The following is a 72,089-nucleotide window of genomic DNA, read 5'->3' as shown; positions in this document are numbered from 1 at the left end:
CACAATATAAACTCATAAACTGGAGATGAATAGGTGGGCACTTAACTGCGTGGTCACCGAGTTGGCTGGATTAACGTCGCATATGGGTCAAGAGCCGAACTAAAATTAAGATCTGTTTCTCAACCGGCATAAATATACTACACATAGCAGAAAACTGGCGGTCGAAGCGAATGAGATGCCATCGGTGGTAATTCAATGTGAATGTCTGAGGAGAGGATGTTAACAAAATTAAAGGTTAAAAGAAAAAAAGAAATTTGTATTAGCTGACGTCTACGCCCAGTCGTTGTGAAACCAAGAAATGGCAAAGGAGCCTGTCGTGTTTACTTCTGCGAGACACACTTTTCCAACAAATCGGCAGTCACATTGTCTTTGTTGCTGATAATAAATTTTGCAGGCACCATTAACGTCATTTCTGGGTTTAATAAATATTAGGCAAAGAAAAAACACCAGCACACGAAAAAAAGGTCATTTTCCTTATTTTTTGATACGTGTAACGTCCCGTTCTCAAAATTTCGGATTGCTTTACCACCACTAGCATCGTATTGACAAGTAGGTTACTTTTCGGCTCAGTAAAGAGGGACCATGTTCCACTATCGCACTCTGTAGCAGTGCGATATCTCTTAATACATACGCCGTACGATATACGAAGACGTAATTGCGCCGGCCTTATACATACTCAACACGGCGCAGTCCACGTGCTAAGCGAAGGAAGCACAATCAGTCGGTAATGAAACAGAACAAACTCGCACCTACTCATTTGCGGAGTGCGACGTGACTCCGCTAGCCCCACCGTCGTGTGTCCTGATTCTACTGGTCACGAAGCAGAGCCGGGTGTCAGAGGTCTCTGGGGGATCTCGCAAGGTGTAGCCAGTGTACTTTTTTTCACACTGCTCACTAATGGTCTCTTTTTTGTTTCAAGTAGTGAAAAAAAAAAGGACTGGCAGCACTATGACACGCTTTAATGTATCATGTGAGTCGAAATGTAGAAAAGCAAAAGTTGAAATGAAATGGGCACCTCGTGGTTTTATAAAATAAGCCAAGTGAACTTTCGTGACAATCTATTGAATGATGTTTTTATGGGTGGATACGATGTCGGCCGGAAAGCTTTATTTAACTTTCAGGGTAGAAAACAAAATTAACAAATTTACACGTTCGCCAAAAAGTAAGAAAAATTTTTCGTCGTTACGCTTACCAATGGCAACTACGGAATGCACACATTTTTAAGCATACTGTCCAGGTTCTGCGGGGGGACATACCTTTATCTGAGAAAATGCTTGTTATTAAAACAATGTAAAGTATTTAGGTATGATTAATTATTTGAAAAACTTGGAGACAATCAGGCGCTCATTGTGAGCAGACGGATGCCATGGGCAGAGATTTCAAGTTCTCGATATTTAACTTCTTACTCAGGTAAGTTCGTTTGGTGAAAATTTTATACAGATGGGCCGCCACTATTTCGCACCTCTGTGGTAATTCTTAGTCCCATACGTTAGGAAACCTATCTATGTGGTCAATTTAAACACCCAATGGTACCTTAACCAACGCAGTAGACCGCTCACGTTGTGGGTGGTTAAAAAGAGCACCACACAAAAATTATGAAAACGCAATTGTAGTTTGTCTTTCCCACGTTTCTGACTTGCGCGATCAAAGTGCGGTACGAAAAAGCACCTATCTAGATAAATCGCTATTTTAAAAAAAAAACTTAAAAAACGCAATCGTTTTACATGTTTTATATATATATATCTTTATGTAATAACGGTAACTTCTCCATAAAACCCAAGTAGCACAATATTCATGTCGACATTGTGAATCTCATTCTGAGTGAAGAACAAATCAAAATGTACCTCGATTTTGACATGACAACCCGAGTTAAAATCAGTGACTAAAGTCGTGTTGCAGCACTAAAGGAACATGTTACTTCCTGCGCCACTCATCCGGGGGAACACTAAACTGTGCAAAACTGTCATAATAATTCTTCTATGCAATCACTCAAATTCACACACCCCACAATATTCAACGCCTAGATAAAAGCAAGATTGCTATTATTTCTATTACATTGCAACACTTACGAAATGAACTAAAGTGGGATGAAAACGAGCAAATAAATTTATGAGACCCGTTTAATTTTGTATTTCACTTTGCTGCGTTGGATTTCTCGCAGTTTTCCTTTACGCTGTCGCTTTGTTTTGATTTCTGTATGAGACTGACAGCGAGCATGGGGCTCCATGAAGTTGTTTACACATATTTTGCCCCTTGTGTCCTTCATTTATATGCTGAAATGAAAAATAGTTTTATTATTATTATTGTTGTTATTAAAAATAAATATTGTCACGTAAATATCGCGGAAATAGTTTTTTTTTAAATTTATTTGGGGGATTTTTGCTTTACTTTTGCTTTCGCGTTTGACACGTGGACTTAAAACAAATTGTCTCCAGTGTTACTTGAGGTGCCAAATAAAACGTTTAAGAAAGGCTGTACGATTGAAACTTAACAATTAGCCGCTATCTTCTCTTCCCCATCAGTATTACGTGACAAAAACTACGCCTTGTTGTCTTCCATAGAACAGTCCGAGTTAAAAAATGTTTTCCCGATCGTGGTCAACAGCATTTCCGCGCCAAACCTTTCCAGTCTCCCCGCAAACCTCCGTTACATTCCAGTCGCTGACAGCCTAAGACGCGGAGGTGGAGGCCTAATAAGTTCGTACTTATCACATTGTGATTCACTCTTCATTGGTCTTGTTCACCAGTCCTGCAATCTCATTGACCGATGAGTGAAAGTGAGATGCACGGGGCTATATAGGCGGTTGCATTTCTCAAATCGCATGGGGCCATAGTCGACTTACGCGGGGATGGCACCCCCCACCCCCTCGCCACTGTTGTGGACGCGTTAAGGTTTATTCTCATAGCTCCATACGACTACATCTCACTGCGTCCGACGTGTTAAAGTTTAAAAACGACTGAGAGTAACTAAAGTGACCAAGACGCGCAACGGTAGGTTGTCTTTGTTGCATATCGGCGTAATCCTTACCGACATGCTACCCTGCTTACTTATTTATTTATTTATTTCAATACCTTAAAACTCCTTCTGTAAAGGACATTGCGTAGCGGGAGGAGGATATAAGCAACATTTTGAGATGTTACAGACAAGAACCACTGCACATATCGTATAGCACAGATAAAATCCAAAGGCATATTCAGGAGAAATACCACATTTTAAGAAACGTTTCCGATAAAAGAAACCACTGCACATCAAAGCCTGGCACACACAAAAGCCAGATCCATGAGCAGAATAATTTCAACAGTTTGATTTTGCAAATAAGCACAATTGACATAAAGTATAACTTGCACAAAAAACAAATGCAAAATCAGGAGATATACAACATTTTTTTAGAGAATATAGCAAATACCGGCAAAACTTGTACAGCAAAGCATAATTTTTGTCGAACGCTACCCTTTGATTAATAAAGCTTGGACTTGGGTTTGGGCTAGTTGGTTGTACATTGATAGACGTGCTGCGCTGCGGAGTTCTATAGAATAGACGCGTGACCAAAAATTGACATTTCAATTTTTGGTCACGCGTTTTTTCTGTAGAACTTCGCAGCGCAGCACGTCTATCAAAGCTGCCCTTTGAATGCAAATATGCACGGTGAATAACCTCCTGAGTTATAAAAAAGCGAATCACTGAGCCGCAGGTAAACCCGCCTGAGTGATTCACGCGCTAGGCTTTAGCCGCTTTCCAGTTTGATTACACATATATAGGAGAAGAATATCTTGGAGTTGAAAAAATGCTAGCGCGTGAATCACTGAGGCGTGTTTGCCAAAGCCTCGAAACACCCCCCCCCCCCCCCTTTTCGTAAATTCTGCCGTTTCTCTACCACCGTAATCTAGGCAATATTCTGCACACAAAAACGCACCAGTCAACATACCCCACCCGGAAAGTTCCAGTGGAAGGTGTTCAATAATTTAGGGTACACACGATGGTCCCGACGGAGTGTCATTCTTCTCTATCAGAATACAAAAAAGGTACGAATGCTTTACTGGGACTCCCTAACTTATGATCCAAGAAAATATTGTCAAAACCGCTGTCTCAAAAACACCTTGTAAAACAAAGAGGCTGTCTTACAAACGAGCCACCGCAGCTGTGCGTTTCGCAAGCGTCGCGCATCTTCAGAGTCATCTCAGCGATAGAACGGATTGGCTCAAAAAGGGCTGGTGAACGTGAGATTACCATGGCAACGCTGCCACAAAGGGCCAGCGAAAACTCACGTGTGCGTGCGTGCCTTTCTTCATTTTTCTCTTTTTTTTCCGGGGGGTTGTGTTGCGACCCAGCCTCTGCTACAAAATTCTGACGCCATTGCCCGTCAACGCGTAACTTCGGGATTTTCGGTAGAAGTTTTCGCGCTATACTTCGGGACAACTTCTCTTGGCATTTATTTGGAGAGGAGGAGAGCCCGCGCGCAGCTTTATTCAGCGCTCAAAATGGGAGAGGGAACGCGTGCCTGTACCTTCCACTGCATCGCGATCCAAAGTTGTCGCGGTGTGTAGAATGCTGACGATTTTGCGCCAGTTCTGGATGTCGTGGAACATTGCATGGGTGTTCCTGCGGGCCAGTGTTTTAGACTTTTAGTTCACTGACGTCTTGTTTAGAGACTAGATATACACACAAAGATTTATAACGACGCGCGTATTGTTCCGTGTTGACATTTTGTTTTTGTGCGCACAAAAATTGGTCTGCCATGTTGTATTTCTTGGCATTTTGTCATCAAGTATATAGTACCGGAGCAATTTGAATAAGAACTTATCTGCCTCTTAATTTGCTCGATTATTTGCTTAAAAAACGTTTAATGTTTTATTGTTTTTGACGACTCTGTACCGAAGTCAAGACATTATTGGTTGTTTTGAACGCCTAAATAGAGATTACCTTTAGTATTATTATAACTAGTATATTTATTATTTTATAATTATTATTTATATTGTGATCGTTTTTCTTGTTGTTGTTTTTGTTCTGGTATTCTTGTTTTCGTTGTTGTTGTCGTTGTCATTTTCGTTGTTGTTGTTCACAACACAACTGTTCTGCTTCAGGAAGCCACTAAACTATTTAAATGCCCACACGTTCGTCACTTTACACAAATCAAAATGCACCGACTGTAAATGCCGCCCGCTAGAATGTGTTGATAGCGTAAAGTGCTTGGGTATATATTTCGACACAGATATGTCACGGAGTACGCATCTGTCATACTGAACAAAACGTAGGTAAACCAGCGCAGAACGACAACAACTAGAATGAAGGAACAAACAAGAGGGGACAGGCGCTGCCTTGCAACCAAAGATTTTATTACAGAAAACGTGAAAAGTAAAAACGTAAGGCAGCAATCAACACATAAGTCAACCTTTCTGCCTTACCATAAAGGGCATCGGTCATCCACGTGCCTTGTGCGACCTCCCCTCCCCCCTTTTTTTTTATTGTCTAAGTCATGTGGGTTTCTTTACGGAGCTCCCTCTACTAATCATCGCCGCCCGATCGGTATGCGCTCCGCCCGTCACCCAGGGAGTTACACACTGGAACGAGAAGACAGCGAATGGGTTTACTGTAGCTCTCGGTTGCCCGTCGTCGAGAGCCGGTAGTCCGGGCCCGTCGACCCTTGTTGTCACCCGTCGATCAGAGCTCACAGTCGGGGTCCGTGTCCAGGCCTGCGGATCGCCTTTCCCACGCCAGCGCTGCGTAGGCTGGCTGTCCCGGGCTATCAATGCCCGAGTCTCGCTGCGGAACCACCCCGGAATCGTCATAGCCCAGGTCATATGGCCCGGGCTTGCCGTTTCCACCGGTCTTGCTCCAGACTTCGCTGGTGGACCGCTCCAGGGTTCGATGGGCCAGGCCAAGCAGCCCCGGCTCCGTCGTTCTTGTCCAGCTTAGCTCCAGCCTCGCTCAGCACGCAATGTCTCGCGCCAGCTCGTGTCTTCTCCGCCGGCCGCCTGTCACGTGCTCTCTGCCTCGTCTTTCACCCCCGGCTTCCACAGTCAAAAACATCTTATTTACAGAGAGCGTCACCGACGCCTCGCTAATACAATGCGTCCAGTTTTCCACTATGTAAAAAGCCTCTATCCCCTCCCTCGTCATCTGGTCTTTGTGCCTATCTACAAGCGTGGTCTCCTCGAAGGACGGCTTACACAAACAGCTCTTACAGCGCACCGCCAAATGCCCTCCGACCGTGGCTCTCAGTGAATAGTTGCGCTCCCTAAGCCTATCATTTAAGCACCTCCCCGTCTGAACAATTATACACTTTACTACACGAGAGATCTTTGTTCCTCCCTTCTGGCCTTGGTCGTTCTGCGCTTTTTTACCTACATTATATTTAGCGTACACCAACTAGCCCAGCTATAAACTTTGATATCTGTCATACGTATGCAAAAAAACTTAGAAGCGTGAGTTCTTTAATTTTTAATCAAAACATGTCCCGGCCATTTAACGTTAGAAAATTGATTGCGCATGCACTTGACTACAGTGTACTTAGGTACGGGTTTACTTTGTTCGATAACTGCGCTGAGGTCTGGCGAAGCAAAACTGATCGTATTCTGAAAGGTATTTTGAAAAGCGTTGGACACCAAATTGATTTTTCACCTGACTTGATATTTTCGAAACGCTACAACGTTTTCCATTCACTGTCTGTACAAAGTGTTGTGGTCGTCATTTTGGGTGTAATGACTACAAAATTGTTTCTTCTTCGCAAAGAACTGTTTGTCAGACATCGCGCTATGTAACACTTCGATGTTTCAGGCGCTACGGTAAAGACTTGCTTGCATATTATTTACCTTTCATTTTCAGTAGGCTTCCGGAAAATATTCTCATGGCTACAACCGATAAAAGTTTAAAAAATAAACTTATATTAGGATCTAAGGCACCTTAAATTTATCTCTTTTTTTTTAGGGGGGGGGGGGGAGGGGGCAATGTTTTAGATTATTTTTGTATTTACTTTTTTCGCGCCGTGGTCCCAACTTTATTTTGCTCCATGTGACCGTGTGAATAAACCGACTAAACGTACGGGTGGAAGCTTTCTTCATTTCTTTTGTGATAAACAATTCAGTGCTTGAAGGGACTTTATTCACCAATGCGCATGCATACAGACCTTGACAACTCGTCTTTCTTCGGCCGAACTCTCACCAAATATTTTCTTCGTCATTTTTGTTTTATTGTTTGTTTGTGTATATTTGTAGTTATCTTCAAGCTGCAACAACTCTAGCAGCAACTGCTTCAAATTCTCCTTTGCACCCTGGCGAGACACGTGTGAGTTTATGTGTGTCCGTACGTGCGTGTCTTGTGCAAGAACGTGCTTCTGTGCTACCTTCTAGTCTGCTATCCTTGAATGCTGGGTCTGGTCCTACAAATGTTTGCTGGCCTTGACCAGTACCGAAAACTGAACTTGCTGCAACTACGCTCGGCATTAAAGATGATGATGATGATGATGATGACGATGATGTTGATGATGATGATTCCATTATTTCTTGTTACTTTGTAGACTCGTTGTCATACTCTTGAAGCTCATGTAGTAATTTTACTGTGGTATTTGAACTACCCTATAATGATTACAAATGGTATGATTACAAATGGATTACATGGACACCAATACCTGCAAAACAACTTTGTCAGTTTACGATTTCCGTTTTCTTCTCTCTGCTTGAGGTACTCCCCAGGCTATATACATTCATCTTCAAGGTGCACCAACGTATGAACCTCACGTAAACATTCACCTTCTAATTTTATGTGTCGCTGTTACTGTTGTTTGTTAGTTGGTGTCTACTTATAATTTTAAATGTTATCTTGTAATGTGTGTGTGCTCCGAGTTTTTAAGTGTTTGAATGTCCGGTGTGCCAGCACCAAGACCGAATGGTTGTTCCTGGGCAATTAAGGAAATTGATCGATTGGTTATTAATATTAATCTAATATATATTATAATAATAATTTTATTATTCTTTTATTATTATTATAAGTAACCAACCCATTTGATTGATTGCCTTTAAAATTTAGTAATTACTTTAGACGGTTTGTGTATCTTGATCGTGTGTGTGGTATTCCTTTTAACATAAAAAGGGCAATTTTGTGTTTTTTTTTTGTTATTTGTGAAATTATAAGTTTGTATGTACAGAACTTTTTAGGTTTTCTCATAACAAACATTCACAAACAATGCTTGACTATAATGCGACAGTATGAATACAATGATATGGCGATAGCCTATTTCTACAGTAAATTTCCTGTTTCATTTTTTAGAATATAAAATAAGTTAAACCATGATTAAAAAAAACACCACAGAATGAACAATATCTTCCCTCCCCTTTACCAAAAGCATAGGTCGCGTAATAAAATTGATTCCGTAAAAGATGGGGTCATAACACGGCGCTGTGCTCCAAACAAATAGTTGCTAGGGCCGTTGTTATGGACAATTGCATGGGTGCTTGACGTGAAGTTAGGAACAGCTTGATGAAAACGTAAATATATTTTATAAGCATTCTGACCTCTCAATACTCAATTCTTAAGACTTTTTTTATCGTTTTAGCTACAAAAAGCAACGATCAAAGACAGTACTATAGTTCCAGAATCGGTTTTGTCTTGCTAGCATACGTCACGATAACTTCGCTGGTATAATGGTTCTTTCTAAATGTATACGGGACTGCGCTATACTCAGTCGGTGACGAGCGACGAAACTTCAATTCTCGGGGTTAACGTTTTGTTTGATTTCAGAAGCGAAATGTGCCCGTGGAAAGCTGTGATCAAAACTCGAGCTGCACGAGCACGCAGATGCCTGCAAGTCGAGCTCGTTTACGCAATACTTGAGAAGTGTGAAAACAACAGGATCGTTCGATTTACCTGCACCTCGTCCACAGGTGCAAATTAGAGCGCAGCTCTTGAGGAGGAGGAGGGAAGGGTACTGGGGGGGGGGGTCACGTGACGATGCCGATGATGCCATCAGTGACGTCACTGATGACGTCATCAGTGACGATGACGATGCGGATTCCGAGGACGTCATCAGTGACGTCACTGATGACGTCATTATCGATGATGACGATGACGATGCGGATGTCAGTGACGTCATCAGTGACGTCACTGATGACGTCATCCGTAATGATGACGATGACGATGCGATGCCGGTGACGTCATCAGTGACGTCACTGATGACGTCATCGGTGATGATGGCGATGACGATGCGATGCCGGGGACGTCATCAGTGACGTCACTGATGACGTCCTCAGTGATGATGTCGATGATGCGGATGCTGGTGACGTCATCAGTGACGTCACTGGTGACGTCATCGGTGATGATGATGATGACGATGCGGATGCCGGTGACGTCATCAGTGACGATGACGTCATCGGGGAGGTCACGTGACCTCGGCGGGGGGTCACGTGACCCTGGGGTATCACGTGACCTCCCCCGAAGTCACGTGATACCCCCGAGGTCACGTGAACCTGGGGGGTCACGTGACCTCGGGGGGGGGTCACGTGACCTCTGGGCTGTCACGTGACTTCGGGGGGTCACGTGACCTCGAAGGAGGGGGTCACGTGACCTCGAAGGAGGGGGTCACGTGACCTCGGGGGGGGGGGGTCACGTGACCTTGGGGTGACCTTAGGGTGACCTTGGAGTGACCGTGGGGGGTCACGTGACCTTGGGGTGACCTTGGTTACGCCGACGCCGACGGCGACGCCGCTCAAGCCGGGAACGGGCCCCTAGGAGCTGCGTTCTAAAAAGGGCAGGGCAGTGCACCTTCTTTCCATCCCAATATAAATACCGAAAGTACACAACCCTACACATTTCTGCACCGGTGCAAGTGGGCAGGTAAATCGAACCATGAAGCCGAATCACGTACGACGGCGATGTGAAGTGTATCAAAGTCGACTTTCAGGCCAGCACACGTTTCAAGGTGTCTGATGGCACTGAATTTGCTTCACTGCACATTTCTGTGACCAAACGAACTGTCCGTATTAGATATATGAAGCATGTGACCCATACGGGGCAGTGCCGATTCAACTTTTGTGTACGCCAAATGACTCTTTTGGGAGCCGCACCGCGGCGCCACTGCCTTGTCGCACGCTTCCCATTATCACTCCGCAGTGGGTCATATTGCAACGGTATCATTATGAATGCCGATGAAGGTATCAGGCAGAACGAAGCAGGACCATTACATGCCACGCCCAACCGTTCTTATTTTATCAATGAGAACGAAGGGCTTATCATGCTCATGTTTCTCGCTGCCTGATTCCTTCTTCGGCATTCATAATGGGTAGCCGCAGTTTGATTGGCTGCGGACTGACGCTCATGGTGCTACAGGACTTTTGGAGGAACATCAACTTGTAAGTGGACTTCTTGTGCAAATAGAGGGCCATAACGGACCTCGGTAAAAACAAGCTGACGCTCCAAAAAACCCGTTCCATCACCAAAATATAGAAAACCATTAGCAGCCGAGATCCGAGTTTTTGACAATCGTGAGTGCCTGTTAACTCTGTCAGGTTTCCTACTCGTTGGAACCAACGTGTCCACTTGCGCAAAGCGCTGCTGGATGGCAGCATCTCCTTGCCACTAGGGAAAGGAATCGGCGTTGCCAGGGGCGTTACGACGCCTCAAGACGTCCGCGCCATGGCTCTCGTTACGAATTCCCGGTACGAGGCACAGCAGCTAACCAAGGGAAACATTATAGCCTACGTCGAAGATTTCAGCAACGTGACTAACGAACTTGTAGTGGAAGAAGAATCTCACACACCCGGACCTCAAAAGACTGCACAATCCGAGCTCGACGTTGCTCCGAATCCATCATCATTGCGGACACAAGGACTCCTCGAGCTGCGCAAAATGTTCCACGACTGGTTCTCCCCGTCATAAAGGGCCCACTGGACCGCTGTCGCCAAGCACAGGATTATCAGTGACGATGCCGCACATACACTTTAACCATGTTACCAGGTACACGTAGCAGAGCGCGTTGGATGGAGTACAGTTCACACGGAAAGAATAAAAACACAGAAAATATACGAGGGACTGACACACACAGTTCTTTCGATGGAAGAACTGTGCGTGTCCGTCCCTCGTATATTTTCTGTTTTTATTCTTTCCGTGTGAACATTTTGCCAGGGTTCGTTAAAGAAGAGGTAAGTCATCTAGGAGTAGGTGCGAGAAATTCGCAACGACTACGTTACCTTGGCTTCTTACTGCTCATGGGGTGCCATTTTCGTGCTGGTCAAATAGAACAGACCACACCATACAGGAATCGAACCTCGTTCCTCAACGTGGCAGCGACGTGCAGTGCCAATTCCGCCACGCAGACGGCAGTACCATGTTTATCAGAACGTTTAGTTCTTATATAAACTCCCAAATGAAAAACTTCTGCTCCTCACACTAGTTTGCTTTGTGCTAGTCTTCTTGAACACATCGGAAGCAAGAAACTCCTGCTAAATGGTGTGCTCAAGTCTATGAAATAAACATTTTGTACACCCTAGGGTAACAAACATAATCGATAACGAAGCATTTTGAAACTCTGTGACTCATCCAGTGAAAGGTTGCAATGCAGAGGCAGATATCGCATTCTTGTTGGTCTTATATCGAAGGGTTTATACTGGTACACATATGTGCAATGCACGTCAAAGATACTAGGTGGACAGCTATTTCGCACAGGCCGAGATGCTTCTGTTAAAGAGATTAGATGCCACTTCAATGCAGACTGATTTACCGCTCTGTAAACATCGGCCAATCCGCTTTACAGGTTTGGTGACTCACACGGCGTCCACGCACAAAACGCACTTTATATTTTAACAGCATCATGTCACGCGTCGTTTTCAACATAAAGAAGAACATTCTTCTGAGCATATAATATAATAGTATGTGATGATTGTGAGGTCAGACACTTATATAGCAGGGCATTCAATACGCATATGACAATATACGTTTCGCAAAAACACACCAAGCAACACTGACTGTCACCATTGTTTTTTTCGTCGTAAACCGCGTGAATGAGCCCCAGCTTACGTCGAACTCTAATGCAGCACTTGAGTCCAATAGGCGCTGAGGTTCGCAGTGATTACTGGCATAACATTCTTTTCGAATATGGGCCCAAAGCGCATTCCCATGGTAAGAAGGCCTGAGGTAATTAGCGCAGTGGCTACTACACTTCTTTTCGCCACAATTTCGCGAGCGGCGAGGGTTATAGTCCAAGCGGGCCTAGATGCACGTCGGAGAGAGGCACTTTACAAGGTGTCATCGAGTGCTCTCCTCCTGCGGAGGGTTGTCACATAGGTTCACCCCGTCTCCCCAATAGGCTCCACGGGACTGTAGGATTTGCTCTTTGTCAGGTTATTGAGAAACAAAGTATAGGCGGCGCACACTTCTAAAACAAAGTATTTTAAATCGACTGTAAAGGAGGGTAATATATATTTTGCTACAAGATTGCTGCTTCGGGCAAGAGACAAACACAATATTTTGTTCGGGAAATAGTCCGATTTCACAAGCCAGTTTGGATACTCCACTCTTGCTACATCGCATCGAGAGAACTATAGTCTTCTTGCATGTGCCACAACCTCGGTAGAGCTCAGCGCGTGCAAAACACAAGACATCTTCACTGCCTCCTCCCTCTCGTGAACTTAAGTTATGGCGGCTACACGGATGCACCGAACACATGGTAAGATCGGTATTTAGAACTAGTCAATGATCGGGCGACTGATACAATGGGCCCCTTATGAAAGGGCCCATTGTCCTGTGAGTGGCGACAGAATAAACCTACGACAGCGAAAAATGTGGAGTTCATTTTCTGTTTCCAAGTTTCGCGAACTGAATTTTGCGATAATAACGTCTTCCCATCTTCCACATCTTTCTTCGTCATGATCACCCCAACAAAGTTAATATTCCCTTCGCAAAAACTAACTTGTATAAATTCGCCCCTCTTCTACAGGCCATAGTCTCCTGAAGTGACTTGGCAAGCGAAATAGCGCAAACAAATCATGCCACGTTTGTTTTATTGTTGCGTCTGTCTTTATCATGACAGCTTTATTGTTTTTATTTTCTGAGTTGCACGTGTACATTTTGTGCATTTATATTTTCACTTGTCAATTTCGTCATCGCTGAGTGAGTCTTTACTATAAGGTTTTTTTATGTACGCTTCTTTTGGTAGCAATTGCACATTTATTTTGTTTTACTTTTTAATGACTGGGTTCTTATTACATGCTGGTATGCTTGACTATGCACCATGTGCCGCGTTATCGAACATCGTTAGCGTGACGTCTAAAGAGTGGGGCTGCATTTTTTAAGATTCTAGATGTTAATATTATGGATTAGACAGATATTTAAAAGATTCTGATTATACACTGGAGGTCAGAACTCAAGGGCTACTAATACGCGTACTAATTTTTAAGGGACGTGGGATGCAGTGATTTCTGCAATGACCAATCAAAACTGCAAAGACATGCTAACTGTCCTGTGAGTGGCGACAGGATAAATAAACGGTCTTATGAACGTAAGTGATGAGCTATTTTCCCAATGATTGGTTAGAATACTTTGTAGTTTGCGTGCACGTCACATTAGGGAGAGCCAGATATTCATAAAAAATACTACAATCGAATGCAAAATATTGCAGGGAAAGAACGTGTGTATAAAAGTCTTGAAAACTGTCAATTCTTAATATCGTTGATTTGTACAAAAGTTTAAACATCGCAGGAGTTTACTCGCTAGAAGTCGCTGTGATTATCAGGTGAACTACGGCTGAAGTAACTGTCCCCAAATTTTACACGTGCCGCATACCTTCCGCTTCAAATCGCACACATTCCAACGCTTAAGCAAAGCTCTGAAAATGCGAAAATGTAATGCTAAATGTTCTGTCGATCCTAAACACGTCTGGGGCTCCGAGTACGTCTACCGCGGTATGACTGATGCTGTCTCACGACCCACAGTGACTAATATCCAGAGCAATCTTGCGCAAAGAGGGTATGAAGTCTCATTACTTCAAATTTCCACGCTATACCTGCCTCCGAAAGCACGAAGAACTCCGAAATGGTCGTCAAGCAGCGGCACATCTCTACTACGGCGCACCCAACCAAGTAGAATCAACAAGCTCTGGGCACTTTCATCCCACCGGTTACGTCACAGGTTTTGTGAGGTCACGTGACAAGTAATCACTTATTCGCAAAACATGACGGCAACCGGGTGAGCGCCACATCCGAACTTCCGGTTTATCACTGTAAGCTGCTGTACCTAATAATTGTATTGTGTGTGTGTTTATAAAGCCGCAAGCTAGTCAGCCCCAAATCGGTATGTGGTGTCTCAGATGGAGATGAAAAATCTGACTAGTGCAGTTCAACCGCTAGACTGTGGTCTTTAACGTGCACCACACTGTAGTGATACTTGACAGCACACCGGTACTGTGCTCATTCAGATCGAAACGGTCAGGTGTAGGGATTGAATCATGAATCCCTGGGTTCTACAGCGAGATCTTTCACTCCGCGTACTCCGAGCTGGGGCCCGAATCTGGGCACTTGGCAAAAACGACGGCGAGAAACCTGGCGGACCTCATTGGCCAACGCTGCACTTGACCGTGGCGCCTGCCAATCAAAGCCTCTGCATTTCTCGCCGACATTTTTGCGAAGTGTCCAGTTTAGGGCCCAAGGTGCGCGATAACCCACTCCGCCACCTATTCCGCATCCCTCTTTACCTCGCTGATAGAAACACACGTGGGAAAAACAACAAAAGCTTCAAAATCTATATCTTAAAAGTTAGCTATTCGCAGTGAAATGTCTTTTCCTGCTTATGGGAAGAATTAAAAGCGATATCATCATAACCCACTACATTAATTGTTCTTCTTACCGGAAACTCTCTACTGCATGACAAAAGCTAGAACCGGCTACGGTTAGCTTAGCGGTAGACTATAGCCTTCGGTCTACGCTGACGCCTATGTTAGCAATATTAGTCACGCTAAAAAAAGCGGAGCTAGCCCTTCCCCTTAGCAAAAACAAAATCTTAGGAATATAAGTTGCTCCCAGGCCTCCCTGTTTTTGACCAGCAAACACTAATAAACATACCTTGGTGACTAAATACCTGAGCGGATAAAACCCGAAAAAACCGATAGACATCCCTTCGTATCGACAATTAAAAAACTGGGTTTAAACCGAAAACTCGCCTTCCTAATTTTTTTTTCTTCCGCTAGTACTTGTGTTGTCTAACTCGCCTGTCCCCTGTTAAGCATGATTTGTTAGTTTTTCTTTAATCATTAATATTGATATTTGCATTTTCGAGCATCAATTCGAAGCATATCACCGAAATACACTAATATATGTTCAAACAAATAATTAAAAAAAAAATCATTTTTATTTATAAATAAACACCTCAGAATTTACGAATTATGCATCAGGCGCACAACAACGTAAACTGGGCAGACATATAAAAAGTAGGTTAAATGCAAAAAAAAAATATACTCATTTTATTTTTGAGCAACAGAGAAGCGTTGCTTATATAAAAAACTGGAGCGGCCCTTTAATAACTGCGTGACAGGAGGGTCACGTAATATTTCACGTGTAAAATAATAAAAGAAGTGCACGTGCCCCGCCTCTAAAACATGATAATTTGCGGCTGCGACAGAAAATATAAATCAAAACAAAAAGAACCGAGCGAAAAAACGGACAATCCTCTTTCAGCACACTCCCTTCCACGTACGTTCACCACTTTCATTTCCCGTCCTTCCGGAGTTCAGAACAATCAGTCCGCGGGATTGTGATATTCGCGCCCTTCGGTGAGGATATATGCATACCCATAAAAAATCGCGACAAAATCCGCACCGCAATAAAAAATGCAATGCAAAACAATGGCGACTTCAAAAAAGGTACTTCGAAGGTCCCGGTTTAATGAAGAATTTCGGCGTTCGGTAAGCGGTAAAAGTAAAGTAGCAACGAGCATAGCGTTTCAGAAGCTCAGTCTGAGATCGTATTTGGGTTGTACGCTCCACCGAAGCCTTCAGGACGCTTGCTGCCTTCTCCGACGATTTTATAGTTGCTGAGAGCTTTAGAAACGAAAGGTGGGGGCTTATTATCTTCACGCTTCTTGCATCGTGATTGGATGTTCGTTGTTGGGATCCAATAATGCCGCAACCTGATTGGATGCGAACGACAATAAGTCGTGCGGAAATCACCGCGTCCTCGCGTTTTCTTAAATCTGAGAGTGACTGCGCTGCTCAAACATGAGATATTTTATTAGTAGTACCGAGGACTGCGGGTGCAATCTCGCGGTTGCAATGTCGGTTTATATTCCTGGATAAGTGAGAAAAAGGAAATTGACAAGCTCCTGAGACGCAAAATATTATCCTTCTTTCGGGTGATCTGCTCATTATTTATTAGCACATATTGCGTTCTGTTAGGCGAGTTTCCATAAAAAACCGTCATAAAAAAACTGACATTAACAGAACCTTCAAGAATAACCGCAATGCTTATTTCCCTGCTAAATTAAAGGAACACTGACACCCCCCAAAAATTTTTTTTTTATTTTTTGCCAGGCGTTTTATTATGGTGTCGGAGGACTACCCAATTAATATTTTGCAACAGAGTAGCGTATTTTTTTAATAAAGCCAAAAGACGCAACTGCTCGAAACCGAAACTGAAATCCGACGGAGGTCGGAGAAGTGGAGAGAAGAGAGTGAGTGGCGGAAGTCACATGGCTACACCCGACCGTGCGTTTTTTTTTCTCCTCTCCGTAGCAGACGACACGACATGCGGCGTACGGGAACTGTTCGCCGGGTGATTCTTTTGCAGTTATGTTTGTTCCGCTCGTTGTTCTGTACTCCAAGATGAGTTGTTTCGTACATTTAGAAGTTGGAGATGAGTAGTGAGTGCCCGTGGTGAATTTCCATGATCGGCTCCGAAAAGAATACACCCAAGATGTTGCGTGAAGAGCTGGCTCACGTGTCCTGCGTCCGAAAAAAAGTGGCATTGTGCGACAGAGTTTCCGAAAGTTCAACGGGATCGGGACCAATGGCTGGCTGCAATTCCTGTAGAACATATACGGGCACCTCGGAAAGCGGACGCTACCTGATTCATATGCTCCTTGCATTTTGTGGGAAGTGATTACATTGATTATTATAATGCAATTAAATGCAAACGTGCAAGCGAGCTGGACAATAATGATGAAAATTTGATGTCGATTTTTCTCTAAGCAAAAGCACTTCCGGTTGTCTGAGGAACTTTTTTTTTCAATCAACGTATTTACAGCTTTTTAGAAGCCACAAAAAATGGGTTTCATTTTTTTTTCTATTTTTAATATTGAGTGTGTGCCTTCAGTGACCCACGACTTTGATTAAATTTGGTGGTCGCATCGATACCTTAGAAAACGGCCCGTGACCGCGAAAAAGAGAGTGAGCGAGACTCGAACCGGCCAGTTCTTGATCGGCGGTTTTCGGGCGGAAAGAAACCGAATTTTGAGCCGCAAATTCTGTTCTGGGTAGTTGAGCTCTCATATGTCACGTACAACTAAAAACCTCGGCGAGCATAAATACCCTGTCAGTGTCCCTTTAAGAGGTAAAATCTACGTCACATGCCTACTCATGTGGCCTCAACTGATGTGACGTTGATTTTCCAGCTAAATCTAGCGGGTATGATTATGTCGCATGCCCACTTCATATGGCCGAGTTACGTGACGTCACGTGGCGACGTCGGGTACCCTCTGATACTAAATAAAGCGTGGTGAACGACGTGACGTAACCACGCCATGTTACCTCTAGCGGCGTCAATTTGTGCGAGGTGGTTTTGTGAGGTTGCAGATTGGCGGCTAGCATATTCCGTGCACCCGGGTTCTTCTCAGCTGGAGAAAGCTTGTGTAATTCTGGCTTTCAGTAAAACCCTGCACTAACTTGGTACAAAGAATCAATGAATGCAGTATACAAACTATAAATTGAAATGGTACTTGTGTTTTATTGTGGATGATTGCTTTCCTTTTTTCAATATGGTGCTGTGTCCTATGACGTTTTTGTCTGTAGGTTCTAGGGTAACACATTCGCGGCGGCTTTTTTTAGAACATAATACTCGGGTGTTAGATTCTAAATAGGGTTTCGATAAAACAGTTTTTTCGTATAAATTTATTTATTCCGTTTGAAACAAGGAGTTCCACATTACCCGTGGGCTTCTTTTGAACGACGTGCTTCATTATCAAACCAGGGCATCATTTTGTATTCAGAAGCACCACTGCTTATAATGAGTACGTTTGGTAGCACAAGAAAGCTGCGGACGCCTGTTTTGCATATGCAGATAATGAGCCGAACATCATATATCCTTTTTGCTAATTTTAAGTCTAAGTTTTTAGATTACTCTTGTTGCTTTTGGCCGCCTACAACAATACAGATATAAAAAAAACTCGGCGCAAGTATCTAACAAAAGTTATATTTTATCACGAGCGACTTCCTATATGGGAAAAAAGTTTAAAAAGTTAGTACAGCCTTATTTACATCCGAATCATCAAATCTGACCTGAGGGCAAGCAAAGGTGAAAATTGCCAGTTCTCAATGACAGCAATTCAGATGGCAGTTTACGCCATGTGCACCTCCCGGGAGAGCTCTCCAGAAAAAGGTCTTTATTGTCCCGAATTCGGCGATCTAGACGCGTCACTTGGGCATAATGTGGTTTTGCTCCAAGGCGGTAGTAAGTGCAAAAGTGCTGGTTCAGGACATAACTGTGAAAGCGCCAAATGTAAGCCACAAATGCCACGTCTCAGGCAAACCGCCTCTGATCCAACTGAGAACCCACAGTGAAGCACTATGACACTTGTTTGGCTATTTCGCTCAAAGTTGCCAATTTAGGCATTTCCTGGGTAATTGAAGTGGAAAGGAGCCAAGTGACAACAGAGCCGCGTAGTAGTGAAGCCTAACTCCAGCTTTCGTTTGGCAAACTCGAGCCGAGATATCAATAGACTCTCACGGAGAATATCAATTTAGGTAATACTTCAACTTTTCTAGGCTTTCAGGGTCCCGAATTGCAATACAAAAATTCTGATTGCCTGCCAAGTAAGTCCGGTACATGGACTGGGAATATTTTGGGTGGCAAAGGGGCGCGCTTTAATGAAAACTAAAAAAATTACTGAAACAAAAAAAAAAAGAAAAAAAAAACGAGTTGGAGGTGAATGTTCGACTCTTTTTATCCGGGCAACTTTAATATCACATTCTTTTTCCCAGAAGATGTAAATAAACGCGAGAAAACACGAAAAACTGCAGACCGGTCGTTATGTCATCTTTCGGCCGCCATGCGCCTGTCGCTCGTGTGGGCATCGCCTGCGATTGGAAGCCTGCCAGGTATGCTACCCGCACTGACGCCAGTGGTGACGTCTTTTCTTTTTTTTACCATTGTGAAAATAGCGACAGTGCGTGCGCATAACTTAGATAGGCGCTAATGATGCGCGAGAGCAGAGATTCTGGAAACTCTGGATATGACCTCACGCGTAAGGGAGAGGGGCTTCAGGGGGACTTCGAAAACGATTTTACACCATCGTAACAAAATTAAAAAAAAAAAAAATGAAGACGATTAAAGCGTTTTTCCTTAAATACAGAATCACTTCGATTTCTCTTAAGGCTCTCGGTTTTGGCGCCGATATGCTTGAGAAGCAGCACGTGCGTGGGGGCTACCTCTCTTCTCCTGGCACACCATCGACTCTTTCTGAACTTACTTCTATCCTGTGGTAGGTTTGCTTTGCTGCATACCCGACCCGGAGGAATAGCATGGAGCCAACGCTTTCAAAAACAAGAAATTACATTTAGTTGAAGATGGACGAGACGATCAATACATTGACATCGTTACCAGCGGCGCTTGAGTCCAGGTGGCGATCGCCTGTGCACCGCCTCTGACCCGCGTCACCGTAACGGCGTGCTCGATGTGCGCGCGGCCGCCCTGAGTCCGCCGCCACGCAGGAAAGTTCGCTACTTGTGCCCCGTAGTCAGGCAACTGGACTGGGGAACCGCCAGGGTGCCCATGATTCACAACACTAAAACAAAAATTAAATGTTTATTAGAATCGCCGCTGAGGTATTGGAGTCAAGCCTATTATATACCATATGAATGGTATGCTCATGTCATGTAAACTTAAGAAAAACAAACAGATATTGTTGTTTTATGTTAATATTAAAGCACCCACCACTAATAATATATCTAAATTCAAGGCTTATGTACGCCGAGAATATAAAACACTTAAATTAAAGTGCAAACTATTCGACACCATTGATTTTCAAGCTGAAGGATTTATCATTAAGATTGCTTATTTTCGACTTGACAGCGACGAATATACAATTTACTGGTGTAAACATGTTTCTGTAATATTATATACAAACGCAATCACTGTCTGCAGGATTGTTGGGAATAGTCTAGGCGTAAAAAAGTCATAAAAATAACTAAAACAAGTTTGTTAACATAATAAATCTATCAGCATACAGGGGAGAAAACATAATAATTTAAAATGCATGTTGTATCCGATAGCTGCCGTGAGAGTAGTGGTATTTAATAATGCGGCGATGCTGTCAAGTAACATTTGATTGGGTTCTGGTATCACTCCGCTCGAATAAATTTAGAATGGTCGGAAATCTCCCTTACTCAATAAAAATATCAATGTTATTTTGGTAGCTTAAAGAGCTACTGGAAACACAACATAACTTTTTTTTTTAGAGCGCAGCTCTCAGGCGTCGACTTCGGGCTTGAGCGGCGTCGCCGACGGCGTCGGCGTCGGCGTAACCGCGCGGTGAATTATGGGAAACCTCCCATAATGCGCTGCGCCGAAACGTCACGCAACGTTTCGGCACGTGCCGAAACGTCACCATGCGAAAACCTCACCGTGCCTAAACGTCACCTTGCCGAAACGTCACCGTGCCGAAACGTCACCGTGCCGAAACGTCACCGTGCCGAAACGTCACCGTGCCGAAACGTCACCGTGCCGAAACGTCACCGTGAAGAAACGTCATTGTGACAAAACGTCACCGTGACGTTTCGGGTTAAGTCACGTGCCGAAACGTCCCGTGACGGCGCGTTTCGTTCGTGAAAGAAGGATGTTACGGCTGAGGGGGAGGGGCATACCCTCTCCTCAGTACTCTCTTCTCCTCCTCCTCCTCAAGAGCTCCGCTCTAAATCGGAGTTATTGGAAGTTGTAAACGTCTTTCATTTTTTTTTTATTGCAAACCTCTTTAAATAAGTCCAAAGGATCGGCCTAAAATATAAAGAAAAAAGAAAGTCTTTCGAAAGCTTTATTTAAAACGGCCGCCGAAATCTGTGACGAGGTTAACGAAATGGTGCACTTTTTGCCTATTTGATAACTTCAAATCTGAATTGTCGTTTAACTTTTTGTGTTTTCCTCTCAGCGTTCAGGGGCACGCGCACATGCCTACTGGCCAAACACGGCAGTATTTCCCGAGACCTTCTTTCAGGTGCACACGACGCGCTACTCTATTTTTAGCAGTTTTAGTTGGTCTAAAACGATTTGAAAACAGTTACGATAGAAATCAACGTGTAGCAGACCTCGGTTAGCGACGTGAAGGGCAATGTCTCAAAGGAGTTGCGTTAATTTCTTCCCCAGTACTACCACATCTAAAAGTGTCGTGCTATTCAAGTCACCAAAATTGGAAGAAGAATATTTTCTGTGGTTGGCTGTAATCCCGAAGCTGCGGGGGCCAGATTTATACCACCTGATCTGTTCTCACCACTGTGTTGACAAGTGCTATAAGAAAATCCTCAATGTATCCAAATCGTTAGGCCTTGAATTTTGACTCTAAATGAAACGTTTCGCCGTTCCGGAAATCTCTCCGGCATCAGGTCATATTGAGAGTATGAAGAACAAGCTAGCAGGTTTCGTCATGAATGCTTCCGGTCTCTAATTTTTATTTTTCGAAGTCACCAGGGTAGTGATTTTACAGTCGTGGTAAAGAGACGTATCTTATAAATGATAATAAAAATTATTGCAGACATAGAACTAGCGACACCTCATAACATTTTCCAAAATGACATCGCCAAGTATGTTAAAAAAAGAAAAAAAAAACGAGGAGGAGATTAAATTGAAGAAAAGGGGGGGGGTCAGTAAACCAATTTTAACAAGTTCTTTTGCGCAACAATTTGTTTTTTTTCTCGATGTTTCTTTTTTGTGTTTCTGTACCCGCTTCCGAAGCGTTCGAGGAGTGAAATAGATATCGATCTTTGGGTTGCCAGTAGCCGTTGAAGTGGATCGGACATGTCTGGTACATTGCTGCATGTACTGGAGCAACGTCAAGAAGGCCGTCTTCAACCGACTTTGGGGCGTAAGGCGGCGACATGTTCTGGGCAGCATCAAGAGGGGGAAGGCCTACGACGTCGGGTTCGGTAATGTGTAGCATAGACTGGACAATTGTAGTGACGATCGAGGTAGCATTGATCAAACGCGTGGAGCTCGTTGTCGGAATATGTCGTTTGATGATATTGTCAACCCTTGTGGAAAATCCCTGTCCCGGAAAACTGAAGAATTGTTGAGGGAGGTCCAAAATTTTTGTACAATCCTGAAGCCGTCTTGATTATATCTTTTTCCCCGGTTCAGATGGGAGCGAGAATGGTCGGACAAGAGAAAGTGGCACTCGTTGATCAGACGATTGAACGGTTAGAACGAGTTATGGAAAGGGATTACTTGAAATAAATAATAAATTTTACGAAGGTAAGAGCCGTAAAAAATAATTATAATATAGGTCGTTGAAACTATTGGAAACTGAAAAGGTTGAAAGGCTTGCAGTCTTATTTCGGTCAGTTATCGAACAAAAGGCAGCAGAAGGGAAACTGCTAGTGGGACCCTAAAGGAGGATACTTTCGAGGGTATGGAAAATAAGGTTATGAGTTCAAGACGTTCAACTTTGAGCTTAATGTTCTTTCTCAAAGATCACAAGCCGGAGCTTCATTTTCGCACAGTCGTTAATTATTATGAAACGCGGCAAAAGGTTGTCTTTAAGTTTCTTTAACACAGAGTACATCCATCTCGAAGATTCTGTCACTAAAATACAAATGAATTGATTGAAATCTTGGACATCCACCATGGTAGACAGAGCTCAGTCCTTTCTGGGGACATCAAGTATTTACATTATTCATCAGAGAGTTATATTTTAATCCAGAGAGTGAAAGAGGTGCTGGAGCTCAACTATGTAAAATTTGAATCAGAATCGGGCATCTCGGTAGAAGGTTTTTGTGGCAATTGTGGAGTTTCATCTTCGCTCTACAGTCGTAAATCATGAGGAGAACACACCCGTTCAAGAAGAATTAGCGTGCTTAGGTTCGCGGGTGGAAGCCGAATTGGCAGAGATATTTTTGCATTATTTGGACTCCGCTGTAGTTGAGGGCATTGAGCGATTACCTTCGGTTAGTTGCGTGGTCATGCGGTGTGTCAACAACACGGTAATCTGTTGGTTTCGGAGTGGAGTAACAGAAAAATTGGAAAGTGACATAGGAAAGTCAGCGGCTGATCTGCGGTTCGCCGTGAAACAGCCGGAGAGGGAAATGTTGAACTTTTTATTTACAAATTGATGTTGGGTAGGGCTTGTGTTGGGAATATGGAAAAAAAAAATTCTAAATCTAATATTTTGAGAGGAAGTTGTCATTCTAAAAAGTTACGCGGGAGTGGTGAAGTCTTTGATCACCAATGCGATGCGCAGGTCGTGTATTCATTAACTGGCAAGCTCAGTAAAAGAGCAGTATAAAAGATTATGTTGCGCGAGTTACGAGGAAGGCTTCAATAGTAGTGAAATGGCTCTAATGAGCGAAATAAATAAGTGAGGAAAGACCTAAGAAATGATACGCTTTTCTGACATATTATCATGAGGTATCACACAATGAGGAGGCATGTGCAAAGAAGTCTTGAGTGGACGTTGTGTTTAGCAGCAATGTCAAGTTGGAAAACCTTAACCCTTTTCTTGCGGGGAGGAGAGAGTTTCAAAAAGCATTTAGAGAGAAGTCTGTTCCCTGTGAGAGTGGGGTAGTGTTTGGGATTCCTTTGGCCTCTGGGGTGAAATACGTGTGCCAAACTTTCAGATGTTCGAACGACGGATTAACCAAGCCTAGGCGAAACGTCAAACTTGAAGCTCTTAATTCGGAAGTAGTGAAGCATTCCCAGGGAAGCAGTAATTGTACAATCAAATTGGCAGAAACACAAGTCGTACACAGGGAACGCAGTAACGCAATGGGAGTGTTAAGAGAAGCAGTTAGAGTAAATTTTATCGGCAATTGTATCAGCCAAGCATCTTTTCAGCTCAGAAACGCTTCCAAAGCCTACATGCAAATTTAGAAATGTATGTTCGTTTCTTCTTAATGGGGGAAGTGTCGAAGTAATTGTCAACGACGCATTTGTTTCGCGGAGGACGTACTGGCTTGCATTTGTAAGTATTCGTATGATGGTACATGATGACGTGCGCAAACTGCCTTTGGCCGGAAAATGAGGGCAACTATCAAGGCCGAGTATTCTGCATATGAGCCGAGTGAATAATTTCACCTTTTGTGGGAAAGGGTGGCCACCTTGACGAAAGGATCTATTTATAAGCGGTTTACTGAATAAACTTTCAGCTGAATTCCGAACTCTGTCCTCCTGTCACCTTTTTTTTTTTTCTTTTTCACTGTGAATGTTTCTAGTTTTCTCTCCCCAGTATCAGGTAATTCATCAAAATTAAGATAAAAAGTTCCCACTTCACAATATATTTCACAGAAATATAATGCACTAATTTTTGCATGGCAATGTATAAAAAGGATCTGTTACCTTATTCAAATGTTATAGGCGACTTCGGAAATTTTCAGTGGGAAATTGCCGGGCGGCGGAGCTTCGGAATACACAGAGAAGAAAGGCGTCAACTACCGAAAACGGAACCGATTTTCCCGTTTAAAGTTAAAAAATCGCTTAAAACGTTTGAGTTAAATAAAAAAAAAAAAAAAAAAGCTGCGCAAATTTGGCTTCTGTCCGAACCGCCAGGGCTCCGTTTTGTTGGAGAGTGAGCTTTTGCAAATGCTTAGTTCATTTTTGCGGGAAACAAACGCAACAAATCACTGAAGTTTTTTGGGGTTTTTTGCGGGAACACATTGTAGTCAGCAGACCATATCCAGTTTTTTCATGTCCCTGTGCTTGATTGCTTGTCAATTAAAAGAAGAAAATCTACTTCGGAAGTTCTCAAGACGCAGACCTCTTCAAAATAGCTTCAAAATTGTTTAGGGTTATGTTTTTGTTAATTCTAATGCCACATCAAACGTGGATGTCTTAAAAACGTGTATAGTAACAAGCCTAGGGGACATATTGCAGAACGACAGTATTTTTATAAAATCAAAATTATGTAAAAAAAAACATTTTTTACTGGACAAGACGCTTGTTTGTGTTAAAAAAAAAATATCATATTTGTTTTTGTTTGGAAACAGAGAAATATCTGCCTGCACGCGGCGCCTTCCAACAAAGTTATAATCTATTTTGCTTAATCCCAAGAAAAGAAAATTATTTTAAAATGTTAATACCTGTTTAAAGAAATCTAACTGAGCGAAGGAACTCGCACGATATAAAGTACATTAAACACGCATGCCATTCAATCTCTTGAGGGTCCATACTCCCAATATAATAAAATCAACGGATTTAAAATGTTTTGCAGGCAGTCTTGTTAATATGCAAGCAAAATATACTAACAGTTTGAAAGCTTATGTCGAGAAAAACTGAATCCCGGACAGTGCTTCATTCCTGCTTTGAGTGTCTTAATTCAACATTAATCTCTTTGAATTTCCGACGCGTTGGTAGTTCGTAAAAACTCTGAGCATCTAATGCGATTGCCACACGGCATATCTGGTATAATCGTCGTACTTAAAAGCGTAGGCACACCCCCCCCCCCCTTTTCTCCCCCACAAAAATATAAAAAAGGCAAGCAAAATAAACAAGTGTGTAATCTGCAATCGGGCAAGAGAATAACCGACGTCATATAGCGTCTAGGGTTTCCACAGGTTTTTCTCTGTATTTGATGTTTGTTGTCACACGCCAGTCGGCTTTGGTTGCTTAAAAAAAACTGCTTTTTCAGTTTATGATTTATATAAAGCTGTAATTATATGAATGTATTAAAAGTTATTTTATTTTTATTCTTGAAGAAGCTTACCTTGGTAGAAAAACACTGCATGCCAAGCATTTTACGTTTCTTAATTGTAATATAACATTTCCATGATACGGCCAATTTCATTTTGAAAAGGTTTGTACTTTGTTACAAATAATCGTCCACGTATACTTTGTTGCAGTTAATGCGAATTGTTCCGAACGCATGAAAAAGTGGAACAACGTACACAGAAATTGATAGTTCCCGTCCCATCTTTCACAAAATTGCTGCCGTATCTCTTTTTTTTTTCTTTTCAAGTTTCAGTTTGTACAAGAACGCAGTTCTGAACATCTGCCGTGAAAGTCAAACGACCATTGCTCAAACACGAAATGCACATAAGCACCAATTCTACCACTTGCTAAATCCTGGCACAAATACCCGAATAGATCAATCTCACCAGGAGTTGGGCGACGCAGCCGCTTCCGTGGTGCATTCTGATGCCTAGCTCTCACCTGTTTTCCGGCCGCATCAATGCGCGTTTTATGCACGGCGTTTGGAAAGTTTCGGGTTAGTACGAGACTTTTAATAGGGTGTTAACTCTCGGCGTTAAATGAATGGCTTCATCTGTTGTTTGCCAGGGCGCTATCATAACAGCACCAGGCAAAAAAAAAAATTCATGTCTATCAAAAAAAAAAAAAAAAAACAGCGTCTGAAAAATGTGGCTAAGAAATGTAAACAGAGCCGGACAGAGCGGCAGGAATAAGAGCATTATTCGGTTTGTTTCGCAATTCGCTTCTTAATTTTTATCCACTATATTACACGTTTGCTAAACCATGTACGATTACAGGGCACGAGGCATTCTATGGAGTGCAAAAGTGTTCCGGACGTTAGGTTCCCCCTGAGCACTCGCTCCGTAGCGGTCTATCTATCCGTAGCGGTCTACATCAAAGCATATCTATAGTACCTATTAAATGAGGAGAAAAAGTTAAAATTACTTAGAAAAAACAGTAGCAGCAGCAGAGGGTGTCAAACACACGACCTGCTATGGCAGGCGAAAATACTGGTTTCTGCATCTGAGGCTTCTACACTTCATAACTAGAGAACAACAAACCTGGGCAACATGCGGCTTGCGCCCTCCTTCATTTGAAATTGCTCGAAATTGCGGCTTTTTTTTTTTGTAAAAATTAAAAATTTGACTCTTTTAGCCTGCCTGATTTGAGATGAAACCACCCCAATACTTTTAAGAGATTCGAACATGGGGCGAGTTGGTACGAATTTGTTGGAGAAAACAGCGCTGTCTTGAAAGTTATCATCTTTCGTCGTGAATATTTCTTCGTGCTGTTTGCTCTAATATAATTACTAGTAGAAGTGTCGTTTTTTATTTAAATCAACCGTAAACTTTTGAAACGGAAGTTAACAATAGCAACTCGTTAAAGCGATCGAGGTTCGCCTAAGCATTCCTTATGAGTTGTGAATGCGAAAGCATGCAAGCCGCTCGTCCGCTCCCCTTTTCGTCTGCTGCGTACTTTTCGTCGCCGGTCGGCGCTTGTGCTCCCCTGGTGACCTTGGACGCTCCGCTCTGATGGACACGCAGCGCCATGGGGTGAGCGGTCGTGGAAGCTTACGAGCGCAGCGGCCAATGGGAGCCCCGTCGACGCACGCCAGCCAATGGAACCGAGGGAACTATCAGCCGCTTTTGCGCTTTAGACTGATGACGTCAACTCGCTCCATAAGACAGTTAATGCTTTTACATTATTAATGGCATTCCAGAGTTATTAACGCAGTTTTATGTTTTAAACGGGAGTCGCAATGACTCAGACGCTATAGGCATGCAATGCTTTCATTGCAAGATTTATCCACTGAATGATTCCACGTCAGATGATGCTGTACGGTCAAGAAGAGGACTTAGATTTTTTTACACAATTTATTATATAATGCGTTTATGCGTAAAGAAAAACAAGCTATATATCACTGCTCTTTTTTTTCAGTTTGTATAAAAAAGGCTAGAAGAGGCTACAATTTACTTGAATTTTAAAAGGAAGTTTGAACGCCTAAATGTTTTTTTTTCTTAAGTTCACACAGAGAAATGTGTTCCTTACGCTAAACTATGTGGGAAGAGCTTAAGTTTAAAAGCATATATGTTTTTAAAAATGACGAATTTAAAAACAAACTCCCAATGTTGACTGATAACGGAATTTTTCTTTAGTTTTTCCGCCCGCTGCCGAGGATACATTTAAGTTCTTTAAGGAAAATAAGGTATAATCTTGTTCGTTAATTTATTGTCTTTAGCAGGTATATTTCTTAATAAATCGACTTGTTTATTGCTGATGATATTGAGTCAGAGGTGCAACCATTATTGGGACAACTCGCAAAAATAGCCTTGAAAATATGTGGTAATTTATGCCGAGAAATATAAATAATCGATATGAAAAACCAACCACAAGTCGGCGCGCGTTAAACGTCTTAAACCGGCAAACGGGGGACCGGGGGTGGAATACCCTATGGCGGGGTGACCATTTGATGTAACGGCATAAATCGGCTTGTTAACCTACAGCGCTTCAATGTGCTAGGGAAATGCCCGAAACTAATCAAATCCTTGTATCTAAATTAAAACAAGAACTCTATGGTACATTCATAAACAGTAAAAAAAAATGACAACTGCTTTTATCTATCTGCAGCGTCTGTCTGCTAATGGCGCTCATCTGATTGGCGGTACAGCCGAAATATATGGCGGCAGTAGCAGCTCTGACGTGCCAAATCGGACCACATACAGCCAAAATTATTCGTCAGAGCGTCGTTTACATCAGTTTTGTTTTCATTTAATATGTTTTATTACGAAAAAACGATGTAAACCAGCACACGGAGAAAGCCCACAGTAATTATATTTCAGAAAGTTCGTCTGCTTCTGCCGTCGCCTTTGTATGCATGCAATATGACTGTACATTTTTCAAACCAGCTAAACAAAAGACGACACATCGTAGCCAGCATATAGTTGCTGTTGACACTCAACAACCAGAACATAAGCATGTCATTTCATGGTTGGGTAACACGATGCATAACGTTTATAGCTCAAGTCGCTTTTTTGTGCAGAAAAAGAACGTAGAAAAATTAGGCACATCTACCGTGGAAAACACCTTGTGCCTGTAACAAAGTTGAACATTCCAATCCTCAGGAATCTGTTGGCTCCAGTGTCAGAGCACAAATCAGACTTGCTGCGTCAACGGTTCCTCCAGCACTTCAAGAGCGAGCTGCAGTCGCCCCCTCAAGCGAGGATGTCTGACTCGTCATTGGTGCCATCAGACGAAGTTGACAACAAAATCATGAAGAATGCCTTCTTGAAAAGTCAGGCGGTGTCCCCACCGCGCTCACCTAGAGCTCTTAAATAAAAGACAACCCGTTATGTGCAACGGAAGTAAGCTCAAATTACAGCTGCGGTTGAGACAAATCTTGCGGACATCTATGGTCTACCGGAATCATCAGGTGGCGACAACTGCACTGATTGGATTGATTCACTGAAAGTCATTGAACTACACCAAGAGCGGTTGACGTTGTTCTCGGAGTTACCTCATGGTATGGAAAAAAAAAAGATCAAACGCCTTATTCCTGAGGCGACACAGTACATGATCAGTAAATCAAGAAAAATGAAGAGCGACCGGTGGCGTTTGGGCATCTCCAGACACCTACACGGGAAAAAAATCTGAGGCCGGTTAACGTTGCTGCTGCACCACGATAATAAACACAACATCGCAAATCTTACACGGTCACCAATATTACACGCAATATTATACGCATGGTGTTGTCAAGGCTATCATAGACGGCAGGATTATCCTTTCCGCAAAAATATATATGACCCACATAAAAAAAAACTTGGAAATTTAAAATTTTTTAACGTTCGCCCAGAGTGAGTACAAAAAGGAATCTGAACCAGAACGTGCGCGCGTGTATTTACTGCTTCAACTTCAAGTTGCCCACGACAGCCACGAGGAATGGGTCAAAAAATCCCAGCTTGGAGAGACAGCTCAGGCAAATATACTTTTGCAGTCCCCCGAAAAATGAATATTTTGGGAGGGACTTCACAAAGTGCCTATGAATGCTGGGCATCTACACAGGGACGCTAAATATTCATAAAGGCGAGGATATCTGTGCAGCTCTCAGGGAAGGTAGCCAGCTGATCCGGAAACTTCTTGGCCCATCAACATTTATTCATCAGCTGCACTCATGCAGTGCAAAGTATATGCGCCACGCGACGTACGGGATGTGCAAAGATATTATATCCTTGGGGCAAGGGCGTCTCTACCAGCAAACACCGTGAAGCTACACCTCGATTTTTCCAAAAACTAGACCGCGGTTTTTTCAGAAGAACTTCAAAGATTTCAATGGAAAAAGGTACAAGTATCCTCGTACGTAGCGACCTAATCACAGTGCACACTGTGTCTTGTTGTCATAAGTGACGACATGACACAAGGCAGAGCCCACGCCACTCTTACGACGAAAAGCACACAAGAGTGGCTCGACGACAACCTTCTGGCGTGCGCACACGTAATTTTCGTCACGGATAAAACAATAACTCATTAAACAAAATTTCTATAAATTCTACAAAATGTCCCGGAATGGATATTCTTAGGACTGGTCATGGGAAGAATGCCTGCGACGGCGATGGGCGCCTGCTCGAGCACAGCGCTACTTTTTGCAACCTGATATCAAGAGCGGGGGCAGAAATAACAACAGCAGAAAAGTTTGTAGAGGTCCTGAACCTGAAAACTCCTTCAGTACAGGAGCTATACCTTCAAAGAAGCGCTGTAACTCGATTCCGGTCTGCAAAGCAAGGTGAGTGGCAAGGGGTGCGCCAAGTTCATGAAACACGGACTTGCGGAAGAAATAGTCGAATCACGCCGGCACTCAAGACGTCCTCGTTCCAAAATAAGCATCCGAGGACTTCAGAAGGGTGGAATTTTAATTTCATTGCAAGTTATGAGAAAATGCTCTGAAATATCAGGGCATATTGACAACTAAAATTAAAGCAGGAAGAGCAAAAGGATATTTCAGCCATACCAATGGCACTCGCCAATCACCTTGATTCTATTGTGATTGTACTATCACGCACTTAAAATAATGTCTTTGCCGCTTCGATAATTGCTTTTCTTGAGCCTTTGTTTATACAATAATTTATAAGCTGCTTATTGTAGACTTTTGTTCATATTTTTTTTGACTATATAATACGTTGCTCAGAAAACACCATACGTGGTGTTTTCTGAGCCATACGTGGGATGTCATGCACAATGGCAATTTGTCATTCATGAAAAAGCGCACATACGCTCGCAGCTTAAGCGTCAGCAAGAGGGAACCGCCGTTCGTTGCGCCATAGTTCGATGCTGTCGTGATAGAAGAGGAGAGTAAGCGCATGCGCATGCGGCGTGACGTCAATGTCGGAATCTTTTGGCGGAGTGCCGAAAATGGCCCGCGTCGACAAGGAGCGCGATCGACGGCGCGAAACCTGCGAAGAGTCCCACTATTTGCCATCGCAGTAATGAAAAAAAATATTAACGTAGTATCCCGGAGCATTCGCACTGCGGGATTGATTTGGCTGGTGGCAGCAAACGCACGAAGACGATGAATGCTGTGCCGATGCACCTGTGGCGCTGCTCGAATCTCTCCATCGGAACATGGCGTCGGCTGCGCTTGCACTTCGTGATAGTCAGAGCACAGAGCATGCGCGAGATAGATTGAACGGAATTTAAACGGTAAGCATAAACCGTTTCTTTTTAACTCATCGCGCTGGTATTTACAACAGAGGTGCCGAACGTTTGTGGAAGGTTTTGCTATAATTGTCGAAAGATTGGCTGACCCGAGTAAATTAAGAAGAATAAACAAACCCTTTTTTTTCCCTATACTTATCATCTAAGCTAAAAAATATTATGTGTTACTATGGGGCCTATTTTGGCCAAATAAAGTAAAGAATAGGTACGTTTTTGATTGTAGTAAACGACTGAATGGCCCACAACGATTTTCTTTTGATTTTGAGATAAACGTCTGAGCAGTTTTTTTTTTCCACACATGAAACCAGTTTTTACTATTTTTTTGTTTACTTTGAAGTTTTTTTTTGTATTCATACTCTCTATTAACGAATGCACTAGCTTTCAGCACCTCCGTAGTTAATCCCAGCGCAATAAGTTGTAAACCCGGTTTATGCGGCTAGTTTAAATTGCGTTCAGTCCATTTCGCTCACGCTGTAGAAGATGCCATTTTAATGCGTGAGATTTAAGGAGGTAGTGTCGCAGAAAATCGGGCGTCGGCGTCGGCGGCGCGGGACAGGAAATCTTGTTTGGTCCATAGGGTCAATACGTCAGATGACCTCAGGAAGGAATTTCAAACAACCTACAACGCGTAAGTGAAACAAGACGTCACGCGCATAATGAATCTGATTAAAACGTGGCATGTAATGCGAAATAAATTTCGGCAGATGTCTCAAATGATTGTACTTTATAATGTAATCCATATGCCTTAAAAAAATGATAAATTTTAGCCGGAGGCGGGATCTGAACGCACAAACCTTTGGTTGTAAGCCAGACACGCTACCGACTTTCTTTTTTTTTCATTAAATACAATGCGCAGCATGCAAATGCCATGTCAATAGTTCCGTCCGGGTTTTCCATAAGCCAAACAGGCCTAGGACTATAAATAGATCGTAGGGGACCGTGTTCCCTTCATCGACTGGAAGGGAACGAATTGTTTCGTTGGCTATAACCAAGTCCTTTTTCAACGTCCTCTGTAGTGTCTCCCCCCCAAAAAAACCCGTCCCAACAATAAATGAAAATGTGCTATATTGCTTCTGGCGTCTTGCACAGGAGACAATACATCAAACAAGGAATCAATAACCCCCTTTCCTCCAGCCTTGGTTTGACAGGCTACGTGCCCCCATGTAGATTAAAGAAAAATGACTTGACAACTTGCGGGACAGACATTCTTTTGAGGCCACACATCTTATCCTGGACAAAGGCTATAAACTGAGCGATTCAGGGGCGTGGGAAAAAGGATTTGAACTGAATCCCGTGAGAGCTTCTTTTTCTTCTTGAAGTTATTAAGGTATTCCAGAGAAAATTGCGATTGTAAAAATCAGGCAACATTCTTCACTTCTTTCAAAAACCCGAACAGACTCAGAGGTTCACCACAATCACTGGTAACTAACATTGCGGGCAGAGAGTTAGCTAGTTTTGTCTGAATAACACTGCGCAGAAACGCGTGGTTTTGATGACGAAGAAAACAGCAACGTGAAACAAGTTGCCTAATGAACATGTGCGTGAGTCCCAGTTTCCCTGATGACGTGGCGGAAGAGGTTGTCTCTTCGCATCCTCTCCCAGCTGGATTTCTATATAAAAGTAGCAAAAACTCTATGAAACTTTTGAAAGCTAATGTGCTTACATCCATACACGCTACCTTCTAGGCAACGCACACAAGCTTGCAAGGCTTGGGCACTAGAGGAAGTTCATACGTTTAGCTATAGCGTTCCACTATTAAAGGCGAAGCTTAAGCGTACGCATGTAATTTGCAATCACGGACTGCTGATGAAACGCAGGAAAAAGGCCTGATCATAATAGGGCACCTACTATGACTGTGATCTATCTTTCTGATTCCTTCTTCGGTGTATTGATGCCGCAATCTTACCGCATGCTGAGGAATGATAAAATAAATGTTTGTAAATCGCCCAACTTGGCGTAAAATTGAGTAGTTAAACCTGGGCCTAGGAAGGGTAATTTCTTTGCTTTATTGAGTGACGAGCATGCTCTACTGGACTGCTCTAATCACGCGCTCGGCCGTTACAATCTCAAAAAAAAAATGAAATGGACTACAGCTACTGTGGGAGCAAGTAACGGCGTCGGAATTCCACTGTCCAAACATGATGGTGCAGTGACTCGACTGTTCTTTACAGATGACAAATATTCGAAGGAGAACCTAATAAGCTGTAGCGATATGCAAACATATAGTTCTTCTTTAGTATTTTTTCATTTATTAAAAAATATACTTGGCTAGCTTCTCAAAACAACGATCTTCCGTTTTCTACCCTTCCCGCAATCCGAAACACACGTTTACTGAAAGCAGTCAGACTCAGACTTGTACTCATGACAAGTAATCAAATTACGTGTATTTGATGTTTTTGGAGCAGTTTTTGTAATCTTCTGAGCATATTTATTACGAAGTAATCCCGAAAGTAATTTGATTACTTTCAGAACTAGTAAAATGACTTCTATCAGTTACACCTTTGCCTCCCATTTTTTTATGGCGTCGTTTGTTCCTACAAGTTTCCTACCAAGAATTTATCGAACCAAGACACAAAGAAGAGAATGGTTTGCCAAAATTGGTGAATTAAGAAGATAGGTAGCTTATATTTCAGTGATCCTAATCCAAAATAAATTACAGTAGAAAAAAAAATAGTTTTCAAACTTGCAGAAAAATCCGTCGTTTTGAAAATCTGAAGTATTCAGAAAAAGTAGCTCTTACATTTGTAGGTAACGGCGAATTACTTTTCTTCTCGATTAATCGAGTAATTTATTATTTTTAACCTAGAGTAATTGTAATTTATTACTTTTTTGGAGTAACGTGTAGAAGACTGAACTTTCACCTGTCTTCAGCGATGTTTAAAAGCCAATGATTTGACAAGGGTGCAGAAGGTCCGAAAGACATTCCACAAAACTTGTTTGCTCTCATACTGCGAAATAATTAAATAGTAGAGTGTCTTCGGATGTAAACGATTGACTTATGGTCGCAACCTTTCCGAAAGATAAAGCAATCACATCTAGTAGAAGCAAACGAGAAAAAATAACTTATGGGGGTTCATGAGGGGTAGGTACAAGTATAGTTCGCATATGATAAAGTAAAAAAAATAGTAATATACCCATATAGTGTGTTTGTGTGTGTATTTTTAGTAACCGCTTAAGCTTAAAGCTTTTCAGTGATTTGTAGAGCAACGGACCGTGACCAATCTCCAGCCGATGCTCGGTCGGCCGTTCACGAACGTGACGAAATGTACTTCCACTTTATACGAACATTCCTCTTTAAAGGGAATTTGCGACGTCAAGTGGTTCACTTGAGAAAGGTTCTTGCGTTCGATATCTGGAAAGTTGTCCTAGATATGTCTTATGTGACCATTACCGCGATTTCATTTTGGGAAGTGCGTAGAATAATGTACAAATATTGAGCAATGCAACCGGGCTGCTGCACCAAAACACGAACAGTGGATGCCCGCAAGAGTACAATAATTTACATTTTTCTTCGTCATCTTCAAGATAGTTTCCTGCAGAACGCTGAGAACCTTGTACTACACTCCAGCATTACATTTTGCCCCCAAATTAATAGTCAAATTCATCGGTGCATCCATACCGTCGGAAACTCGTCCTTGAACATGAAATAAAATAAAAAACAAAAAAAAACAATTGACCTTCAAAGTTTTATCATACGTAAGATGCGGTTTCGGAGCAATAATTTCAATTGTTTGGAAGACATTGAAGAGCCGTTACGGCAGGGGAAGAACGTATGAACAGAAGGTTAGGGCGCAAACGAGCTGGTGGTGGTTTAACACTGACAAAAAAACCCTGAGACTGTGACGAGAAGGGACGGACAAACACTACTCTGTGTTTTAGACCTTGCGTCTTTACGTCTCTTCTCGTACCAGTCTCGAGGTTTTTAGTCAAATGAAGGACTTGTGATTTTATCAATTTTGAGGTAATTGGATTGGCTTGACACGTGACCAGCGAGGGTGAAAGGGAAGAACGGCACGTGGGGAGGGAGGGAGGAGTGTGGGCACTGTTTGAGCGCGAAGGAATGGAGAGATGGAAGTGGGTAAAGAGAGGAAGGGGTCATATTGTCACGAGTGGTGACCAGAATAACAATAAATAAACAGGAAGAACTAAACGTTTAATGTGGCGAACTTGTGCCAAAACAAAGAGAGAATAGAAAATAATAACAAAGCGTCGCGAGCGTCGAGGTCGGCGAGACAGCAGATTCGAGCGCTGGGGCGAAACTGACTCGACAAAGTCGCGGGCGGCCTCTTATCTAGAGTGAGTCACTATCTCGAAGATTCGGCGGAGAAGGTTCGAGCGTAGCGCGCTCGGGGCGAGAATGAACAAGCACTTTCTAGAACAACAAAAACAAGGATGAACGATAGTTATGTCCGCAGCAAGAATGAACGAGAACCTTCTACAAGTCCGTGACCCCGCGCGCGGCATTATCCCCCCCTTTAAAAAGTGCATCGTCCCGATGCAGCACGAAACGAAGAACAACCAACAAAAACAAATCCAAAACAAAAAGGCAGCAGAATCGCGAGTCGCAGTTCACTGTTCACAGTTCACCCGTCGACGAGAGTGGAAAGGTCTATCGTTCGTAATACGGCTTCAGCCGGACGACGTGCACCACCTCGGGTCGCGGCTGACGTCTTGCAGATGGGCGCGTTCCGTCGGGTAGAACTTCGTAGTTCAGATCGCCGAGGCGTCGGATGATCTTGTAGGGTCCGAAATAGCGTTTCAGGAGTTTTTCGCTGAGACCGCGACGACGTATTGGTGTCCAAACCCATACCCGGTCTCCGGGTTGAAAGTGGACGTCCCGGCGACGAAGGTTATACCGGCGTGCGTCGACTCGCTGTTGGTCTTGAATCTTGACTCTTGCCAGTTGACGAGCTTCCTCCGCGCGCTGGGAGATGAGTTGAGCGTCGTCGTTGACATCATCACCGGTTGGCACGTGAGGCAGCATGGCGTCCAGCGTCGTGGTAACCGTTCGGCCGTGTACCAGTTGGAACGGTGTCATTCCCGTGGTTTCTTGAACCGCTGTGTTGTACGCAAACGTGACGTACGGCAGCACCTCGTCCCATGTCTTGTGCTCTACGTCGACGTACATGGAAATCATGTCGGCGATGGTTTTGTTGAGTCTCTCCGTCAGCCCGTTGGTCTGCGGGTGGTACGCAGTGGTGCGACGATGGCTGGTGTGGCTGAGACGAAGGACTTCTTGCGTCAGCTGGGCCATGAAGGATGACCCGCGATCTGTAATCAGTACTTCAGGTGCGCCGTGTCGAAGGAGAATGGACCCGACGAAAAATTTGGCGACTTCCACGGCTGTTCCCGATGGCAGGGCTTTTGTCTCGGCGTATCGTGTAAGATAATCGGTCGCGACGATAATCCACCGATTTCCTTGCGTCGATGTTGGGAACGGCCCAAGCAAATCCATTCCGACTTGCTGGAAAGGCCTAGTCGGGGCAGGTATCGGCTGCAGGAGTCCTGCTGGCTTCGTCGGAGGCCTCTTACGTCGTTGGCACTCATGGCACGACCTTGTGTACAGATGGACTGTTTTCGGGAGTCTCGGCCAGTAGTACTTGTCACGAATCCGGGCGAGCGTCCGGCTGTAGCCAAGGTGTCCAGCCGTCGGGTCGTCGTGGCATGCTTGAAAGATTTCTTCTCGCAGGCTGGCCGGAACAACCAGCAGCCAAGCAGGGTTGCTCGTTCCGAAGTTCTTCTTGAAGAGCACACCTCGCCGCAGAACGAAGCTTGACAAGTCTCGGGCCAAGACTCGCGGAACTGAACTTTCTTGGCCTTCGAGGTGTTCGATCACGGCGCGAAGTTCCGGGTCGTCTCGTTGAAGTGCTCCCATGTCGGCATCTGTCACTGCACCGAGAAAACGGGCGTCGTCGTCGTCGTCGTCGTCGTCAGTGCTTTCGGGAGGAGATTCGACTGGGGCCCTAGACAAACAGTCGGCGTCGTTATGCTTGCGGCCAGACTTATGCACAATGGCCACGTCGAATTCTTGCAGTCGCAGACTCCAGCGAGCGAGGCGGCCTGACGGGTCCTTGAGGTTGGCGAGCCAACAGAGAGCGTGGTGGTCCGTGACAACGCGAAACGGGATCCCGTACAGGTACGGGCGAAACTTGGTTAACGCCCAGATGACAGCAAGACATTCCTTGTCGGTCGTCGAGTAATTTTTCTCTGCCTTAGACAGTGCCCGGCTTGCGTAAGCGATCACCCTCTCTGCTCCGTCTTGTCTTTGGACGAGTACCGCGCCGAGTCCGGCGTTGCTGGCGTCCGTGTGAACTTCCGTTTCCGCTGATGGATCGAAGTGTCCGAGGATAGGGGGCGACTGGAGTCTTTCCCTCAGTTCGTTGAACGCTTGTTCTTGCTCCTCCCCCCACTGGAAGTTCACGTCGTCCTTGGTCAGATGCGTAAGCGGTGCAGAAATCTTGGCAAAATCGCGAACAAAACGCCTGTAGTAAGCGCACAGTCCAAGAAATCTTCTTACGGCTTTCTTGTCTGATGGCTTGGGAAATTCTGCAACAGCAGATGTCTTGGAAGGATCAGGGCTTACACCCTGAGCACTCACGACATGGCCCAGGAATTTGAGCTCGCCGTAAGCGAACCGACATTTTGACGGCTTTAGTGTCAGTCCAGCATTCTGGATAGCCTGTAGTACGGCTCGCAAACGTCTCAGGTGCTCGTCGAAGTCGCTTGCGAATACCACGACGTCGTCGAGATAGACGAGGCAGCTTTGCCATTTCAAGCCGGAAAGAACGGTGTCCATTACGCGCTGGAACGTCGCCGGTGCTGCGCACAGTCCGAACGGCATCACTTTAAATTCGTACAGTCCGTCCGGCGTGACGAAGGCAGTCTTCTCACGATCCCGTTCGTCGACCTCGATCTGCCAGTACCCACTCTTCAGGTCCATCGACGAAAAGTATCGGGCATGGCGCAGCCGGTCCAGAGTGTCGTCGATGCGTGGCAGCGGGTAGACGTCCTTTTTCGTTACGGCGTTTAGTCGGCGATAGTCCACGCAGAACCGAAGAGTCCCGTCTTTCTTTTTCACCAGGACTACCGGTGAAGCCCACGGGCTGCTTGAGGGCTGGACAATGTCGTCATCGAGCATTTCTTGGACCTGCTTCTGGATGACTTCTCTTTCTTTCACGGAAACACGGTACGGCGACCGATGCACAGGAAGCGCGTGGTCTTCAGTGACAATTCGATGTTTCGCAACGGTCGTTTGGCGCACCTTTGACGACGTGGAGAAGCACTCATTGAACTCGGCGAGAAGGTCACTGAGTTGTCGTCGTTGTGGGGTAGGCAGAGTTGGGTCGATGTCAAACTGCGAAAGCGGCGTTGTCTTAGGTGGCCACGAAGAGAGGTCTTCTGATATTCCGGCGATTGCGGCTGCGTCCGGGAGTTCCTCGGCGTGGCCCACGGCGGTGCCTCTCGTAAGGTGCTGGGCCTCCTGTCGGAAGTTCGTTACGAGTGCGACAGTAGTGCGTCCGTCTTGGAGCTCCGTGACGCCTCTTGCGATGCCGATCCCTCTTCCTAGAAGCAACTGGAGGCTTCCTTCGAGCAAAACGTCGCCACAGAAAGTCTCATCGACCCCGACGGGTACGAAAACACTTGACTGCGGCGGTAGGTTCACGTGGTTTGCGAGGACTCGTACCGCGGATGACGTCATTTTGGGGTCCTCCTGTGGTGGAGCAGGTTTTCGAAGCGTCAGCCGGTTTGCTCCGAGGTCGATGACGGCGCCATACTCGCAGAGAAAGTCCATTCCGAGGATAACGTCCCTCGAACAGTCTTGCAGAACGACGAACTTGACAGGGCACGTCTCACCGTGGATCTCGACGCGAGCAGTGCATCTCCCGACCGGTGTGATGAGGTGCCCTCCGGCGGTTCGTATCTGAGGTCCATCCCACGGCGTCGTGACTTTCCGAAGGCGGCGGGAGAGCCTCCCACTCAAAACTGAGTAGTCTGCTCCAGTGTCCACGAGCGCTGATGCGTCGTGGCCGTCGATGACGACGTTTAGGTTATTGGACACCGTTGCAGGGGCGTGGTTTCGATCTCTGGTAGCGTTCGAGTGGGGGCCCTCCGACGTTCGTGGAGGATCTTGGCGTCGGTCGTCTTCGGCAACTCCACCTCCAGGGGTTGCCGCGCCTAGTTTCCCCGGCGAGGAGCGAGGGGCGACAGGCTTTCACGTCGGGGTCGGTGCATCGGCGAAGCTGGACGTCGTGGCGACGGCGACCGGAACTCTCGGCGAGACGTAGGCTCGGGGGACTGAGGTCGTCGCAGGTACTCGTCGATCTCCCGAGGGCGTTCACCATAACGGGGTCGCGGGTCGTTCGGGTGGAACCCGCGAAGCCCGAGTCGTCGGTATGGGCATCGGCGGTAGGTGTGGTCCGCTTCCCCGCAATGGAAGCACAGAGGGCGGCGGTCGGGCGTTCGCCACACGTCGGTCTTGCGGGGTGCGCGAGGCTCCGGGCAGGCGTACTGGACCTGGTCGTCGTGGTGTCGGTCGTGCTGCGGCGCAGGAGTCTGACGTCGGGGCGGCGCGACATAGGTGTGGCGAGGAGGAGGCGGTGGCCGTCGAGCCACTGCGGCGTAAGTCAACGTGGGCTCCTCGGGGGCTGCCACGACGACGGGAGCCTCTTTCTGGAAGGTTCTCTGGACTTCTTCCCGCACAACCTCGGCGATGGAGAGTGAGGCCGGGCGTACTGCAGCGGGCAGGAGCTTCTTGAGTTCTTCCTGGACGACTTCACGGATAATTTCACGGATGCCGGGGAGGGTGGTGCCAAGGTCGGATCCGGATGTCGCCAGAGTGGTTACGCCGGGGTGTCGCTGGTAGTGTCTGGCGCGTGCTTGTAGGGCCCGTTCCATATTCGTCGCCTCCGTGACGAACCCGTCGACGGTTTTCGGGGGATTGCGAATGAGGCCGCCGAATATCTCACTTTTCACACCCCTCATCAAGTGGTGCAGCTTCTTCTCCTCGGTAGCCTGAGGATCGGCGCGGGCGCTCAGGCGGAGAACATCCTCAACGAAGCTGGTGACGCTCTCATGTAGATCTTGGGTCCTTGTTCGCAGGAGATCTTCGGCCCTCTCACGTCGGTGTTGGCAGGCAAACGTCTTCTTTAATTCTTGCTTGCACACCTCCCACGACGTCAAAGAAGCCTCGTGGTTTTCCAACCAGTGCCTCGCAGTTCCTTCCATCGAAAAGTAAAGGTTCTGCAAACAGTGCTCGGCTGACCACCCGTTATGGCGGGCCACCCGTTCATAGTGTTGCAGCCAGTCCTCGATGTCCTCGTGTGCGTCTCCGTGGAACGGCGTCGGAGTTTTGGGAGCGACGGGCAGGTATACGACGGCAGGAGCAGCCGGGGCCTGCGCCTGGTCGGCCATCGTCGTCTTCTTCGGCTTGGGCTTGTCCAGTAGCAAACCGTATTCAGGATTCTCTCCCTTGATGCGCCGGCTGGTCCGAGTTTCGGGTTCCGCGGGGAGAGGTATTCTCACTGGGCTTGGTACCGGACTTGCACTGCGGGATCTTGGAGGGGAACGCTGTACAGGCATGCGGTACCCAGCACCTCCACCAAAATGTCACGAGTGGTGACCAGAATAACAATAAATAAACAGGAAGAACTAAACGTTTAATGTGGCGAACTTGTGCCAAAACAAAGAGAGAATAGAAAATAATAACAAAGCGTCGCGAGCGTCGAGGTCGGCGAGACAGCAGAGTCGAGCGCTGGGGCGAAACTGACTCGACAAAGTCGCGGGCGGCCTCTTATCTAGAGTGAGTCACTATCTCGAAGATTCGGCGGAGAAGGTTCGAGCGTAGCGCGCTCGGGGCGAGAATGAACAAGCACTTTCTAGAACAACAAAAACAAGGATGAACGATAGTTATGTCCGCAGCAAGAATGAACGAGAACCTTCTACAAGTCCGTGACCCCGCGCGCGGCAATATGGAGGGGAGAGAGACAGGTGGAAAAGGGGAGAGGGCAGTGTAGGAAGGTGAGGAGCGGGATTGGTAGACGGAAACAGGGAAGAGATTAGAGTAATAGGGAGATGGAATTGGTGTGACATGAAGTATATTTCACCGCTAAATTTAGCGTGGAATTTGCATTGCTGTGTCACATGACCAAGGAGGGAAAAAGAGGGAGGGCTCCGTAGGAAAATGGGGGGGGGGGGGATGGGGAGATGGGGAAGCTGAAAGTAGAGGGAGAATGAGGTAAGGAAAGGGAGGTACTTGGGGAAAGGGGGAGACATGGGAGGGCAACACTGGGAGCAACAAGACCTATGGTTATCTAGGGGGTGGTGCTGGGCGGGAGAGGGAAGAATGGGGAAAGAAAGGGAAAGAAATTAGGGAGAAGGAAGGGCAGGGAATTTGTTTGACTGATGTGTTTTTCCCCGCAAAATTTTTATGAGTGAGAACAACGGTGTTGTAATCACCAATAATACATACCAATGTCCTGTTATATTATTAGCATTAACAACATATCCACTGCTTCGAATTTGCAACAAAAATTGCGTAGTTGGTAGGGGTGTTATCTTGCTTGAGTTGTTATTACGTATACCGCTATCAAAATTAGTCTAACACAGGTGATCAGAAATATAAGCATTTTAGTTTCGCTTATAAATATAATTTTATATAGCCAATCGCGCTATACCTCCAAGGCAAACAGGCTTATTTTGAATGCTGCTTTTCTGACCAAAACGTTCTCAAGGAAGCTGTTTTTGCAAAATGTATTACATTTTGTTTACAAAATTTATTTATTTATTTATTTTACCCTCAGGGTAAAAGTGCACATATAAAACGTATGCGCTGTACAAATATAGACTCCACACGGTTGTTTGGAAAATCTAGAGATTCAGTATTTTTATTTTATGCTTTATGTTTAAGATGCATCAAATATATCTGCTGGATACATCCATTAAAAACGGTTGCAAGTAATTTGTAAGGGTCTTTAAAAAAAATCAAAATAGGGAATATTTTCAAATTAAAAAAATGTAAATAATTTTTGAGGTTAAAGGATTCCCTCATAGATAATTGCATTTATTTTTTTTTCAGGAAGAAGAAAGTTAGCAAGCATTACAATAATCAGTGACCCTGAATAAAAATCGTGCTCATGGAAGCTACATGTCTGTCCAATCTCTCGTTAATTTAAACTTTCATCCCAAAGAAATTAGTGTAAAAGGTAAAAAAACATGCTTTCAAAGTTCTGGCTAGACAACAATAGAAAAAAAATATCTGAGCGACCATACAACAGCCCTGGACTGACATCATCATAAATGCTTACTCTGTATTATGCTTACCTTCCAGCTGAGTTTTTGCCCTCAGTGCAACCAAAGCCTTCTTTATAAAAAAAAGCAAAAAAAAAAAGTAAAATCCTATAGTGTAGGAGGAATGTCACATTGCAAAGTCAACACTTGTTTTTTTCTTTTTTTTTATTTGTGCTCGAGTATCTTGGAGGGGCATGAAATCCTAGCAACGTTCTGGGCCACTTTGCTAGAAGCAGATTTTTAATGGCTTCCATTACACTAAAGATTCATAATACAAGCCTCACCGCGTTGCAGAGACCTAGTAACCGCGCTAATAGTGAAAAGATGTGTCGAGAGGTGGCACCAGCATGGCTTGAAAAACGATAGTGCGCGCTCATGCTTTCATAACTAAAGCTTCATGTGTCGTTCCATTTCAAATCAAACACACTGGTCGGGATGGGTATTTGGATTTTTCCCAAATAAATATATATAATAGCCCTATGCCTGATGAAAACAAAACCGCATCTAAAAGAAATTAGTTTTGCAAAAAAATGTTGTTTGATTTTTGTGGAAATTCAGTTATTTGTTTTACACACTGAAAGGCTAAAATAGTTTTAAATTTTTTTAATCTCTATCCGTTGTAGGCCGGGTATTTTTTGTTATACACTTGACAAATAAATAAAATTTCATTACTGAGACAAAAAAAGTCAAACTGTACATTTGTGACATATCTGGAGCCTTGTATCTCCATATTATTTTCAATTAACGCTTACCAAATACTATCCTCGTATATTCCTATCCGTGGCCTATCGACTGATAGAATTGCTGTTTGATTTATATTCCCTAGTTATTTTACATTCATTTTCAAGCTTCATAAAAACCAAGATTTTGTCATAATTTGAGGCTGTTTTATTAAGAAAATATATTTTATTTAGAGTTTTTTAAAATAAATCCCGATCATTTTTTTTTTTTTTTTTTGTGGCGTATATCCAAATCCCCCTTTTTTGTGTTTCGCTAGAAGACTTCAAAATCAGATCTCTGCACCGCAATCGGAGAAAAGCTAAGTTCCGCAGGTTGACTTTGTTTCAATATTTATATATTCTATAGCTGGGGTCAGCTTTCTGGTGCAATGCAGTCAAAGATATGAGCACGTGCGCTCACGCACTTTGAGCGCAGATCTAAGCTGTGCATGAGCGCGTTTCGAGGAGCGCGTGCTCAGCTTCAATAGGCGCTTCAAGTGCATGAGCGAGCACGCTCCCCCTTTTGACTGCATTGCCGCAGAAAGTTGACCCCGAGTATATTTTTTCAGCCTGTATGGTTAAGTATTTGTGCCACATCAATGAGAGGGGTCGTGTTTGGGTGAATAATGCTCTTTGACTAAAGAGATACGTCCGCCCTATCGGCCACACTTAAATATCCAGCCCAATTTTCGGGGTAAAATTATTTAAAAAAAAAGAACGGACTTCCGCTAGGGTTGAAAGCTTTTAGAACTAGATAAAATGCACAGCTATGAGGTAAACATTTCTTCTTTCCTTTCCATTGACTAATAAAAGAAATACATTGTTTGTTTGTTTTTTGCTTTTTTGTCAAGCTGGCAAAGGAAAGCAGCATAGCCTTGTGACCAGTATGGTGAAAACGACCCGTGAAAGATGCATCTTCCTATCCCTAGCACCAAAGCCTCGCCCGGTGTTAAGGCCCACCCACATGCTACGTATTCTCAACATATTTACACGCATTTCAGCGGGCCTAATCACGGCCTTTAGCGGCCGTTTTTTTTTCCACAGCATGGAAGAGGAGAAGGTCGAAAAAGCACACACGGCGTTTTTCATCGACGCGTCCTCGGCATTTGGTACAGTATAGCCCGACTCGAACTTTTATGAAAAGAGTCAAGATATAGATCCGCTGCTATATTATTGCATTCCGCAAGGGGACAGAGATAACTAAATCTCTGGAGAGGTCCCGGGTTCGAGACACGGACCATTCGGATTTTTTTCGGTGGCGCACCAGTCACCTAGCTGTGTTTGGATATTTGTGCTTATACTTTGTCCCTCTTTTTCCCCCTCTACAGGGATTATTTTTGTCATGCTAATCATACACGAGATCCTAATTTGCTAACGTTTGTTTCATTTGTGTTCCTTGCAATCGCCAAGTTACCAACAAGTCTCAGCAGGTGGACCGCTACGATCTATGTTCAAATCCCTTCCTTTTATTATTTTTTAACATTGGCAGCAACATAGATGGTATTTGAATCTGTCTCAGTCGTGGATCGCTAGCTCCAAAGAAATATAGCGATTTCGTGAAGTTCGCCAACAAACCGTCCAACGCGCCAAGCCAGCACCCATTTCGGCGGTTGAGTCAAGCCAGCCATCCGGCCGCATAGCTGGGCAAGCCGTTCCTCGAGTAACTTCCGGCTGTCGACTCCGGAGCTGATTGGCTGGCACCGAGCCGTATACCTTCCAAATACGCCACGTTAAAATACGCCAAAACGCCGAGATCTGCCTCGGTCGGATCACTGAATACGCGCGAATTTACGCCGACATCGAGGCGTCGAGGAAGTGCTCGTCCAGACGCCCGCTATACGTCGGAATTACGTCCGCCGAAACGCCCGTAAATACGTCGCGAATACGTCCTATGTGGTTCCCCCTTTAGGCGAGGTTCCTCAAATATTTCCCGTTCTGTTTGCCACAGTGTGTTGACACTACGTCGGCTTGCGTTGTCGTAATAGACGCGATGCTTATATACATCGCGTGTGGTCGCCAGTTGAAGAGCCGTCCCGTCTCTGCTTGTTTTCTTGTCGTGTTCGTATATTAGGAAGGCGTTAGCCAACTCGATCGTCACAACTGTTAAATATCACGTAAAGGAGAATATTTGGAAGGACCAGAGCTGTCCAGGTGTCACAGCAACGCAGCTTGCATTGATGTTTACTTCTACATCCTAGTACAATTCCAGTTGATCCTGTGCGGTTTGGTCAATGGCCAACTTTCGCAGTTCTAGGCGAGTGTGCTTGGCTGACTACGATGATCGCCCTAAAAAGAAGATATATTCAAATAACCGTTTTCGCATTGTGAATGACCTGTAAGTGGGTCTGCTTAGGTCAGCCCTGCAAGTCCCTACAGCATTCGAGCAGTGAGGGATACCGACATGTGCCAGAATTGCTTCGCACGTCTGAGTGAGAGACTTTCTGTGTACCGTGCCTGTGAATCAAGCTCAAGTTCATGCCCAAGCGCCGTCTCCGAGAATGAGTTGCTGAGAGACATGAATGAAAAGATTTCCGGCGGCGGTCTAGGAACAACTCCTCTGAGAGTGCTGTCGGCAATCAATTCGATATACAGAAGATTCTACGTAAAACGAAATCAGTGGGAAAGAGGAATGGTTTTTAGTAGAAACGTCTAAAAAAATTGGCTAATGCCTATGCCATAGAACGAAGCCACTCGAGTCTCCCAACAGATCACTGACAGACCGGGATGGGTGTCAGCTTTTTACACTTATTCCTGCCTGTGTTATTTTTACTAAAGCAAGGAATGTATTTCCAGAAACATCGAAGACCGGCTGCTCAAATCCAAACAAGTGCAGACTGACTGTGGTGTCTGAGAATCGCCAGATCCATACAGAGGACGAAAGATCAGCGGCGATGTACTACGCGTGGCGACTGGGTATTATACCAAAGATTATCTTAATTGTTCAATTCAAACGCCGAACAAAATGTTTATAAAAACGTCGTTAAGTATGCGACGAAAACCTAGTATTTAGAAGATTCATGACAAGGTATTTTCGGGAGACGTACCTAGTGTTCAAGAAAGCCAACCCAGAGAGTAAATTAGGGATAACAAAATTTTACCTGCTCCGTGCAAAGTGGGTGAATGTGAAGCGGAAACTAACAGTATGCGCCTGCCTGTGCTGCACGAATTTTGAACTTTGTTTTTCCGCCCTGAACTCTGTGCGAAGAAACAATCACAAAGCAGGAGCTGATCTATATGTGGCTCTGTTCGGATCCGACACCCGCTTGTTTAAAACGCGAATGCAAGGAATGCCCGAACACCCCTAATCTTACGTTATAACTCTTAGAAAATTTTGAAGAGAAGCAAGTAACATTCTGCCTGTGGGAGAAAGAAGATCTAATCGATAAGACAACTCAACCACATGTCTTTATTGAAGGAATTCTAAATTGGACCATTAGGTTAATTACTTATGGTAACATTCGGAAACTTGAAAGGGATGAAATTCGGCTCGTGAAAAGTGAAGTAACTAAGAAGCACGACGTGCTTCATTTTCATTTGGCCAATAATTGGACTTACTACGCAGTAACGTTTAAGAGTACCGTTGGCACAGACACCAGCTTCCGATTTTCAAGTACGTCGCATCAACGGCTAAAGGGACCCGGAATTTCGGCGTCGTGTTTCAAGACCTCTGCCACGACTCATCACACGCACTGCTGGGCATTCGAAGGATTGAATAATAGATGGAAGACAACGTCCTGTTTTACTAAAGATGGAGCTGCATTTCGATGGAGCTGCATCTCACTTGAAAAACTAATACCAGCTCTTCGAGTTCAAGCACAGCTGCTCTGTTAAAGCAAAATGGTTGTTCTCGGCATTAGGCCATGGCAAGAACTCATACTACGTAGTTGGTGACTTACTCAAGCACCTCTCCACAGTGCACAACTGTCGTTGCCGAGAGGAGATCTTAATATGAACGCCGCAGGGCTTCGTAGAAGAAATTCAGAAACCAACAAGAAACTTTGTGTTTTTGAACTTACGAAATGTAGACGATGATACATACAGGAAACACACACACACAAAAAAAAACAGTGGGCATGCCAAGGTGTTCACGAAGGGATACGTTCTTCGCATGTTTGGTCCAAAATTCAAGTCCCTGGTGAAGAACCTGAGGTGACGTGGGCTCGAAGTGTTCCGTATTTTCCCTGAGCTCGGTGGGACTATGCGTATAAGGAAGAAGGGAAGTGAGTGAGTAAGTGACTGCTATCGTTGTCTGGTAAATAATTCCTTGTTCGTGAACTGGATGGACCGACATGCACTACTTATTGTGCTTCACGTGGACGATAAAAGTTCGTTCGGAAATATGTGTAAGCAGCATATTTAATTATATTTATTAACTTAATTCAAACAAACAGCGCGTGTTTAATAAAATTGTGTGCTTGTTTCATGTAAAGACTTATTATAATAGGTGTTTGTGATATATCTCGTTTAGAATTTCCAGTTCTCATTGACCAATTCTGGTTCCTAATGTTCTTAAAAACATAGTCTTGTCTCCAACCCTAGATTTAATTCTGGGACCCACAAGCGTACAAAGGAAGAACAATCATCGGATATCTCTGTATGCCTTGTTGTGTATTAAAGTGGCTTTTACTGTCCTTATAAATACGGTTCTGCGTCTTCGGATAAATCCGCTGATTTCCGAAAAACACTCGCCTGGAAAAAAAATTTGCAATTCGGATTTATCTGAAAAACTAAGATTCTCGAGACTGACAGTTTTATGAACTCGATTGTTCTGTTTTGTTTTTGTTATTTTTTTCTAAATATTTTTTGAACAACCTTGGCGCTAGTATTTTTTTGTTCAAACCTGTGAGTGTAAGCTCCAAAAGATGTATTTCGACCCCTTGTCGACAATACCCGTCATCAAATATCAGCGGAAATAGATAAAGGTGTCATGTATGAAACAAGGACAAAACAAAATTTGCAAACTCCTGTTTTTGTTTTTTACTTCTATTCGCTGCAGATAAAAGCCGAAAATTTCGAATTTTCCTGTTCTATAAAAGAAAGCTCTTAAAGATTTCGAATTTGTCTTAGAAAAGAAGCTCTTATAAACGCCCTCCGAATTTGCTCAAAAAGAAATCCATAAAACTCAGAAATTTACTCATGAACCTCGGCTTTGCGATTTCATACATACTAGAATTTAAAACACATTTTCAGTTCAAATATGATTTATTTCAGTTATGTACATATTCGATAGAGTCGAATATTCCCCCAAAACGACTCTTCTGTTTAAAGCGGCACCAACCTGTAGTCTTTTACGCTAAAAACTAAAAGCTATAAACCTTGCAACGAAACGAACTTGTGGAGACTACCGTTTTGCCGATTTGGGACGTGTTCGTGGTTATTTGACGTCCTCTATCAAAAATGCTACAAAAAAGAGGGAATTTAGATTATGCCTCTAGAAAATCAATATGAATAGGAATTTTTAGAAACGCTATAAAGCAAAAAATTTTATCTTTTTACTAAAACAACCTCAAGATATGAACACATCTAGAGATATATAAAGTTTCAAAATAATATAAAATAATTAGTTAATATACGTCAAACACACTATCAGCATATATGCTATGGATACGACTACAGGAAGGCGGTATTTTATAAGCGCTAATTAAAAAGAATAGGGATATACAAGGCTCCAAATATGTCACCCGAACGTCAAAGGTACAATATTTGTCATTTTTTATATCGTTCATGGAATTTGCCTTATTTGTCAAGTCTATAAAAATAATACTCGGCATACAATAAATTTACAAAAGAAATACTATAAATATTATATCGTCTCAATGTGCATAACAAGTTACAAACCTTCGTACAAAAATCAAACACACGAAGTTTAATTTTCACCTTGCGCCACCTAATATTTTTTCGTGAAACGAAAGCATTTTTTTCAAGCCGTTTCTTTAGACATGGGGTTAATATATATATGTAATTGAGAAAACTCTCAGTATCCATCCCGATGCTTGTTTGGATTTGAAATGAAACGAACCTCATGGTACTGTCAGCGCTGTGGAGTGGGGTGTTTGTTAACTCGCTCAGAGTACAAAACAGTAAAAGATGGTGTGTTCTTGCATTGTTGCGACACTACCTGGTTGATGATGGAAGTCTATGTAATATTTTCTGGAAGAAAGCAATTAGAATTAAAGGTCACTCATCTATTTTCTTGACAACTCTTGCTTTGAAATCGCGTAAATAAAACACATCTTCTTGCCGGCCGATCTGCGAGCAACCCTTTAAAAAATATGTAAACTCTAAAACACGCTGCCAATACGCGTGAACTAATGACTTCCTTGTTTACTTTTGTCTTTTCTACGCGACGACTGCATAGACCGAGAGGGCACCGTGATGGTTCATTCATGCGGTCGGATAACCCACAATCTAGACTGGCACGAATCCGCATCGGGGTTTCGGAACCACGAACCCGCACAGACACGAACTTCCCCCGATAATTGACCCCCATCCCTCACTCCCCATCTCCATTCCCCCCCTTCCCGTCTATGTAAATTATGTCTTCCGCTTGTCAACACTGAGGTCCATACACGATGCCGTCGTCTCCTATACCAAAGCGGACGACGCTGTTTATGGGAGTATTGCTCGGTAATCTCCTGTGCTTGCTTCCACGTTCCCTGGTCTCTAGTGACGTTTAATATTTAACCACGATTGCCACGTTCACTGGAGTATCTAGCTCATGGTTCTATATTTCCAGTCTAGTGCGGCGGCAAAGTAGGGACCAGTTGGCTTCAGGGAAAAACGTGGCAGATCGATTTTACTTTTACGGACGCGTCTCTCTAATCATCACCAGAGTGGGTTTTAGCTTTTGCCTCTTTGATATGGCCCTTCTGGCACCAGGACTAATGGCACAAGTTTTGGAGTTCGAAGCTAATGCATGTGCACAGTACACTTTAGGCCTTGATAAGCAGAGAGAGAGTTAGTTTCGGAGCCGTTGACGTAAGCTTCGAGGCAACTTTAATTTGTTTTGTCATGATTTGTAAAGTTTTGAAATGTAAGCGACAGACGGGAACATATTATTACGTTTAACTGACTAACGAGCAAAATAAGGATGGCTGGTGCTGTTGATTGCGCGCTGTGGATTTAGATGTTTCGTAATGAGGATATGTTTGATAACAAAATTATTTAACGATATAAGTGCATGAAACTTTTAGACCCATATTTTTCAGTTTTGCTAACTGTCACTTTCCGCTGTAGAACGCTGCTTTGTGAGTATAATAAAATAAAATAAATAAAAAAATAAATGAATAGAATAGATAGATAGATGGATAGAAAGATAGATAGATAGATAGATAGATAGATAGATAGATAGATAGGTGGGTGGGTAGGTGGGTAGGTAAGTAGGTAGGTAGGTAGGTAGGTAGGTAGGTTGGTGGGTGGGTGGGTAGGTAGGTAAGGTTGGTGGGTGGGTGGGTAGCTAGGTAAGTGCGTAGGAGGGTGGGTAGGTAGGTAAGTAGGTATGTGGGTAGGTAAGCAGGTGGGTAGGTGGGCAGTAGGGTACGTGTGTGGGAGTGTAGATGGGTAGGTGGGTAGGTAGGGGGTACTTGGGTAGGTGGGTGGATAGGTGGGTAGGTGGGTGGGTAGGTAGGTGGGTAGGTATGTAGATCGGTAGGTAAGTGGGTAGGTAGATGTGTAGGGGGTAGTTGGGTAGGTAGCTAGGTGGGTAGGGAGATAGGCAGCTAGGCAGGTAGGTAGACAGATAGATATGGAAGTAGGTAGGTAGGTAGGGAGGTAAATAGGAAGGTAGATAAATAGGTAGATAGGTAAGAAGATAGGTAGGTAGGTAGTTAGATATGTATGTATATAGATAGATAGATATATAGATAGATAGATAGATAGATAGATAGATTGATTGATTGAAACGACTATCCTGAAGTGTATAACACAGCACTGCTAACTAAAGTGAAGTTCAATCTTTTTCGTGATCCTGAGAAACAATTTCATCGCGGACAAATGATTATTATGTTACATTTCTGCAGTGTTGGCAGTACCGCGTTACAAGTAATGACGTTACCGGTAGCGCGTTACTTCTTTCGGTAACGCTTTAACGTACTCGTTACGCTTTGAAAACTGTAACGGGTAGTGAACTTACGTCACTTATTTCAAGTAACTTGTAACGTAGTTACGTTATTGGTTACATATTTTTCCCAAATTAAAATCAAATACGGTTAATTTTTTCTTCCGGGTGCCAAATTATATAGTTTTTTTGCGTTTCTTTTTGGTGAGTATTTGGGTGGAACCGTAAATTAACCGTTAACCGCAACTGCACTTTGTGGAACCGTGGACCGTAACTATGTTCAGTTTCTTTGTGGACATGTTTCTTGAAACATGACGCTTTTGCATACCTGTAACGTCAAAGGGTAAAACGTGTTTATTCATAATTTAGAGCCTAACACAAAAGTAACGTGCGTTGCTTTTGAAGTATAACGGTAACGCGCTACATTCATTTTGAGGTAACCTAATCCAGTAACGTGTTTCTTTTAGTTGCAAAAGATCAATAACGTACTTCGTTACTTCGTTTTTGGTAACGCCTACAACTATGTATTTTTTACACTGGTGAATACCCTGGCTTTCAGCTATACCAGATACATTTACAAATTAAAAGCGAGATAAAAGGCGGAAGAAAATAAAAGCGAAAAATATTACACATAAAACAAATAGGGACCCATTCTTTTCTCGGATAGTGATAAAACAATGTTAACTTACCAAAATATATTTTGGGTCAGTTGAGTACACGTATCACGCCCACATGTACCACTACAGACAAAGGCGGGGAAAAGAAGGGAACACGCAACGTAAGATTGGCCTTGTTTTGTAGTATGTCTGCCCGTACATTACAACCACATACACTGGGACCACCAGTATTAGAAGAAAAAATAATACTAGTTATTTTGATGTGTCCACAAATAATATTAAAATTATGGCATTTACCATTGTGAAGTTGATGTTTCCACAGTGCTCTACCCTGATATATATGTAGTATAGTGCCGCACCATTACCTCTTCAAGACTTATTTCGCAAGGAAGAGCACAGTCGTCTATTTAGTACCCAAAGCAGATGAAGTGCGAGGTTTTTGGGGCCCACAATGGGGGGGGGGGGGGGGGGGAGGGGGGGGGGGGGAGCCGGCTCCGCATTAGCATTGTGGAATTATCAGTTATAACGACGCTAGAGTAACTTAGAATTCACACGTTCCTTTTGTTTTTTCTTGCTGAGAGGAAATAGGTCTGATGACAAGAACAAAATTTTAGAAAGGCTGAATGACATTTTGGACAGCATAGACAATGGTGCAGAATGTACCATGATTTCTTGGGATTCTTTCTCCTGAGAATCATGCAGCGGGTGCGACAGACGAAGTGGCGATAAAAATGACACAAACCTGAATCATCTCTATGATTGTAGACTTTGCGCTGAAGTCGGACCTTTATAGCCAAGACAGCGAAGACGATTAAGATAATCTTGAGCCACCCCGGAAAAAAAAAACGGCACCAGGTGGGAAAAGCGTGATATCGAGACCAAACTTCATAAAACCGAGGACAGGACTAGATTTACGCACGGAAGCCGAATGACTCGAGTAGATGTTCTCAAGATTGTTTGAATAAATTATTTTGCCCCAATTATGTTTTCCTTTAAACGGGAGTAATCTTGGACTTATGGGGTAAAAGCATCATTCTGGGAGCCACGATTGCCCAAACGGGCACTGTAATAATTTAGTAGGATCTGAGTCCTCTGGTATCACTCTGCTTTCATCCACCGCAATATGACCAGCGTCGGACTAAAAACTTTGACGGTGTTGGTTGTATGAACGCGATGACTTGAAGCTTCCAACGAGCTTGTTGCACGCAACATCCAACTTGTCGTTCCCACTTGATAATCCGGGCCGTGACGTCATGAGTAGGAACCATAAAATTACTCTACCAAAGCATCTCGACGCCGGCATTCCCGGAATCCCGGAAAGGGGAAGGGGGGGGGGGGGGGGGGAGGCGTTTAAACTTGAACTTATTCGGAACGCGCAGTATAAGCGATGCAAAAACGCGGATGGTGTTCTTATCGTTCGCATCTTCATATCGCCGGTCTTGCACGTACTGAAGGAGTGGTAACTCAAGCGCGTCTCCGCGCTTCCCAGAAAGTGTGTCAAGTATTCTAAGAATTGACTGATATAGGGGATTTAGATGACGCTCAGCAAGTATTTAATTTTAACCCTATGTCTATTTTCACTAATTAAAAGTGAATACTTAAGTTTTAGAAAATTATTTTGCTAGTTAGTATGCTTGCTGCGATCCCTGACGTCCGCCGTGACTGGCAGTTTGTTCCAAAGAAGTGTTTATCTTTTTTCTCAAACAACCTATTTTTAGGGATGTTTTAACGCCTTCGCAGAAATCCCCGGTATACTTTCGAATGTTTCGTAATCATCTTCTAAAGCTTGAGGTGAGACCACTTCATATATATAGCAGTGGCGCATTGATCCAGCCAGTTACATTAAATCGCTTCAAGACAGATTGTTCTTTTTTTTTGTAGATGCGTTTTTTGCTGCAAGTGAAAGTTTTTGCCCAATATGAATTTCATCTGCAAGTCGACATTAGTTTAAGTAGGCCAGCCAGGTGTGTTCTCAATATAAATGTTTCATGTGGTTGTCCAATTATTTGAGGCATATATAGCATCAAATATTTTGTAATACCCTTTTCTCCTGATTTTTTAGGCAGGGATAAGTAACGTTGGCGCTCGTCGCGTGAGTTGTCTAGACGTTCATTTCCCAGCTCTTTTTGTGATTAAAATGCTCCCTTAGCGTCCGAAATAGAAAAGCCTAGTATGTATAATTTCCGGTTGGTATCCCTATTACATAAACTAAACAAACAGGATTCCTGTTTTACGATTTTGTGCTTTTACCGCATTATTTTTAAAAAAGATATTCGTATCAAAAAAACATAATGTTGACTTCTGAACATAAGAATAACCCAAACGTTCTGAATATCTACACGACGGAATTTCAACGTGCCTTTTATTGTAACATAGAATATAGTGGTGAAATGATCTAAGGGAACAATTCAGCCAATCTAGTATTAGTGATAACAGGGATTCCCTCCTTGTTTCGTGCAGTGGTAGTTTAGACGACCTCACGTTGGTATAATGCTCCTTTTCTCGAAACCGGTGGGTGTCGTATTTTGAACAATTACTCTCTTTCAAATGTCGCGTGTCTTTTGCTTTTTGTTTGCCATTGCACTTTTTGTGCGAAGATTTCCTCCCGGTGACAGCAAAACCATTTCGAGAAAACGCAGAGCAATCAAATTTGAGATCATCCTACATTTCTTTTTTCTATAAAGGCTCCTACTAAAAAAACAGCAAAGTAAACATGAAGCTCAAAGAAAGCCCAGATTCTATTTCGGAGAAGCGGCCCTGAATGCAGCTGTTCAAAGCTGCGTTCAGGGCCCATTCGAAGGAGCGCCCCGCATGTTCCGGTTGACTCAATTCTTTTCATCCCGATTATCATTAGCGGGTTAGAGACTATGTGGTAGGTTCTTATTTGGCGTCAACACCTTTGTCTGAACAATGTGACGCAGTTTCGCGGCATTCGCATACTCGGTCTTCATTAAGCATAGTGGGACTCGGGGCATCTTGCAGCAAACAATTTGCACAAGCCATTCGCCCCAGAAGACTCCGAAAAGTTCAATCAGAGCCAACCTAAAATTGGACGCGGTCGTACCGGGCCTGGCGAGGTCTCCCTGGGACGTCGTATGCAAATGTCCTTCAGACACTTTCACGTAATAAGGCTAAACTAGCACACGGTGCGCAACGCGCCAAGCAGAGCGGAATGGCCACTTTATAGGCGCAATTACTAGGCACCACAAAATGCTTCTTGTTTCTTGTTTTGGTGCGATTCACAGCTTCAAAATATCTAGGCATCAGGCGCGAAGATTTTCTGCGCGTCAGAAGTGAGCATTCTATAGTCGGCATTGCTATTGTGATAAAGAAGCCTTTAGCGAGTGCAAGTATCTTCTTAGAGACAAAAATATTGATTCCCAAATGAAAATTGTAATAGACCAAGTGGTTTGCCTCAAAATTGGTTCAAGACATTAATACACATATGCGAACTAGTAGCCAAAATTACAAGGTACAATAATACTTTTTGTGACAGTATCACACTTTCTTTTTTTAATTTTTTTCTGATATTTTGTGAGGATTTACTGGCAAGACGTAAAAGCATAATGTCAAATGTAATATGGGGACAGTATAGCCCTTTTTGACGGGTTAACCGAATTTTCATGGTGCTATTTTAACGCGAGTGAAGCTCACGTCAACAACAAATAGAAGAGAAAAAAAACCACTCAAAATACCATTTCTTTAGGCCTGACCACACACGCTTCAACGGCGCAACCGGTCGGCGCCACAGGCAGCTCCGCCGTCCGTCATCCGAACTCAAGGGGCCGCATTGACCTTCGTTGAAGCGGGCGTTATTGTCACGTGACAGCACTGGCCCTCACGTTCTCCAGGTCAACGCGCACGCCTTCGCCGGATTCCCCGCGCTTTCATCGCCTTTTCTCCGTTAGGTTCTTCCGTTTCGGCTCTCATATTTCGAGTATATCAGCGTCAAAAACGCAGTCACTGCCTACTTGGCGGGTGTCGATGATGACCTTGTGATTAGCCTGAATGAGATCATCCTAGCCTGCTCGCTGATCTTGCGACGTCACCGCGCTTAGAAGGGAAGGAGGCGCAGGTTTTGGGTCGGGCCGAGTTGGTGCTACTGAAACATTGAGGGACAGGTCAGTGTTTTGCTGCTCGGCTCAGCGCCAGAGAGGACGGCTACTTTCGAGAGTGCCACCAAATCCCCACGTCATTTGTCACAACGCAGGCGAAATGCAACAAGTGCCTCCGAGAAATTTTATAGTCATTCCGAATACATATCCGATAATTTCCTATTGGTTGTTCTTAGCGTCATTATCTGTGTAGTCTGGATGCGTCTTGTCATAAAGAAAGGAGAAAAGTCGCAAAGCTTCGGCGAGCTGCTCTGTTAGGAAAAGCATTGGGGGAAACAGGGATTGCAGACGAAAAGAAATTATGCTACGCTCTTTAGGAACGCGAAAGACAAGCGGAGAAGCGGCTTGCGCGTTGCCATGGCATCGCAACGTCACTATCTAGGCGACCTCCCGTTGGTGCCTGTCTTCTGCGGTAAGAAACGGCCAGCGCTCAACCGCGCGCGGGCCGGTGGCCTGGACGGCGTTGACCTGCGAGCCGCTGAGGGCGAAAACTGGTTTAGGCCGGCAGCCCGCGGCAGACAGCGGCTTGCGGCAAGCCTCCGCGACGCCAGTGTGGTCAGGCGCTTATACGGTCCTGTTCCCTCTACCCTTTGTAACATATAATACACCCCGAAATTCCATTTCAACGTACAGCGCACTGACGTCTATCTGTAATAATAATAATAATAATGTTTATTTTTTCCATCAAGCACAAGTACATGATGGAAGGGGACGGAGGAAAAAAGCTGCATTTGTGCAGCTTGACGAGTCCTGAGCCCCCTCCCCAATTGGCAACAGCGGCAACTTTCACCAGAGTCGTGATAACGGTGAGATGAACGTATTAAACAGCTCAAGTACGTATTAAATACTATAGAAGAAAATAAATACGCTTAGGATTTGCAGTAGTGCCAAGAAAATCAAGATAAAGTTTTTGCAGTCAGTCACACGTACATTAGCTATTTAATTAAGTCGTAGAACCCGTGTACAAAGCCACTCGTGAAGGATGATACCGTCGGTTAAAAGTTACTTCGATGGACATCCAAATGAAGTTTTGGGGTGCATTATATGTGAAAGGGATGTAGGAATATACCCTTTATTTTGTAAGAGTGCACATGACGTCGCCTCAGTGGACAGTGCGAGAATATTGAATATATGTTTTTTTGGATTAACGTTAATTTGCCATTTTCGTTTCATAATAAATAGCGTGCTAGAATGAGTAAAGTATGCGTATTAAAAAAAATGAGTCCAGTTTGGGAAGCTTGCGAAAACCGCTGAAGCTCCCATTTAACACATTTTTGTAAAGAAACTAGTACACTGTCTCATTTGTTCAGCATAATGCGAGGCTACAAAATAACTAAACGCATATTGTTCAATGAACCGAATGGGCATCGGTGTACAGGTTAGAAGTACCAATGGACTACAAACTTGAAGACAAATGATAAATTAAATTATACAAGTTGATCCAAATATGTGGAATGGTGTGTCCACACATCGACAATCCCATGCCATACGAATCATGAGTCCAAGGATTTTTAGTGTAGCTTATCCGTCAAACATTTTTTTGTCCACTTCCAAAGAAAATAAACATTTGCTGCGAACTTGTATAAATTATATGATAAAAAAAAAAGATCTGTCAACAAAGAAGGAGTTTCGGGCGGGTATGATTTATTCACTTTTCTGAACTTAATAAGAACCACTGGAAATCTTTCGTGCAGATTTGTAACCTAAAAGCTCGCAGCTTCACCTCTTTAGAAGCCCCTCACTGAAGTTCAACCTAGTAACATTGAACGTCAAAAAACAGAACGAGCAATAGACGCTTAACTTAAAATCTCTCTTTTCAATTTGGAATATTGCAATATTGCAAGCATGAAAAACCAATTATATTGTTTCTGATTCTTACACTTTACAGTTTATTGCGGACATTTTCCAAAATTATATGCCTGTCCACCCTTCCATTTCAATTTGGAATATTGCAATATTGCAAGCATGAAAACCCGATTATATTGTTTCTGGTTCTCACATTTTACACTTTATTGCGGAAATTTTCCAAAAATATCTCTCTGTCCACCCTTCCAAAAAAAATGAAACTCCGAAGTAAACAGTGAGAAAACTACAGCCATCTGTTTTTGGAACAATCATAGTTGAATTGGTGTATACATTAATTCCAGCTTTAAAGCTCATTTAACGAAATCGCTCCATTACCTAGAAAATGTAATGTATAATTCGCAGGTCGTCGCAACAAGACATATGTATGAAAGTTTTGAGAATGTACCCCAATCAATAAAATGTTCAAAACTTGAATTTACGGATTGAGCGAGACCGGCTGCCTTTGGAGAAAAACCTCGGGGAATTGGGCACACAACAAAGTTAATAGGAAAAAGGGAGAGAGATTCGCACATTCGAACAGGGGTTTTATGAAGCTGGCACGACGGTTTGAATTAAGCGGGATTGTGTGTACTCCTTATTATTACTTCTTGAATTTTTTTTTTTGTAACAGAAACAAGAGGCAAAGCGAAAAGACAACGCTTGGAATCGACCGATCCGGGGGTTCCATCTGCTCATTTGAAATGGTCTGTTCTGAGTTGGAATTAGCGCTGGAAAGAGGAAAGTGACGTGTTAATGGGAAGCGGCCTGAGAAGGGGTTGCGAAGACGGTTTTATCACGCTTAAAGCAGGGTTCGAACGGGACCCAGGAATTAATTGTAATGTCTTTTCAGGGGATCGGCAATGCCAGAAAATTAAAAGTGAACACGTTTTTTCTACTTGATAATGTCGAGGCCCTTTTAATGGCGAGGTTCAAAAGCCATTAACAGATAATATTCATTGACTTTCTCAAAAATTACCGGAAAAGAGGCGAGACCCAGTCTCAGATGTTTTTTGAACTATTTACAAAATTTGCGTTACGAAATAAAAATATGGGGCCTTAATGCATATACATATATCTATGCTGGTTTGATGATTGTAAATAGCATAAAAATTTTCAGAGGCAGGTGTTTCTTACGTACAAAATGCAATTTCCATCCGAGATTAATCTTGATGACAGTAATCCTAGAAATTAAATTACTTTTGTCACTAGCGAAAAGAGCAGCATGGTGTTGAATACGCTTGTAGGTTAGATTCTGCATATGCTGGTCTCATATAGTACATGCATATTCTAGACTAGGTCATACAATGGTGACATACAGTGCTTGCTTAAGAGACGTGGGAGTGTTTTTGAGGTTACGTTGAGTAAAATTTAATACACAACTAGCTTTGTTAGTTAAATATTGTATTTGCCCGTTCCACTTTAAGTTAGCCGTGAAATATACACAGCAATACTTATAATTATCAACATCATCCAGCAATTGACCTGGTAGTTAGTAATGCAACTAAAGGGGGTCTACATTTCTCAATGTTGAAGCGCATTCTCCACCTATCACAGCACTGTATTACAAACTGCATATCACGCTGAGGGGCATCAACAACAGTAACATCTTGAACCCTTCTGTAAATTACATAATAATGCGTCCAAAATTTTACGCTTGGTGAAATTCTAGTTTTTAAGCCGTTAAGTATACAAAAAAGTACAAGGGGCCTACAACTGACCCTTCCGGGACACCGGAGATGAAGTCCACAGAACCAGGTTCACCACAATTCACAACGCTGTTTATATTAAACAATTTACCCAACCAAGCTCATCGGGTGTTAATCCCAACGAAGCCAATTCATGTAAAAGAATATCATCGGGAACGGTATCAAATGATTTCTGGAAATCCAAGCACAGAAAAACTACCTGTGGACCTTTGTTTTATAAAACATTATTGTCTTGAGTTAAATGACTATGCAGGGTGACAATAAACAAGTTCTAAAATTATGTATGTGTGGTGAAAATAAACTTTTACTTCGAGATGCTTTATCATACTGAATTAGGCAATATGATCAGTGTTTTTACAGCATACAACTGTGATGGAAATTGTTCTGTAGTTAGCAACACAATTTTTAACACCATATTTATATATCGATAGCACGTTTGCGCACTTCTATCGCAAAGCGAGTTAATTTTTACGTAAACATTTTCTGTTACGTAATAACTATAAAAGGTGTCAGTGCACGAGCGCACTTCGTTAGCACGTTTGCTCACTTCTATTGCAAAGGGAGTTAATTTTCCCCTAAATATTTTCTGAACGAAATAACTATAAAGGTGTCACTGCACGAGCACATTTCTTTAAAACAGAGATGGTTATACATTTATAGGAAAATAGGCGGAAGTTTTTATTTTTCTTTAAAGGAGGAAATATTTGGGAGTAAATATATAAGGAGTAAATATTCACACGCAAAAACGTTTGCGTGTGAACCTCGCGTAAAAACGCGCCATCATAAAATGTACCTGTGCTAAATACTATCTTCCCAATGCTGTGTGCTACAGCTAATTCTTTGCAACTGAGCCTCGTCGGCGCCTTGGAGGCTGTCCAGAATAGATCTGTGCGTTTCATTCTTTCTAATTACCATCGTACATCAAGCGTAACCTCTATGAAAAAATGCCTATCCTTGCCAGTTCTTTTTTACGCCGAAAGTTTTATCGATTAAGTTTATTTCAGAAAATATTTTTTCACAACCCTATACTTAAGACTGAACTACTGGAGCCATCCTACATATCATCACGCAATGATCACATACATAAAGTCGAAATTCCACAGTGCCACACTAATACCTACTACAGATCATTCATACCTCGTACGTCTGCTGACTGGAATCACCTTTCCACATCCATCGCCACAATTGTTAATCCTGTTGATTTTAAAAAAAGCTGTATCAATACTAGTAGAAGTTGATTGTGATTTGAGTGTTCCATTAACTTGTACGTAATAATCCCACCCCCTCTGTAATGCCTTCGGGCCCTGAGGGTACCAATAAATGAAATGAAATGAATGTAAATATCTATAGATTTTTTTATAGCGAAATGTCATAAAACGATATTGCTGACTATTCATCCTTGAAGGCCAGTCGTATTAAACCTTATCCTTGTTAACCACAAACAGACACCTCTAAAATTCAAAGAAACCTTATACATGTCAAATATGCGCCCTATTTAAAATATGCTTCCCAGCATAGGATCTGCGCACAAAGATAACTATTCGCCGAGAAACTGAGAGAGAGGAGGAGACAAGAGAGCGAAAGGGTACGTCAGAACGCCGATTTCTAGTTCAAACGATTAGTGGGAAGACCTAAATCCAGCTGCCTTTGTCTCCGCTGCACTCTTCGGACGCGTTAGGACGCTGAAAGCCGACCTTCTGACTTTGACTTTCCCTTTAGATGGCGCTCGCCGAGGGCAGTGGGGACAAGGGCTGCTAACTTTGACTCTACCCACTATTCATTCGAACCAGAACTCGGCGTTCTTGTCCCCCCCCCCTCCCCCCCCCCCCCGCACTCTCGTTCCCCCCTCTCCCTCTCTTCCTTAACGCATAGCTAAACGTGAGCGTATCCAGAAAGGTGCGGTTCGTTTTGCTTCTAGCGAATATGATTTTTCTGAACTCTTCTGAAATACGTCACAAATTTAGATCGCCACTACTAGAGGACCGGAGAAGATATCTCCACTCGTCTTCATTTTATAACATATTTAATTTTATAACTGCTGGCATCGATACAGAGAGTTATTTTTAGAAATCTACATCAATCAAGGGACGCTAACGTGTAAAAAAGAAAGCTTTGTTACCTTTAAAGGGCTTAATTGGGACACGTATTTTCTCTTGTTTCCTAAAGTTCGTACAAAAAAATAAAATAAATTGTGCAATTTTAGCGCAGTTAGACGCGATTGGGGTGAAGGTCAAGGCTCGTTCTAAACCCCGCTTACAAATCAGTGGCCCTGCCCATTTCTACTGGATGGGCTTGGCTGCTCCGACGGACATGCTCGAAAGCATGTTGTCGCTATTGGGTCCATCTTCCCGACATCCGGTGCGTCTAGTCTGGAAGTCTGACACAGCCTGGTAGTCGTGCGAGGAGACGCGCGTCAGCTCCCGCCATCGTCTCTTATTCGACACCACTATCTATCGTCGTCTGCCATGCACAGATGTGGACCAGAAACCTGGGCGTCGGCGTCAGTTTTTGCCTTCGCTATTCCGCCTCCGTCTACAAACGTCCAATACACTCGCGGGACGCTGCCACAGTTCAATAGAAGTGTCTGTCAGCGTCTGTCGAAGTGCGGTAAAAGCGACCGAGAGGACGAAAAAGATGAAAAATAAATATCTGGTTCCTCCAGCTTTCCTGTTCTTGTTGCTTCTTCGCATGGCATCCGCGAGCAGGCTAGGTGAGCGTCATGACGCACAATTAAAACGCGACCTAAAGGTATTCGCATTGACAGGCCAGTTGCACTAAAAAACTTCAGAGCTACTCTGGTTTCGAAGCAAAATGAGGGGAACAAATCCGGAAAAATTTGATGCGAACCGAACGCCCGATTGCCTCTAGCCAAATCACTCGCCAAACTCTTACTTGTGTCGGTACCTTCTCGGTGTTGAAACCATGGTTTCAATGACAAAGGTGGCACAATTGACAGAGGAGCGGCGCTGCATTGACGGGAACTAATATCGTTACTCAGCATCAACACGCACAAAGGAGCAAATTAAGCCAGAACAACTAACATACTTAAAGTGGGACGCTAGGCTTATTTAAGTCCCGCTACTGCCCGCTATGAACCCATGTACCAGCACAGCGCCAGCAGTGCCTCCGAAAGCGTGTACTTGCGAGACTTGTTTGCTGCAAACAAGAGCGGTTGAGGGGACCTTCGTCTAAACGCCTCAGTAAACGCAGAACAACTCGCACTCATAAAATAGACGAAGCCGACGAGCTGCCCTCGTCGATTACTCACCAGACATCGGCAGCCATGTTTCTTTTTGTTTGAAACCGAAGCGGAAAGGCAATCTCGGCATATTTCTGGAAAAACAAAATACTGAGTCTAGAGAGAAATTTTTTTTCTCAGACATAAATTATTGTAAATTAAAATACTATTACGGCACTGAGAGAAAATCTTACAACCAACATTTCACACGTCAATCATCTCTCCAACCATTGAGAGCCCAGAAAAGTTGTTTAGTGTTGTGAGCACCGGATGGAGCCTAAAGCAGGGTTCCCCCCTCCCCCCCCGCCCAATTTAAATCAGGGCTAAGTGCAAAAGTATTGCTATTTTTTCTTTGTAGAAATATTTACATAAAATATTAAGCCCTTTGAAAAATGCTTGTGGACTCCAGTGTTTCTTTAAAGATACGCGAATTCATGCGTAGAATTAACATTTTCAAGTACACTTTCTTTCCACGAACAGTGCACGAATGAAATAATTTTCCAACTGAAGTTGTCACTACTCCTTCATAATTTTTTACTTTCCTGTAAAAGTTGTTGCGACAATAATTATTGTCTCGTCTGCCTAATGGAGCCCGTTTCTCTACATTTGTTGAAATTACTGGGAATATCATTTCAATCATCTCTGTGAACCCTTCTGCATCACACATTGTTCGGTCCTCATATTTTTATTTTCGTTCAGCATTTGTCCATTTGCCTTACCTACTCTACTACTGTTGTAACGCCATTAACTGGGCGATGTAGATACTCAAATAAAAATAAATACTCAAGGAGAGAGTGAAATCTTTGCAAGCGTAGCAAAAAAAAAATGGAGATCTATATTAGGTTTTTACAATTGTTCGATCATTGTTTTCTTTTTTCTTTAATATTGACCGACGATTCGCTTTACCCAAATTCCGTTCTCTTATTCCTCCACCACATAATGTATGCACTGTACTTATGCTTTCCAACTTTTTTAACATATTTACATTTGCCTTACAGAGGAGGGGGCACGCACGATTATATTCTTTATTATTATTATAGTCATTTTTACTTCGTTTTTTTTTTAAATTCGGTAAAAAAAGAACTAAATGCTACTCTTTATTTATTTGGGAGGGGGGGGGACGATTTTTCAAGATGACGTGTCTCCAGAGATCCAGTACCTCCGGATTATTTCTGCCATTTTTCGTTCGATTATGGACAAGTTTCCGACGAGGCTGACGAGGTTATGAGCTTTGCCACTTGGTGGCGACGACGCGTTAAAACCAAGCCGTTCAGGGGACACCAAGTGACTCATCTGCGCCCAAAACTACACTGTCCTCCTCCGCTTCCTGGTCTTGCTTATCTCCTCCTTTTCCTTTCTTCTCCCCATTTGCAAAAGTACAATAAACGCGGGAGAGAATAAATAAATCATGTTCGGCAAATTTGGCAAGATACGCTCGGTTAGAGCTTGGAACCATTACTTCAGCAGAGTGGCGCTGTTTTCAGGGGACATTTGGAATAACGACATTTTAATCGGCTTTTTGAACATTCGCCAGGTGCAATTCGGCAAACGTTTTATTCGTTCTGAAACTAGTTTTCATGCCTTTTTGAACAAAATTATGGGGACTGTGGTTTCGCAAAAAGATAGTCGACGTCTTGGCAATAAAATAGGCGCTAGGACTTTGTTTCAGCACTCCTTCAATACTAAGTGCATTATCCTTAAACCGTCGTCTCATTCCCTTAACCATAATCAGTAGCCGTCGAGGCTCCGTTGACTTCGACGACTACAGTTACAGAAGCCAAGTTAGTCCGGAAATGCCTTATGTTTCTAGCACTCACCATTTGCTTAATGATGAGCATTTTCTATTTCCCTCCGTGGATCAAACTTACTGGGTTAATTCGTTGTGATCTTCGTTGGTGCACCCCAGCGATTTATATGGATCTCTTCATAGGTCTGTTTTCCGGGAAGTCACTGCCAGAAGTTGATGAGAGGAAATTGAACAGCCAAAAAGCAACGAATTAGAAGGCGATCACGTTAAAAAGGTACGGAAACGAAATTCCAGCGCTTATTCTTTAGTTTTAATGTGTTGCCTGTTGCAGCATAACCTAAAAAAATAACGGTCTTTCGTTGAAAGGCACAATTAAACTAATTTTACAGCTAATTAAATGATATATCAATGTGCACTTGGTGGGTGCATGTGGAGCCTATTTTGGAGGCGGTCTAGCAACGTTGGGGAACTTGCTACGTAGACATGTCGTAGTTCCATCGTAGCTTTCCTCCTCCATTCACAAATCGCGCATTGTGCAAAACAGTCCAAGAAGACGGAGACCCTCGTTTGTGTACCCGGATACAGCCATTGTCCCCCTAGAAGATTTGCCCGTCGCTCAAAAATTTTGACAAAAGTTGCTTTTCCCACCCCATTCACCCCTAAGCTGACAGTGCTGTGGAACCTACGTGCTGCTTGGGCCAGCCACAGGCTCGTCACCCCACGGGTACTTCGAACGGCTCGGGTGCAACGCGTTAACGCTATTCAAACCACCTCAACGCTGAGAATGCCACCAACGGCAAAGCTCATAACCACGCCAGCCTTCCTACGTCACGAATGCGGGAAATTCTTTCTTTCTGTTTTTGTTTGCGGCAGATATCCCATGGCGCATTGCGCTCTCCGATCGCTTCTCTTCGAACGCTTGCTCAAATTCACCGTGTGGAACGAAAAATATAGCCAGTCGTTCAAAATACCAGCATGCAATTCTCAACCACGGTCATTATCCGTCATGCTTGACTCATTTCCGAACGAAATTCGAATATTTCAATTTTTGTTTCCGTACCCCTTTAACGGGGTACTCCACTGGTTTTTTCATTGTCTCCAATTTGCTTGAAATTTTGCTAAACTAACCAACAAACATTGCGAAAATAGTATCCCAAATGTTAGGTCAAAATATTGTTTTTTCGCGAAGTTATTGGATTTACAGTTTCGGTCCTCACCGTGTTTTTCAAGCTCGAAGTCTCTACTGGCAACAATAAAAAAGTGACGTCAGTGGAAGGCAGGGGTTCACTCTTTGGGCTGTAGATTTTGTTTTAAACTGATTGGAAACAGTTTCATGGTGTCAAATGAATGCTTAGGAAGCTCGCTGCAGTACCCGCGCTCCAGCACGGAACAAATGATTGGCGGAATCTATTTTTTGGCTGCTTGCTCGACTGGCAAGCCTGCCTGCCACTGACGTCACGGCACTGAAAAGTGCGCGTATATTTGAATATTCGTTTTTGCATCATTTTCATTTGCCGATTTCACAATACCAATTATGAATTTCACGATTCTAAATAGCATACCGGAGAGAGTAAAGGCCGGGGAGTCAGAAAATACAGTTAGTTGAGGTAGCTAAAAAAATCGGTGGAGTACCGCTTTAAGCGCTTCCAAGTCGCATGGTCATTAAAAGTTCCCATCCGCAAGTGGCTAGCCTCTTTTCCGCCCTGTGTGATTCCAATGTGCAGCTATGCCAAGCATTTTTGCTTGCTTTTCAATGCTAATTGACCTTCCCAAGAGCATACGCTTTTTATTCTGCACGACAAAAAAACACACAAAAAAACGCGCACGTTTTGTAAGAAAAACGTGGATGTTTCAGCGCGCACTTACGTGATCAATGAGAAAATCAACCACGCCAACATAAGGGATTCCTTCCTCGCCACATTAATACAACTTTTATCATCTCCTGCTCTTTTTTGTTTTCGGGAGGTTGGGGATTCAGAACAACATCGGAGTCCTTGACGATATCCAGCAATGTATGTGAGCGGCCCTGCGTCATGGGCACTTTTAAAGGCTTTTACATGGATGCTAAGAAAGCAAAACTTTCTCCTCGCCAAAAAAAGAAAAAATAAGATGAAACTTTTTAAAGAAGACTGGAAGCTGAAGAAAAACCTTCGTTTGCGTCCAGCCATTGTTGTTCACAGCAGAAAGCGTGTTTTGCGTGGACAGCCCTTTGGTCAGTGCTTGTTCGGCCGCTTCTAGAGGGAGATGGTTTAGAGACTTAAATCCGAAATTTAATCTCGTTGAATGCAGTATCCCGGAACAAAGTGCGAAACAGTGGGAAATAGTTCATTTTATTTTTACCAGACTTAATTATTTTCAGGTCCAGTAATGTCGCAGTTCCGGTATATTCAATAAATGTTCACCCCTTTTTATTGTTTAAATTGCGAATGTAATCATTGAAAAGAACCACACTTTATTTATTGGCACATATGCGTGGCAAAGCGTTTTATTTTTTTAAACAAAACATTTAAAATTACATCTGGAGTTTCTCAGCGAAGGATAGGTTCAATTACGCTCCCTGAAAATCGTCTGATATGCAATCAAAATAATCTCAGTTCCACAGCGCCTTTATTTCAAAGGACTTATGTTGAATAACTGTCATTCCAGGAGGTATTTGAGCCGGCCATCGCGGGATCTATACTCTGATACACTGTATCAGCCGTCTCGGCTCAATCATAGTTTCGTTTCTGTGTAGTTCCGCGCTTCATTATCTACATAGCAGGGAGGGCTACAAAGGAAACGAAGGGAATATTAATCGATTGTCTGCTTCTGCTAAAGAGGCAGCAAGGGTTGAGCCCCGCGAGACGCTAACATGAGCGTCCAATTATTCTGCTGTCTTAAAAAAACAGCTATTCGCGACTCCAGCGAAACGGACGGCACCAAGCGGGAAAATTGGGAACCAGTCGGAACAGGTCGCTTTGCGCCTCTCGGCGTCTCTGGCGGCTTTGGCGGACACGTGTTGTAGGCGCGGTAGCGAACAATGTAATTTGACAAAGGTCCGAATATTTTTTTAAGTTTGCGAGAGTGTTCATTACTGTGGTTAAGCCTCAGTAGATTGATTCCTTCCATCACGTGCTTGAATGCCCGTTTACTCCACAACACACGGTCGCGTGCTTTCGATTTCTTGGATGGGGAGGAACCACGGAAAAACGTTTTGATTTATTGTCTGTCTCGAATCGCAATCAAAGTGACGACTACTTGGTAACTGAGAAGCTGTTTCTTTATAAGGGTGCAGAACAGTATACTGAGGTCGGCAGACGAGGTGTTTCACTGGAGGGAACACGAATGTTGCAGTCAAGTGAATGGGAAGTTTCGATAGCTTATTATTGAGATTGGTTGTGTTCGATTAGCTTCAAGATCGAGCCACCCACGCCGGTCGGTGTGTTGGCTATCCATCTTGGCTGCTTTTCGCCGTAAAAGCCTATGGACCACACCGAACGAGTTGGGCTCATTTTGCAATTAGTTGATTCCGGAATACCTGTTCGCTGCATACGATTAATGAGGGAAATTGTCTGCTTTCAAAGGGTGGGAGACACGTCTCGCAAAGGGAGAACCTGTCATGATATTATGATCTATCGCGCCTCCAATATTTATATTATATCCCCGTCGAAGTCAGCAGCAACATACGTCTACATTGCTCAAGTTGTCCGGCCACCGAAAATACTCAATTTCTACGTTCAGGATTCGAAGTCAAGTTAAATGCAGAAATCTTCTGCGTGAATCCCCGATGGAGGGTCTCTTCAGTATGTCCGCATCCGTCGCCGTGCCGCCGGCTAGAACCATTTGGCTTAGGTTAAATAGTATCTCCGTCTTTCAAATATATTTTTATTGAGCAGTTCACCTAACAGCTAGTCAAGTAAGCTCATATTTTAAACCGAAGAACATACTAATATCGCTTTAGTGGGACATAGTACGTAAAGTAATACACAACGCGTATATTTGTCAAAATGACTTCTCGTTTGCTACTAAACCCTGAATTTAAATACGAGTATTCGCTGCTCAGTAAGGCGCCAGCGGATTAACATGCTCCTTGGCTCAAGAAGCGCTTGCTTAATTTTCGAAATAATCCTGCAGCAGCCTATGAGTTGACCGAGCAGACGACTGGAGCTGTTTCTTAAAAGCGGATACGCACAAAAGCTCAATTGCGCGGACAGATAAGTCGCATGGTCGAGGTATACGAGTTAGCTGAAAATTACTCTCAATGGGACAATTCTGTAGTCATTGCCGCTTCCCATAGCTGATCAATACGGATTAGAATCTATTACCATCTCTCCGGAGTCCATAGTTTCGGTTTTGAAGGAAATCTACGAAACAAAAGCTTGACATGAAAAGAACAAAAAGTGCCGGGAAAACAAAACTATGCTCTGCAAATTTATCTGCACCGGCTACACTTAACCGTCGTAGTTCCAATACCTATAAATAGGGCACTCAACAACAAAAAAAATCGTTAAATTAAATGCGCCACCCGTTCAGGCGGCCCGGCCGAGCCGACACGACCCGTTCCCAGCCGCCATGTTTGTTTGGTGGTGGCGCCCCCATAGGTCGCTAGAGTCGCGAATAGACTCTATTCAAGTTTCTCCTCGTTTTGTGTTTGTCCTTTGTCCGTATCCCCACTCTCGGGTTTACAACTAGGTGCAATTTATACCAGCTAGCTTGCACCCTCGCCATTGCTTCATCGCTAGGCCAGTTGGGTGTATTGCGGCTGTGAATGAATGTCAAGTCCCAGCGAAAACACAGGTTACAGGGGAGGGGGGGGGGGGGTGCGCAGTCTACAAGAGAATTGTCACCTCTCTTTTGTAGTTTGCTATCCACTAAATATTTATTTTCGCATGACACGCGTTTTATTCCGGTCAGAGGAAGGCAGCTTGCTAAAACAGCATTTAACGAAAACATGTACGGGAAAGAAGCCATCACTCGAACAGGCATGTGTCGAGTCAGCAGATGGCGCCGTTTTCGCGCCTCACAGTGTGCAGTCGGAGCTAAATTTAGCCTCATGGCGGCGTTCACAAAGGGGTAGCTTAGCAGTACGTTTGCAAATCCGAGCGGGAGTTGTCGCGTTTCAGAGAGCTCGCTCTGCCATGCTATGTATAATTCATCGATATCAAAACGGTAATCATCAGGAGTTATGAGGCTTACGAGTCAGTAATTGGTTCCAGAAATTTGACAGCTGCTCGGCAATGGCGCCCCCGCGTTCGTCACTTAAGGTATAGAAATAGCATGAAGAGGCTGGGGCACTAAGGCAGAGGTATTCCAATCCTCGCCCACTACTCCTGACCACGTTGGAACGTGACTGTCTCCATAGGGAGCGAATAGGGGTGAGCACGATTGGACCGTAAGACTACCACTACCATCGGTAGTCAATTTGTACAAAATCAGTATATTGCAGATGTATTCAAGTATACTAAACGTGTACTCTTAATTCAGAACGCGTACTGAAAGTGTACCTATAGTATATATGCAGTGGAAAGGGTGCCGTACTAAAAGCACCCTCCTTAATACAAGACTAGCACATGCACTTCAACTGTAGTCAGACTATACTGTAACCGCACTCAAATGTTTCGAATAGCGTGCAGTTATGATATACATCGGAAAGTGTTCTCAAGCACACCTCTTTAAGTAGTCTATAAGGGCACTCGTTAGTACATTTAGAGGGTACGCCTTTGTACTAACAAATAATTGTTAGCTACTTGACTTATGTTAAGTTAGATACCGTGTCGAGAGTTTATAAAAAATATGTAGAGGAGTACATTATTTATCCGATTCCTAACAAATCTAGTTACGCAAACCTCTGGCTCCAACTGCCGGGAACTGCCGTTAGCAATATAACCATGGCACTTTAAGTGTGATAACAAAATGAAATTTAAAAAAAATGGGTGGCATTCGGACCTGTCGAACTGGTTGAACAGCGAAGATGTTGTATGCGTAAAGGTCAGGCTACTTTCTGTTTCTATTTATTCATTTTTACTTATTTATAAAGAGTCAATGGCTCCCATACCCTTATAAAAACAAATATTCAATTTCTGGTTTGATTTTCATGTACACCTAATGAGTCATTCGAAATTCACAAGAAATGTATCGTGTAACGTGTTTTCCCAGCCGTTTCAAAATATAAGCGACCTTGAGTTTTCATATCAAATTTTCTTTTTAAAATACTACATAGCATCTTCGTAAGCTTGAATTATGTGATTTTATATGAGACAGAATCCAAAATTAATTAGGTTTTTCAGTTCATAAAATGACCATGGCATATGCAGAAAACACTCTCCACACTTAACTTGAGTGTGTATATATCTACTAGATGAATCTTTAAATATTTCGCTATTCCTGGAGCGGATATAAACCGAAATAAAAAATAAATATATTAAATAAAGTTGGGAGCATAAATACCTGTTCTACAGGTACACTGAGGAATGCTGTTGCAGGTGCTGACTGTCGTATGATGGCTATGTCGTTTTGAGTCTGAACACTTTCTGCGTCGTATCTACGTTACTCTCCTTTCATAGTTTACAAAGATTTTTGCTTACCATCCCATAGTCGTTAACAGCTTAAGAAATTCAGGGAACGGTGTGTCCCGAGCGTAATATTATCTCCGCAGCCAATAAGATTCGAACGTGAGGTGATCAGAACGCCAAAAAACGAATGGCGAAGCCACAAGACCGACCATTGTAAGCCACACCCTGTGAATAAGCAGCCATAAACTGAAGGAGACGTTAAAACACCCTCTGGTTGGATTGATGAGAGGGTTAGACGCCAAACCAGCTGCGTTCTGTCTTCGCTTATCTGAGTAAACTCTTTGTAACGCGAGCGCAAAACGCCGCGACTTCGCTTTCGAACGCGTTCGACGCTAATGTCAAACGCCGGACTGTGGCGTTTAACGTTCGAACGTTTTATACAATTGTGGTGGACACAAGGGCAGCTAGCTATGCGTTTACCCGCTATTGTT

The sequence above is a fragment of the Ixodes scapularis genome, unplaced genomic scaffold (assembly GCF_016920785.2).
Source record: "Ixodes scapularis isolate PalLabHiFi unplaced genomic scaffold, ASM1692078v2 PGA_scaffold7__128_contigs__length_106722199, whole genome shotgun sequence".
NCBI lineage: Eukaryota > Metazoa > Arthropoda > Arachnida > Ixodida > Ixodidae > Ixodes > Ixodes scapularis.
This window is presented reverse-complemented; position numbering follows the sequence as displayed.